Source organism: Paralichthys olivaceus, chromosome 1, assembly GCF_024713975.1.
Source record: "Paralichthys olivaceus isolate ysfri-2021 chromosome 1, ASM2471397v2, whole genome shotgun sequence".
NCBI classification, from domain to species: Eukaryota; Metazoa; Chordata; class Actinopteri; order Pleuronectiformes; family Paralichthyidae; genus Paralichthys; species Paralichthys olivaceus.
This window is the reverse complement of record NC_091093.1, coordinates 11,152,945-11,220,635: the sequence shown is the minus strand read 5'-3', so window position 1 is coordinate 11,220,635 and position 67,691 is coordinate 11,152,945. Positions and strand designations below refer to the sequence as shown.

The following is a 67,691-nucleotide window of genomic DNA, read 5'->3' as shown; positions in this document are numbered from 1 at the left end:
TATAAGATTGATTTGTGATGATGGAATGAAATGGGTTGGATGCATTTCCCAGGTGTCTGATTAAAGCAAATGTCTGGGCCATCAGATTATGTGATTGCATCAGAAAACTAATAGCATTGCTTTGTCCTCTGTGATTGTGGTCAAGCTGTAATTTCCCTGCTTCTCATTTTTCCTGCCCAGCTGCTGTAGAATGATGACCACAAACTACCAGCTGCTCGCAAATCACTAAAACTGCCATGATGTCAACGTGCAAACCATCTAAAAGAAATAGCTTTAGTTCAGTTTTGTCAGAAAATGTTGACACTTCACTACTTCACATTGCCCCGTACCTTCACATTGTGTGCTGTTCACTTGTATGGCTATCCTAGAAAGTGTCAACAAATCACAAGTATACACGTGTGCAAAGCAGGGGATGATTATACAGGGTACATCTAATTTTACTTTGCAGCCCCCACAGCCCAGACAGACAGAAATTAACAACTTGTGCCCTGTCAGAACCTCAAAGGCTGAATCCAGTGGAGCCATGACCTGCTCCAAGTTATGTTCTTAATTAGAAGTAACCTGATTCCCTTAAACCTGCCCTCAACACGGTACAGCAACACGTTGAAACCCCATCTGCAAATGGTTCCCCCCCAGCAAACATGACACACACATCCCCCTGTCGATAATTTGAGTTTGCTGGTTTCTATGATTCAACACCAGACTCTCATTTCCATATTTGAAGCAGTTTTTCTACAAAGTCAAAACAAAAATACTCCAGGAATTTCAGCACTGGCTGGAGTATCAGTAGCTTTCTCTTCACCATCAAAGAAAAAAAAGGCAAGGTAGCCAAACAACAAGCAGGCCAATAGCTGAGAAAATTATTTACACATTTGATACTCTGCCCATTGAGACCAATTAGTACAGTAAACTTGTCTGGCTCGAGTCAAAAAGCAAGAGGTTTTAGTGGTTTCTCTTGGCAGTGAGAGGTAGGCTGCTGTTGCTGTTTTTTCACTCTGAAAACAAATTAGATCTTTCTACTACAGACAATATCGTAATTGTTTGGTGAGGAGCTGAGCAACTCTGCAGGACTCCAGAAAACCCCCCAGCCCTGGTAACCATTTGTTTTCATGTTTATATAAAGATTATTTGTGTCTTAAAATAACTGCATGGGATGAGATTAAACACGTGTGATTCTAAGTGAATCTGTGCTGTTTTAAGAATATTATTCTATCCGATGACAAACAATCTGCCATCGTCAAATTACTGATTTTCTCTTTTTATGATTATCAACACTAGAGCAGTGGTCGTTTTAACTTGTCCTGTTTTAAAGGTACAGTGTGTAGAATTTAGTGATATCTAGAGTTGCAGCTGAACACCCCTCACCTCACCCTCTCCTTCCAAACATGAAAAAGAACCTGTGGTGAACTTCAGTTGTCATAAAAACTCAAAGGTGTTTAGTTTGTCCAGTCTGGACTACTGTAAAAAAAGATGGCGGCCTCCATAAAGAGGATCCCCTCGATGTAAATATAAAGTATTTAAATATAAAGGGCTTTTTCAAGGGTAAAGAAAACTATAATTCAAACAATTTAGATTAAACGAACCAATGAAAACATAATGAGGATTCTTCTACATTGAATTTCTGCCAATAGTTCCATTTCACCTTAATCTTACACACTGGACCTTTAAAGCTCTGGAGCTACTTTAGAATTATTACTTGTCATTAGTGAGTCCTGCTCAAACAGTTCTAGATTACACTATCACTTGTTATTGTTTGTGCTGGACATTGTGTGCAGACCTTTTTATAAAGTCTATGGTGCAGAGTGAAGACAGAATTTTTTGTGTTCATCATAGCTGGTTCAATGAAGATGAAGATTTCATAGAATTTCAGAAGAACAACTTTTCAAAAATTCTGCTGGGTATGAAGCATAACAGCAACAAAACAAGCATTATGCTTTTACTTTAATGACAAATGACTTTAAAGGAAATGATCAGCACCACTGACTCTGGAGAATATGCGTGTGTCAATATGATGAATGAAATAAAAGTATCAAGATGATCTGTTAACGACTTTGACCTGTGGTTTGACCCAGTATTTGATTGCTGCTGTAGATTATCAGGGGAAGTAGAAGAAGATATGTTCAACTGGGTCGACAGGCTGACTGTTAGCATGCTGCCCTGCCCCCAGACTCATATAGAGCACCCTCACCTGTTTAATCAATAGTGAACCTGCTGCGTGTCCAAATTACACCAAATCTGAAACTGCTCTTCCCTCGGCCATTCACAATACACATGCCAAGTGTGAGGTCGATAAGATGAATGATTTGCGCTGAATCACTTGGGTAGATTACTGTAAAAACAAAAATCAAACATTCAAATTGAATTATAACGCATTCTAAAAACTCTCCTGAATATTTCACAGAAAATCATTTTGCTTTGCGAGATAAACTGTATATGAGCAGAGTCAATGTATTTCTAACACTAAAGGAGAGAACATTTCAGTATTAGAGTCTCCAAGCAGAACCAAACACACATGAAACTATACAATTAATTGTTTAACTGTAATAACAATGATTTCTGGTGTCTTTCTATGAGTTAACGGCACATTATGAGTCCTGCCCATAGACTGTATGGTCCTGCCTAATGGTGATGACACACTTACTAATCATTACCACCAGTCATAAAGAACACATACGTCATACTTAGTGCTACATTCCAGTCATTGCCACAAGAGATTGTAGGTGATTGAAGCAGTCGTTTAAGTAAATCGTCTGTAGTGAACATGAGATCAGACGAGTGTATTATTCTCACAGGGACCGAGAATTGTGAAGATATGCATCTTGATGATTTTATTACAAGGTTCATTAGCCACCCTGTGGTGCATGGATCATAAAGTAGTCATACTGTATGACAGCAAGAATAATATATACCATGACCTATACAAATCAACCACTGCGTTTTTGTGAGTAAGTCCAAATAGGGTAATTCAATTAATTTAATCTCCTGGTTGTTCAGCCTTTGTTCCGATGATACGTATATGCTCATGTGTTCTTCTGATGAGTTTTCAAAGAGCATTTAAATGATTATAAAACATACAATTTGAATTCCTGTCTGCCTCACAGCAGTTTGAATCTCTGCTGGTTTGAATAGCAATCAGTGTGACTATGGGCAGAAGTCAGTCACAGCCACAATTACTGCCCCCGTGAAATATGTTAATGACGTTAAGCTGCCATTCGCTTTCTTTGCTTCCATTGTTATCAAGCCAATTGTTTAAAAGCTTTTCAATCAACTAAGTTTTCAAAGGAGAGAGAAGTCAATTCAAAATTGTCATTGTTTTATGCTTTTATAGCTTTATTTGTGTATGTGAGATGTAAAAAGTAATTTTAAAAAAAGTAGCATGTGATTTCAAATTGAACAAAATAATTATTCACGTCTTAATCATTAGTTTTATTATTTCTTGTCTTTGATGATGTTGTAATGATTTGCTTCTTGCCTTGGGTGTTTTGTTTTCTTGTGTGTTTGTAATCTTTATGAGCTTTGCAATGTATGTTTTTATTTTTGAAATCAATTTATTTATTATCATTATTAATATTAAAATTCAAAAGTCGCAATTTGTATGTATTAGTTAACAGATATGATGTGGTAACATATTTTATTTTTTGCCTGGCTTATTCCCCTCTTTTATTGGTGTCCTTGTCTCGAGGTCACATGTTACAATGGTGAGTGTGTGAGGTTTGTGTATTTGAATGCAGAGTACAGTAGTCTCCGTGGTGGTTGTCTTTCATCTCCCTCAAGGTCAGAGACACCCAGTTCCATCTGACAACAGTGTGTCTCCTGAATTGGCAAGGAAATACCAATGAACAGATAGAACAGTGCCCCCTGCTGAAGATAATGAGCAACAACCACACCAGGCCCAGACAGGGGCATGCATCATTCATGTCAACTGTACAAAGGGAGTGACGGTGATCAGAATGCTGAATGAAACCTGTGTGACGAGACAGATATTTTCTACACTGTGCTCTACAGCGTCCTCTTACTCTGAATAACTTTCAAAAAATCTGTATTCACGCACAACAGAACCAACCTTTGTGTTGTTAAGAAAAAAAAAAATCATAATATTGTTTGTGTTCTTCATTTCCAGCTGAGTTGAATCGACTACTGGGATATGTTTAGTGAACAAACACTGCATGCTGCACGTCCATGGTTCATGTTTGGATATGTAAATGAGCTTGGTGTATGACTGCCCTGCCACAATGTTATTCCACCTCCTTCCGCTGGAGGGGTGCGCTCCACATGCTTGGCCTGGAGGAAAGTGTCTCCATAGAAACTAAGACAACGGTGGCACATGGGCTTAGAGGGTGAGTGGGCAAATGTTTTTTTTTTATATCACAGGACAATGACACCGGGGTGCACTGGCACTGGGCCACAACTGGGAGCATCAAGCAGGGATATTGAGTGTGGGACAACAGACACTTATCTTTCCCTAATTTAAAGTGCATTTACTCACCCAGTGATGAGGATTAATAAGTGTATACAATATGAAACCAGTGGACTACCGTGTGTGTGTGTGTGTGTGTGTGTGTGTGTGTGTGTGTGTTCTTGTTTTTGTAACCTCTTGTGCAAACACTGACTGGAACTCATGAGGATCAAAGCCTGGTCCTAATGAGTCAAATTTGTATTTCTGGGGTCCTGGTTGTAAGACATGAATTAATAAGGCACACAATGAATGGAAGTCAATACAGTCCTAATAAGGATAGTGGCACAAACCTGTGTGGGTGTTGAAGTGCTTCCACATTTTACTGAAAAAAAATTACAATGTTTTATTAGTTTAAAAATAAATTTGCACAAAGCAAAAACATCACATAAAATGTTAAATTTATTTTTCTGATGTTCAATAAATGCTCTCTCATCCTTCATTTCCTGTCTTCTTCCCGGTTTTCTTTCTTTTTTTCCTCCTACCCATGTTATTTTCCCTCTGTCTTTCCCAATACTTAATTTCCTGGTTTCTGTCCACACCCCATCCAGCATAATGACAAAGCGCGCAGCAAAGAGGGCCCAGAAAAGACCCATTGTGTTGAATCAATGCCGTGTTGGCAAAGCTCACGGGAGGGAAATCTGACTTTCCCAAGCACTGTTGGTGAGCCAGAGTGGGGAGGGAGTAGGTGGGCTCAGTTTGTACAGAGCCCGGCCATTACCGACTGAAAGAAGCAGCCCTCGTCCTAATTAGCTTAAAGAGTAGCTTCTGAATCAGAATCTCAACTGAGGATTTCGAGGTGTGAGAGAGAGGAGCAAATTTCAATGGTCCATTCGATGGCGGCCTTGTTGGCTGTAGAGAGAAAATAGGCAGAACGAGCGCGAGAAAGAGATAAAGAAAGAAGAAAGAGAGACCACTTAGGACGAACTCTTCTCTGTGTGAGGCATAGGACATGATGGCCTTCGAACATCATGTCAGAAGCTTGTCTAGACTGGAACTACCTCTGATAAATATTAATGGGGAGAGGAGAGGGAAAATGAGAGAGTGGCGGGAGTGACAGTGGGAGATAAGGGGAGTGAGAAGAGACAGTTGTATTAGGCTTTCCATCCATAGTGGCCTCGATTTGACTCACAGTAATTTGACCACTGAGAAAATAGGTATTCTTTTTATTTGTCTGCGCTACACTGAAACACTTAAACTCAGACATTCAGTGTGCTCCCGTACGTTGGTTTCCTCCTCTGGACTCTTCAATTACTGATTTGAATTTGTCTGTCTGTCCTGGGAGCGGGATCCCTCACTTGCGACTCTGTAGAACATTTTTTTTCTACCTACTCTTGTCGAGGGTTAAGGGCATTGGATGTCACAGCTTGTTAAACCCAATGAGACAAATGGTGATCTGCAATTATTTGGGCTGTACAAAAAAAGTTTGATGAATTGTTTGATGAATTTCAGAGCCGGGCCTGATGAATGTGCATTTTCCAGTGAATACCTGCCTCTGTCTGATATGAGCTGGGAAACTTACCAAAAGGGTCAAGACAACTGTGTTTCTGTTTGGATAATGGACGTTTGGATGAATGGATGTTCACATTAGTCATATATGTACACATGATATGAGCAATCAACAGTTTCCACTCAAGGATTTTTTACATCCTTGTCCTAATCACGTCCTTGCCCCAAAAAAACAATTACCACTATTTGAGTCTCTTTTAATTTTTAATTTTTTACTTGAGTCTATACCTCCCCAAGAGGTTTCCTCCAAACTGTGAGCATTATTACGCAAAAAATAATTTAATAATTTCTTTATTTTTTGGCTGATGTAATTTCATATGAAACTATCTAAAAACAGAAAAAGTTCTGATATGCATTAACATACTAATATTCATTCAATCAAGGGTACAGTTCCAGAATGATTTTTTCCGTTTTCTTGAACATTGTGAGAGAGGGTGTTCTTCAAAATGTTTGTGAATTTCTCACGTACTGATCTTGAATTAGATGACTTATTTATATGAGTGTGTTTGAAATTAGGTGCAGCTTGATTGAATGTAAGGGGACTGTTTTGAAGTGTGAGCTCTATTGAGTAGTGTGAGTAACATTCATGTTTTCACTATTTGACTTCTTCTAGCTTGCACATGTCACTCACACAGAGTCTGCATTTAAGACGCTACCTAATTGGATACATCAAGCCCCAGCAGACCCTCATCAGAGAGTGTTTCGTTAAAGGATCACACTGCTGCATGATTGCTGTGCACTGCTGAAAGGTGTGAAATGAAGTGAAGACGCTGAGATAACACGTCTCCACATTTAGTTAAAGAAGTCTTGATGATTACACCCTTCGAGGAGTTAATTGCTGGTGACTACTTTTACTTTGAAACATTTAGAACACACTAACATGAATAAAGTATGAAACATTAACTTATCTACTTGCCATTAATCTACAAGGAAATCTAAGTTCTCAAATACACTCACAAGCAAATGAACATTTCATCCAATTCTTAGCTGCAAGTTTTTGACTTATTCTCCGTCAGTGAATTTACACTTGTTTAATGTCACTGTAACAATATAATGTTATAAAACTGCATTAATCCTTCAGTAATTTCATGAATTACAGTTGACCCACTTGCTGTGTAACAGTGAAACTGCATCAGCAGCTGGAGTCCACGCAGTATCTCATATTCCAGTTAGCTTTGGGCAGTGACCTGACTGACAGCACAGTTCCATATGGAGTGTGTTACAGCTGAATTTACACAGTACTGCAAAAAACTAAGGGAATTGGGATTATAGTGCCAGTTATGGAAAGAGTATGCAGGTTCTTTACTTGGGAGTAACTACAATACAAAAATACTCCATTGCATGGATTGATTCAAGAAAACTACTTTACTTTATTCTTTAAATATAAATATGATACGGATCATAATTATTGATGCATGTAGTTGTCACCAAACAGAATTATGTAATTTCTAACAATGCATTTTGACTCTGTTGCCTGTGATTTTAAGTGTACAGTTTAAAAAGGCATTGAGGTAATGATGTCTGACCTATTGTGCCTATATATAGAACTGCCATACAAGCCAGAAGCCTGTCAGATTTACCTATAGCCTCAGCGTCCCCCCAGGTTTGGCTAAGGTCCAAATGAAGACATGTCATTAACATCATCTGGCGGTTGGCTAACGTCAACTGCCTGATGATTAGCATCTTAATTATTGCGGAAGACCATCAAACATATAAGGGATCATGAGAAAGATTCATGAGAACAATCAGCTCTCTAATGTGGAGAAATATTTAATTTTATTAAATCTAAATACTCCAAATACAAGAGCCTCAATAATAATATAATAACAACTGAGTGCAGGACATAAGCAAATTCTTTTTTTAAACAACCAGCACCACCACTGTACAGTCTTGATATTTGTAGCTGTTAGTTCTGATGTACAGTATAATCTACCTACTTGTCTATTAAATGTACGCACATCTTTCTTTCAAGAGTAAAATATAATAAAAAAAGATGTATTAAACTTTTAATCGCCACACAAATGTACTGCAATTGTTTGATAGGCTGGTTTCAGCACCATGGACAGGGAGCTGAACAGTGATTGGATCAACAATACAACGTCAGGGATTAGAGTAATCCGCCTATTGGTCTGAACCAAAGTGACAGCAGCTTTACGCACGGTGATTGGCCCAGGGTCAGGATACTTCGCATTTGTTGCTCGTGCCATAGAGTCAATAAGAAAATATTATCATAGTCTGATAGTTTGCCTGCAGAAATCGTCAGATTGTCTCAGTTATAGTTCATTCAACACGCAGCTGGAGCTCTGAGAGGAGACCGTGCGCGAAGAGAAGCGGCTGCTCACTGGAGGAGGTAAGCAGATTATAGGTTTCCCTTTGGAATCCGTAATTCCTGCCTGTGATGGCCAGCTCTCTGTCAAACTGTCCGCACATGTACATGAATATCACCGCCTCTTTTCATCCATCAAATGCAGACTGTGATTGCAGCCGGCGCGCGTTTTTACAGGTCTGCAGAGGCGTGTGAGCGTCTTCTCCCCTCTGTGTGTGTGTGTGTGCGTGTGTGTGTGTGTGTGTGTGTGTGTGTGTGTGCGTGTGTATGTGTGTGTGTGTGTGTGTGTGTGTGTGTGTGTGTGTGGTCGTTAAAATGTAATCACCAACATTGAGACGTGCCTGGAGGGCTCGCTTATTAAATCCCCCGACAGAATGTCTCAGCTTATCGTATAGCTCCCTCTGTTAAATGTTTTATTCTCATAAATTACTCTGCTCTATTTAGCAACGGAACAGCGATGTGCTCACACACATATATATGTAAAAGAAACTGCAAATGAACACATGTATACAGGAGCTATGGAAACCAGTCCCAACCTGCAGTCTCCTTATGTTACAGGCTCAACAGACTGAACACGAGTGAATCTAAGCTGCAAACTTGACACTGTATCCACATGGCAGGTCGGTCCTCTTTTCACTCTCACCACCATTTCTCTCCTGTCACCCCAACCGGTCGAGCCAGATGACCACCCACCCCCACTCTGGTTCTGCTGGAGGTTTTCTCTCGTTAAAATAAAGCTGAAAGTGTTTGCTCGCAATTTGCTTGTAATATTTTAAGTTTTTGAACTTACTGTGTAAATTGCCTTGAGATAATATATGTGTTATAAAGTTAAAATGTTGCCATATAGAATCGGCCTTATGTATGTATGTTTATATATTCTATACTATACTATATTATTATTTGTTGCAGAACCCAATTTTCCCCCACTGCCCGGATTCATTCCACTCAAGCCATGTTTCCACCAGGACTTTGACGAGATCCCTGAGCAGCATCGCAGCATGTGCAAGAAAATGTACCACCTGTGGATGTGTGAGTGCGATATTCAGCATATTATTTTACCATGTAATGTATGTGATGAATGGATAGTTTACTGAATTAACTGCAGGGCTTAAATTACAGCCATTAAACTTTAAAGTGATTCTTTCCTCAGAACAACAGCAGTAGTCTGTAAAGGAAAATGAAATCACCTGAGTTCTCCTGAAGGTCCCATAAACCTCTCCTGCATGTTTAGCTCATGATAAGAACTACGTAACAGAAGGCTGGTGGTTTACAAGGATCCTTTTGGTCCAAAAACATTTTTACTTTTATTGGCGGCGGCTGTAACATCCTGACTGGTTTATTTGCTAATGAGTCATGGCACTGACCAGATGGCCTTGGTTTGAGCAGAGCAGTTAACTTTGAAATTGTGTTAAATAATTTTCACCAGAAGCACTTTCATCAAAGTTTATTACACCATAAACAAGCGGCACAATGGTGTTTGTGATAGTGCTCTGCTCTGGAGGCTCCCTGCCCGTCCATGAAGGCAGAGGGAGGTGAGGGCAGGGGAAGAGCGGCAAATAAAAAAAACATGTAGGTAGATGTAGGTGCCATGACGCTAACTTAGCATGTTAGGAAAAGAACAAAAGGTTACTATAAAGAATGGCATGAAAACAGTGTAAACTAAAGTGGGGCTGGGATAAAGTTGATGCAAGGTTGCAGCTCAAAGAGGAGCATCTCACTGCCGTTAACCACAACTGATTTCATTTGTATGCAGGGTATAGTCAACAATCTGTTTTCCATGAGGATTAATCATATATATATACATCAACACACATGTATTTGTTACCCTTAACTCTCTATCAATACCTCTTTTCTTTTTGCAGGTGTCTTCTTTTTTATAATCGATAAACATAAACAGGTATTCAAAGTCTCAATCTGCTTCTGGATGTGCTGCTTCTCTCTTGTTTCTCTTGGTCATTCTTGTATGTGGATCTTCATATGTTACACTGAGCAAATGTTGCATCAATTCGTTTCTGTCTCATTCCATTAACAGCCTGTTCTGTTTCGGTTACTGCCGTGCATTGGGGAAATTGAAGTGTTTATTTAATATCTGTTATGTTGCAGCTGTGTTTAGCTTTATAATGTTCTTACGAGGTACTTTACATTTTCTCTGCAGACCAAAATTTGAAACTTTGCTAGTCTAGAGAAGAAATATGGAAGCAAAGCACAGAGCTACAATTAGAACATTAGTGCAACTTATGTAGAGAGGACAGTCGATTCATAACATTGCTGAGAATGACTAGAACAGGAAACACACAGAAAGGCTCTTCAGGGAGCACAAGCCATCCTCTGTGTCAAGTATTCTTATTACATGTTTCACGGTATGTTTAATGCATGCTCCCTGCGTGGGTTTTCTCTGGGTACTCCTGCGCCCCCCCACTGTCCAAAGATATGGAGCTGAGGTTAATTGGAGACTCTAAATTGCCTGTAGGTGTGATCCTGGGTGGTTGTTTATCTCTGTATGTTGGTCCTGTGATACAACAGCCACCTGTCCAGGGTGCTCCTCGCCTCTCACCCAATATTGGCTGGGAATGGCTGCAGCTCCCCTGTTACCCTTAAAGGATAAGCCGCATGGATGATAAATGGATGAATGGATGGACATTAAGTTAATGCTGTCTGACTTCACGTCCACTTTTTGTTTGTTCTTTTCTGCATGTGCATGTCTTTGCATGAATCAAATAGATGATGTTGTGAATCATTTCTTAAAATATCTCTGTTGCGGTCCCACAGTGAACAGCGCCACACTTGTAGTGAATCTCTTCGGATGCTTTGCTTGGATGTTCGGTGGAGGTGGGGTGACCAACTTTGGCATGGCAATCATCTGGCTCCTCATGTTCACTCCCTGCTCTTACGTCTGCTGGTTTAGGCCCATCTACAAGGCCTTCAAGTAAGTCACATAAAACGCTCGTACTGTCTGGCCTCTCCACACGGGCGGCACTGTGTACCAGACACCACCTGAAACCAAATGAGATCAAATAATTCAAATCACACAGAATATAACTTGAAAATAATACAATATCACATGTGAACTAGTGCTATATTTGATTTTCCTACTGTGTTTATTTTTTGATTTCTTTCTTTTCTCAGGAATGACAGCTCCTTCAACTTCATGCTGTTCTTTTTTGTGTTCATGGCCCAAGTCGGCATCAGCATCATCCAAAGCATCGGCATCCCTGGGTGGGGAGTGTGGTAAGAGAAGAAAACATTACTTATCTCTTGTCAATTATTTTTAAGAGCTCATAATGCTTACATAGTATTGAAATTAATTATTTTTGTACATTTAGCATATTTTCCATTCCAAGCATGTCCTTTATATTGTGGTCTTTCAGGTAAAATCATTGTTTAGAAGGATCATAAGCAATGTACAAAAAGCTTTAGTATCAGTATCTTTAGTGTCAGTCAAGTGTAACTCAAGTGCTTTAGTCACATTCAAAGTTCTTACATATTTCTTACTGCATTTATAAGTGATTCATTTACTGTTCTGCCACAAGCTAACAATAAAATTTAAGAAGTGGTTTTCGAAAGAAAGCAAAATCTGATTTGAGAGAAACACTTTGACTTCAAGGCAGCCAGGTTTCATTAACACGTCAGTGATGGGTCGTCAGAAATTGACCTCATATAACATTTATGATGGTCCTCTTATTAGATTTTGAGAGGCTGTTAAAGCCATCCTCAAAATGTCACCTGACTCAGGCTGATGATCAGGAATGAATGTTATGACAGCCTCCATAAGGTTTCTGAATGTCACCATGTGCAACTGGACGTCCTCATGTATGAGCCATACAACTTTTCAACTTTAAATCACAGCACTTAAAGTCCACACAATTATTGGCATTTAACGTCCTGATGTTCAGTGGAAGTATTCTGATGAGAAATATCAGATAATCCAGTGACGACCCACACTGCATCAAGGTCTAAAATGTATTTCTTTTCTGGATGAAATTTGGTGAATGTACTTCCTGTCTTTTTTCAGTGGTTGGCTGGCAACCATCTCCTTCTTCAGCTATAATATTTTCATTGCACTGATAATGCTGGTCCCTACAATCATGTTCACGGCTGTGGCCTCGCTGTCCTTCATTGCCCTCACCAGGGTAAGAACTTGCACTTTTTAAAAGAGAGATGTAGAGAGGTTTTTTGAAGTGATGTTTATTCGACAGCTGTGATTACATTTCATCAAAACAGTTCTGATGTTTTAATCCTTTCAATATAAATTTCTGCAGGTGTTAGAGATGCCTTTATATTTTGTGAGGGGAAATAATAAATGGGCCTTTATCAGTCCAGAATTCGAGATTGATTAGTTGATTCAAACTAACTAGGTCTAATTGAAAATACTATATCAGCTAAAATGTATACAACCATGATGGTTTATTGATAATAACTTGTATTCTTACCTTTCCGCAGATCCATAATTTCTACCGTGGCAGCGAGGCCAGCATGTCCAAAGCTCAGGAGGAGTGGGCCACAGGAGCCTGGAAGAACCCTCATGTCCAGGCTGCTGCCCAGGAGGCCGCCATGGGGGTGGCCACCGGAGGCATGCAGAATCAGTACTCCAGCCCACAATATAATGACAACCAGATGTAAACGCCTCAAAGCAGGAGGTTTCAAAGAAATGATGCGACAGTTATGCCAAAGATTGAGTGGCAGGTTTAGGAAGGATCTTAGCACGTATGTATAAAGTTTAGAAATGTAACAACGGGCATATTTGAACATGTTCAGATTTTACATCAGATTTAGCAGAAATGATTTCAAAGTATTTCATTATTTGGCAGATAAATATTTCACTGGGACGCTGGTTTTCACCTTCAAGTGTTATGCTGAATGATTGTTATGGTTTATGTTATTTCTCATGTTTTTTGTGTTTCTTGTTTAAGAAGTTGTAACTAGTTTTGAATGTGTGTGATACTTTAGTGGCTCCATTATGAGAGCTTTATGTTTTGTGTTGACCTGCAGTCTGAGCAGTTTTTACAAAAAACTTTTTCTTCAAAAATACGTAAGATGAAACAACCTTTGCTGTCATTAAGATTGAATTATTTGGTATTGATTGATTAATAAATGTATCTATAACTGTACATGTTAAATTGATATATGACTTAGGATGTAATATTTTAGAGAGACTCAGGGTAAATGAATTGCGATTTTGTGATTGTATTTAAACAATGCTACTTTCTGTGACCTCGAAACAATTTCATCATGTTTCTATGCAGTTTATCAATGAGTGAAATTAAAGAGGTTTGCAATGTGTAAAATGTCTCTATTACAATATGAAACAGTGTCATTTTAAGAATTCAGTTGGATTTAAATTGAAACAGAAAGTTAAATAGTACTTGAAGCTTTCTCTTTGCTGCCTCTTGAAAACATTGGATGTCATCACAGAGGAATTTACTTTGATTTAGATCCATGTAAATCCAGAAAACAATAAAGCAGAAAAAACAATACGTTTTTCGCTGATGGTCAGTTTAGCAGTTGAGTTTTCTGCTGCTGTGCAGCTGATTGACCACCGAGAGGCGCTGATGGTTTTAGAAAGAAATCAAATTCTCCAATGTACACAGATTACCTTCATTCATCCTTCACAGCATAGTCTGCATTCGTGTTAGTTCCTTATATTTCCAGTTTCTCAATATTTTTCTTTTTTTAACCACTCGTTCCTCGTTGTTCCTCCTCCCCATCACACAAAATGGGAGCTATGGAAATGAATCACTGATATGAGGTCATGTGTTATCTTATTCTTATATGACGTTCACACAGGCATTTGTAGCTGTTTGTGTTATACAATATAACAAATAATTTGATGGCAAATACTTATTGTATTACTATGCACTCATGCAAGGTAGTTTCTTTGCATATATCATACTTGTTTCTTGTCTGAGTTTTTGTCACTCAATCATTTAAATGTTAATTTAGACTCTTTTCAATACGTTAAACATAGCAAATGTTACAGCTGCTACATTTTAACACTGTTTAAATAGAAAATGTAAGTATGAGTGGCATCCTTGTCCTGCAGGTGGCAGTATTGACCCTCTATAGCCGTTTGCACACTGTTGTCCTTCCACCAGGGGCACTGCATGACATTTGTTTTTCCTCCCATCTGTGTATTTATGAAGCCTCTATAAGAACACAAGAAATCCGAGATAGTTAAGGTGATTGATGCCACTTGCCAGACTAAAAATAGTGTTTTTTTATGCAGCAAACACAATTTCTCACTTGACGTGCTGTGAGCAGGTGACCATCATAAATTAGATTCAAAATACACTTTAAAGGGATTTATCTGTGGATGTGCTGTTCCCTTCAGTCCGCCTCTGCCTGTGTCATGAGAGTGATAGAATTACTCTGAGGAGGGGTTGGAATTATACAGAGATCCAAAAACCCAGAGGACCCTCAAACAGCCACCAACAAACACTGTAATTGCCACACACATGGAAATCTCTTGTGACAAGCAGTGACAGCAAAGACACACGCCTTCAGGTAAACAGGAGTGATTGTCAGCTACAGAATACACTCATTGATTCACAACAAATCGAGGCTGTAAAAATGCTTCCTCCTTTTACCATTATATGCTGACCATCCGTAAAAAAAATATTATGAGGAAAAACTACAAGCCTCCAGTCATTTCATTCTGATGAGAACAAAAAAGGCAGATCGTACTTGGATGCCACTATGTGTTGGGATGAGCCCCAGTGGGCTAGAGTAACTTGCCTAGTGAGGGAATCCAAACTGGCCATGGCACTTGGTAGCAAGCGCCTACATAGCTGTATTGGTCTCCAATAGCCTGGGAAATACTGTATCTGCTGCCAAATGGTCCACTTTGTTCTCCAACTAGTTGGATACTTTGTTTGCTTTATAGCTGCAACATCTAGGAGGTGAACAAAAACTGTTGCCGGCTGCAAAACCAAAACAACGAGCTGAAAGAAAGCAAAATGTCAGATAGTCAAGTGAAAAGCTTCCACAAATGACTCAGTTATTATATGCTAGCATTATCTAAATAAAACATTCAGTATAGTCATATGATACCCTTAAAGGATAAGCCATATAAATAATGTGTGTGCTGGTTTGGGGAAAAAGGGGGGGGGGGGCTAAAGTTGACAAAGAACAGAAGATCTCTCTGTTGTATTTTTCATGAGATATGTTGCAAGACTGCCGTACACATACCATCTGGACACAGCTGTACAGATGTGGAGTTATGTACTCATACACAGAGGTTATGCTTGTGTCTATGTATGTATGTATATAGGAAGCTGGGGTCCTAACATGACCTCTGAGGTCACAGAGCCACGCAGACTAGCTTAAATGTAAAATAATCTAGACGAGGAAAATCGTTGAGAAAGAAGTGCACTCTCTAATTCACAAAGATTTGAAAAATACAGCAAACTCATTAGCCAGTATTCTATTCACTGCAGGCTATTTCTAAGAATGTTCCTTTTTTTTCTGTATAGACAAAGCTGACGAAGACTAATGGTGAGCACATGACAAGAATCAAGAACATGCTGTTTAAGCTGAGTTTACCTAAAGAAACAGGTTGGGATCAATGTGTGGTTGTGAGTCATTAAACTGTTTGTTAATGCTTATCTGCAGCCTGATATTAAGCAAACTGGGCACTAAATTATCCAACTGATTTAAAGTAGAATAAAAATGGAAGGAAATATAGTTCTGTTCATTATTGTTTAAAAAATTGACCATTTGCATAATTGTTCCCCCAACAAAATTCTGAACAGTGACTGATCACACAGTAAGGTGCCAATATTAAAATAAAGACAAACAAATTAACTAAATCAAACAATCACCATCAGAAGTTTGTCTTGATTTGATATAGGAATCAGACGTGTATCTCTCATGTTGAAAAACTGAGGTCATGTGGTAATGGTTTCCAAAATAGTTACGCCCTACATTATAATAATGCACACTACTTTAAGTTACGTTTGGCTGCACATGTGTTGATTCCATCTAACAATCATGAAATGCCTCATTATTAAACTGCTAAAGTGAAAATGTATGTGATTGTATTAATGTTATTCTTAAAGATATAGTTCAACATTTTAGGAAACAGATGAGATAAATACCCCTCTGATATCTGTTAAAGTAAATGTTGCTCCTGAACAAAGGAGAAGTCTGGATTTTTGCATTAAGCTTACTAACTACTCACTGTAACTACATATTTACTAGGCAGATATGTTGTGAGATTGTATTGATCTTCTCTTCTGACTCCTGTGAGAGTGTATTTCCCAAAACTATTCCTTCAACAGCAAAGTGACCTCTAAGGGAGCAGCCCCAGCTGGACTTTGATATTTCATGTTGACACAGACTCAAAAAAACACACAAACCAGCAGCTCCACAAAAGTTATTGGCGTCACGCAGTAAACCCTCCCACCCTTGATCATCTTTACAAGTGCATTATGATGAGGAGTCACAGCATCCAGCCAACTACTAAGGAGGGGTCACCCACTTGTCTGGAGCAGGGCCATGTTAGTCAGCTACAGCGAAGGAGCCTCACTGCCACCGGTCTGTGAAATCACCCATCTGATGAGTCTGGTGAAATACGGGCCTGTCAGAGGGGAGAAAGGCTGAGCATAGTGGCGTGGGGGTCGTCACTCTCCAGGGTTGACTTCATCACTGACGCTCCCCGGAGCCAGTGGAGGGGCCGGTGGTGGAGCAAGGGGCTTTGCCGGTTAAGGCCGTTCTCCCATCCACAATATCGCTTCCAATTTCCTGGAACTATCAACTTGTACATCCAAACTTCAGTTTCTACCTTTCAAGGAAGGACAGCCTTAATGAGAATTTATTGCCCTGTTCTGGACTCCCAGGGATCACTTTGCATAGCCCTTAAAATTGATGAGTTGAGAAATTGAAAGAAAGTAAGGTCTGAAAAAAGGATTTTTTAAAAATTTGTTTACAGCAGATACCAAAAAAGAAGCCAGATGTTTCCTCAATGAGGCAGGTGGTATTTAAACTGTCAGGCGGTGCTCTCCCCTGTTTGTTGTGGCTTTGACACAAGTTTCCTCTTTGCTTTGTGAAACGGCCATCGAAGTGGAGTGTTAACGCAAGTGAAATGTTTAACTCAGATATATATGGTGGCAGCAGCTCTGCATCAAGTCTGCAAAGGAAGAGCTATTATCAAAACAAATGAGGCAGCATCTGCAGCTCCATGTAAATCAGAACACGTTTCCCCCTCCTTCACTATTCAAACGGTTTTAGCCATTCACAATCTCCCAGCCTGTGGTTTCTCATCTGTCTCCTTTCTTCCTCTACAAAGCCATCCTTTCCTCTTACCTTCCCCGCGCAACAATGTGTTTATCCCTACGGAAATGAAGATTTCTTCACATCTTTATTCATTTAATTAGGTCTCAAAGCAGAGCCAGAGCCAGAAGATGAATTACCTGTGGCCTTGATATTGTGCCATAGAATCTCTACACAGTAGGCTCTGCAGAAATTAGACCTTAAGTCTGGAGGTGGGCTTTTTGGCAATGTCAGCTCACTAGACAAGTCCCTATTTTCTCTTTCCACTAAATTCAATTATCCTCACATAAACCTGCTGCAGTGAAGAATGGAGGTCTTAAGTTATGTCTTTTAGCTCCGTCTCATTGTAAGCCAACTCGTCAAATTAGGGTGGAGTCGCTTGAGTCTTTGTCAACAGTTAGTCTTTTTATTGGGAGAAAGTCAAAGTCATGTCTCTGAGAACTTTGGAACTCTGCTGGAGCTGAGCACTTTGCCCTAGAAGAATTAAATCTTGCAAATTAGCATAAACAAATAGCAAACTGCCTGAGAGACAGTCCAAACAATTAAATAAAGATGTATGCATTGTGTAATAGCTTAATTATGCGCTTGCACATACTACAGAGACAAAAAGCCAGATTAAGCACAAACAATAATTATTATAATTTAAACACAAACACTTCCTAATGATGTGACCTCAGCACAAACTAATACACAAGTTGTGTCCCAAATCAGGGGCCACCTCCTTAAGAGGACGTGGTCTTTGTGGTCATGGAGACCGTGAAGGCTGAACCGAAATGAGACGGTCTGGTCTATAGAGGATTTCCTTGATCGCTGTCTCCAGCTTGTCACAGCCTTATTGCTGTCGTGTAGCAACAAAGCTGCACTCACACAGCCTCTAAAGGATGCAGTCTCTGAATCGAGACACAGACTAGCTGTGGCTAAAAATGGATAATGTAAAGATGGGGTGGCAAATGACTCAAGCTGAATGTTGTCTTGTTGTCATTGGTGCCACTGTAAACTTATGATAATGCACAGCATGAGTGAAATTATTGTCTGATCAACTCAACTATCTGGTTCACAGGGGAATAGAAAAAATGAAAATATATATATATATTTTTTTGTGTAATCCGTCCCAGCCAGGGGCCGGAGCCATTACATTTCTTCAAATTGTTACAAATGTTAATTTGGACGAACAGAAAAACTGATTAAATGTATCTGTGAAGTCCTTCAATACTGGAAAACCTGTTCATTTGGACTCAAGAATGACCTGATTTAATTTTGGTGGTTGAATGTCAAAGATCATGGTCACAGTGACCTCACAAAACTCCTTTTTGCCTTGTGAACACATAATCGTAAAAAACGCCTCAAGAGAATCCTTTCAAATTTAGCAAAAACGTTGACATACACTCAAGGATTACCTGAATGAACTGGATTTGGGTGTTCAAAGGTCAGAGGAACAACAGTCTCAGTTGGTGTTGACAGGTCATAACACCCTCCACAACCTGTCTATATCCATCACAGATCCCTAAGGTTCATTCTCCTCCACTTTCATGCACAGGCGGTACAACTGTATTAGCCCACTGTAATCCTGCAGCCCTCATTTGGTCATGACTGACAAGTTCAGACCACAGAGCTGGTGTTTCTTCGTGTTTTTCATCAGCAGCATAACTCCCATGGCTTCCATTCCTGCAGGGGCTTTGTGTATACAATGACGTCTGGCCACTGAGAATGCTGGAAGATCTAATCAGCCCTGCTGCACTTCACTTGATCTGTTTCCTCAATTAGGTTTGATGCTTCCAGCTGTGAAATGCCTGTTGTTTAACATAGGTTTGCTGCTAAAGTAAATGCAACTTGTTGGAGCAGGGGGTATCCTCTCCTTATTGACAATCAGACACAACAGTTTGCGGCCCAAAGCAAAGTATTTACATATGCAATGGATTTTGCTGTTATCGTGTTGCAAGCCGATCTGTTTGCAGTCTCGCGTCTTTCCCGTTTCTCAGGATACTAATACACTATCTTGTTCTTTTGATCAGGTGCCAAGCTGTTTTGCAGAACTCATGCACTGAATGAAAGAAGGCCTGCAACATTCAAGGGGAATTACAACACGACTGCAGAGTGTGTAACCATACAAAGAGTGATCTTCCCCTGGTTTAACTCTTGGATCGGGAAGAGCAATGACGCTGCACATCCTGTCAGCTAATCAGCAACATCTGACTCGTACAATCCCCTCGTAATCTAACAAGCATTTATACCAACACATCCTCCTGCTACGTGCTGCTAGTTGTGTTAATGTGTCCCTCTTGCCTCCTCCTGTTCTACTTTCTCAGTACCATGCTTGTGCTGGCACTGCTGGCAACGTGCATCATGTATATTCCATATCTCAGCGATACAGCGTGTGTCTGGCGGGCTTTGTTCCGTACAGCCCCTTAGGGGTGTTTTTATGTGCTCCATTCAGAGTCTCACACTGTTTGAATTCACTCGGGAAACACCCCATAGCACATTTGTGATAAATACAATTGCATATTCATTTGTTGCAAGGAATGGTCCTAAATCATTTACATGTCTCTAATTCGACTGCTTTGACAGAAATGGCAGATGCTGCTGTTTGGAAATGTAGTACGTCTTTTTCATTACCAACAACAAGGACAGGAAGCCAGCACTTTAAAAGCGGCTCCTGGTGGACATTGTGCAGTTTTGGCGACATCCTACTGAGGAATGAATATCAAACTTTATTTATGCTACTTAGCCAGATTGCATGAAAATATGTGAAAGTAGAACCGGAGGCCTGCTTATGAAAAATGAAAACCTTTCAACATGACAAGTCTATGCAGTGGTTTTTTGGAAACGTATTACCTCTAAGTACAAACAATTCAATGTATCATTTGTCTTCTCCCTCATTAGGAGTTTCCCATCTGTTCCTGCTCCTGTCTGTCTCTCTCACACACTTACACAAACAAAAATATAGACACACACACACATGCAGGAACATTAACATAATAAACACATATGGTCAAAGTCGAGTAAACCGGCACGTACTGCAGCACTTTCAAGAAGCAACACAATGTGGCACAGAGAGATGGAATGGGGGCGATTTTGTGTGAACAGCCTGAACAAACAGCCCATAACAAGAGGAAGTCCCTTCACTGGGGTCAGAGTTTTGTTAGGACCGAATATGAGAGTGAGAACTGCGTATCAAAACAACCAGATAATGGATTCTCATTCCTCTGGGCGACAGGAAATACTTCAACAAGGAATGTCTCTGTCTTTTCCAAATAGCATATTTCACAGCAGAATTACCACCTCGCAGCTGTAGGCCTCCCCCAGCCAGTCACAATCTGCACTGTTTTACCAATTTATTAGGTACAGTATAAATGTTATCTTTGCTAATATCCAGTTTTTGCCAAGAATTTGGCAGAATGAAGTGGATTCCCCCTATAGTTTTATAGGTATAGTTTTAATTCAGTGTTGTTTGCATACAACTGAGGAGAAACTTTGGCACCACCCCCTCCCACCGACCTTAACAGAGGATCTCCAAAAGGGTCAGGGTGAGAATTTTTATGAAGATTATTTTGCCGTTCCCAATATGTTTTGCGTTCTCTTATAATGCTTTTGTGTTATCTCAAAATACATGTTGCATTACCTTGTACTAATTTTGCATTTCCCCCCAATACTTCTATTCCTCTATTCCTTCTGAGCCATATGTAGAGAAGTACAGCTCGGATCGCATTTTTCTGTCTGGTCAAACCCGACCTGAACTGATGGGCATTCTGGTTTTGGGCCACTCCGGGTAGCGATGCAGCACTTCTGATGTTCTTGTGGCCCAGACAAAATGGCAGTGAGCTTTAAGTAAGCAAGGTGCAATCTGGATGTGAACCTTAACTGCCCCATGTGGCAAATGGAGAATATGGCCCAAATAGCACACAAGTAATTTGGCCTACTTTTGGCTCCTTCAGTTGACATGTAGTATTGCTATGGCCTACTTGTGGCCCAGAGCTACCAAACAGGAGCGGACCTCCAAAGTGCCATCAATCCGTGCCGTATGTTGGCCGGATGACAGTGTGGATGTGTGACAGTGTGGGCCAAATCTGGGCCTGAACAATTTTGCTATGTGGGGGGGACCCACCAGGTCTGATTCATTTGGAATCAATTACTGTATTCAGGACAACTGCACTGACACACATGACTGCAAACTTGTGTGAAGAACGCACCAACATTGCAATGTAATCCAGAAGTATTGTGAGCTAACACAAGAGTATGTAAGCGAATGTAATATATTGTAAAGGCAACATAAAAGTAACCCTCAGAAAAAAATTCTTGCTGTGACCAGAATTGTTCTTCACCTTTTTTCTGAGATGAATCCTCGTATTGTTATGTAAGTAGTGCATTTCTGTACAGTTTGTTCTTTTGTTTACACTTGAATGAAGTGATTCAATATTATCTTGACTTTTAATCAAGTGTGATTAAAGATGGTTCAAGTACTTATCCTTGTTTGACAGTGGGACACATCATCGCCATTACTCTTCAAGTCATTGGTACTATTAGATTATTATAAGTGTGCAACTGCACTGGAAAGCGATTAACAATGCATTAGTTTTGATAAGATCGTAAGCTCCTCTCTCATTGTTGCAACACAGCATCCGGCTCCATCTCATGATCAGAATCAAGACGTCACAGAGAGTAAACCTGCAGAGATGAATGGGTCTGTGGCTGTGGGGTGACAGTGTGTGACAATAATGGAAAAATGAACCAGTCAGAATATTTTTCAGTGTCGACACATCTCAACATCAGCCAGAATCTCTTCAACAGCACAAAAACGAATGGGACTGATTCATGTATGTACAGCACTAGTGCCACCACTGTCACCTTTTGGTTTTTGTAGGCATCTTACTATATATGCGGTGTGTGATTTTCTATATTTGTAAAGGTCAGGTTTGCATCCATGCCTGAATCATGCATGAAAAAAATAACACACAGCACCTGGAAAAATGCATTAATGCATTAAACATATCACACCTAATATTCTATGGAGAGGATGATTCCAATAATTTGTCACACTTGTCATATGCCATTTCTTGTTGGATCTACTGACATGTATTATATGTAAACCTGTAGATGTGGTCTCATATGCAGAATGAACCACCACTGAAAGAAAGCTGCATAGCATTCATATCCCACTCTGAGCACAACAGATGTGTAAATGCATTTATTGTAGGCTATATGACATTTTGACAGGTGTTGAATACAAATTTCATCACTGCATGTCAAGGATGCTGCTTAACTGTCACCTACGTTTGTGTTGTTGTTCCACTTGATGTCAGAGTCACATGTTGATGCATCTTTCTCAGCAAATGTACAGTTTAATCATGAGCTACCAGAGTGGATCAAATTAAACAACTGACTTTTTTACAGTACAACATGACGGAAATATGTACTAGGTGCAATTGGCCTATTCTACATAATAAAAAAGAATACCTTTGTCAAAAAGAAAATCAGAATGTGCAGAATGAAAAACTTAAAACCACATTTTGGTGGTTTTTCATTGTTTGATCCAGATTATTGCTTGGAAATATTGCTTTAGGAATCACATTCATAGATCTGAAAGAAATAATCCTTAAGATTTTCATGTTCACAAATCACATTTTGCTATAATTGGTAGTGGAAGAACACCTTTCTTCCTAAGTCAAACTTTTCTCCACACAAAACACAAACAGTGATACTTTCTGTAGGTGTTTTAGGTCCAGGTGACATTTTGGCTAATCTCTATTAACAGCTAGCTGAATTTGAATGCAGATTGATTAAAAAAACAATTGTCAATGCTTTACAGTCAATGTGTTCCACCTTTTTAGCTCTCCAACTCCGGACAACCAAAGCCTGCTCAAACGTCATTAGTCAAATTATACACGGAAACCAAAAGACTTCCAGCCCCACTATCTTCCCTCAAAACGGATACTGAATATTCACATGCATTTCCTCAGTTTTAAATATTGCAGAAAGTAATACATAAGAAAAGACCAGGGGCCACAGACCTATAGAATCTATATCAGCTGATGAATCATCATCATGGGACAAAAAATATATGTGATCGCTGAACCCTCGTTTCCTCCTCATCTTTCTATTCGTGTGCATCCATCAAGCAGCATTACACACGGGTGTCACCACAGTATTTATATATTCAGAGCAATCGGACCGATTACTTCACACATCAGTGGATCCTAACCTCCCCTCTGGGATATTATTTGGAAATAGAAGTTTGAAAATGAATAATTTTTCTTTATTTTTGTGAGTGATCTCCAGTGCGCTCTGCAATGATGGCACAGTCACGTTCACTGCGGCGATTATACAAACACTCGTCCTTAATGATACATGCACAGTGTTAGAAGATATTAAAAGCTATTAATGACTCTGCTGTTTAATGGTATCTGGATGTAATTTGCTGGAAGTTGTTTTATATCTTTTTTAATTGAAGGTTGTATGGAACAGTTTTGTCGCACAAGCAAATGTTGGTTTTATGTTAATGATGAAGTGGATCAATAATCTGGCTTCAGTTCACCACCTCACCTCTGCATCATCATTTACCCGCCTCCAAAATGTTTGTACGCATTAGTCAGAGTTAGCATAGAAGTGCACACATTCTCCCGTCAAGTTTGTTTATATAAATCCCAACATTTGCGTGAGAAGTAGCATACACAAGTTTCAGGCCCCGTTTTGTGCGTACGCAACGGTTATAAATGAGGCCCCTGGACAGTGAAGTGTTACACGAAGAGCTGCAGGCAACTGACTACAACTCCAACTCCTCCTGTTACTGTGTCCGTCTGTTCAATGGAGAGCTACTTGTACCATGTGCAGCATGAAATAACACTGTTTTTCCTCTGCTTACAGAATTCTGGGAAATGTAGTATTAAACGGAAGGTGTCACCTGTGTCACGTGCCACAGCCATATCCAAAATCTTAAGGATTATGACTTTAGGTTGTTTGTAATATAGATAAGTCTTTGTCTGCTGTCCAAGATCATGCATACTTTGATAGAGGCATTAGAGTTGAAGGTTTCCTGTGTGCTGTCATAAACAGCCAATGCAGGGTTTTCCAATGGAAACTAAACACTTAACAGTAATCAACAGCTCACTTGGTTGGAGAGGTAGGTAGACGACTTTCTGGCAGTCTGCGTTAATAATAAGTCTGTAGCAGTAGTGTTTTTTCCTTCCAATAACACATACACTTTGAATAATTCAGATTATCGAGAAAATATAAAAGACTTCACAAATTACAGTAACAGGTCAGAATGGATAAACAAAGTACAAACAGTTACAACCAAATAATCTCCACCGTTAAAGTCATGCACGTGTGGAATATTTGTATATACATTCTTCAAAAGGTATAGATGACATATGTGCCATCTGACCAGTGTTGGTAGTTGAAGAAAAGACTCCAGGACAGTGTGAACACAGAGTTAACATACTGCCTGTCTTGATTTCTGGAAAGCACCATTTTCTGCCAGCTGAGCTTCCTGTTCCTGTTTTACTGAAATAAGAAAGGATGAATGGGGACACAAAGGTGCAGCACCCAGCACTGACAGTCTGTCTTTATCCGGACTTTACAATTTGATGGAGCTGAAAAATGAAAATAGGACCTGCTGTCCTCTTCTTGCTGATAACATAACATTAAACAGCATGTGCCCAGAGAATCACAGTATCCCACCCACTGAGGCAGTGGAGACAAAAACACAAAGCTAACACATTATAGTTCTTCTGAGTCACTGGGTATCTCTGTCTGCCCCCACACTGCATGGACGAATGCACTTGAGAAGACTTTGTCTCCTAATTTTGTTTTTTGGGGGATTTTGTCTGAGCCCTGACCTGTTTGGAGTCACTCCTTTCAGCATTAGCACAATTTTATGCTTTATTTAAAATTCAAGGAAAGCCACTGTGTGGGGGGTGTGCGTATCGATTTATGTGTGCAGATACAGTAAAACTGTCTTTGACAGTCAATAATATGTCCCAATGTGTGTCCAAACCTGATTGATAGGGTTGCAGTATAGTTTGTCAATTGCAGGGATCTGAACTGTTGGTTCATTATGTGATATCGATGTATAATATGTATTATTATAACCCTCACCCCACCGACATTCTTCTCAGTGCCAGTGGAGCCCTTGTTCAACACAGGTCCAGGATACCAAAACAGCAAAAAAAAGAGTAGAGATAAACAACATCAACAATGAACCAACAACAAATGGATTCCATTCACATTTCAATGGAATAGCAATCAGGATCACTCTAGTGTGGCAGCCTCCCAGTGCCTGTTCAAGACCTGTGAAATAAACAACAAAAAGCACTCAGAGGTGATGTAAGGCTCCACATTCCCTCAAGGATTCTAACACAGTATGAAATAATGTCACTTACATCCAGTGATAGTTAGGCCTAAACAAAATAGTATATCACATAGATCTTGCTTAACAGTCTATTTACACACAATGTGTTTTTTTCTGTTCACATTTGCGATACCTTTGCGATATTAGTCATTTCTAATTAAACCTGGTGTTCACACACAGTTATCCCTAAACTGCACAAAATCTTCAATGCGCACAACTGTGAATTATCACCACCATATAGTAAGAGGTGTGGCTTGTTGAAACTGAATGTAATTTTCATGAATGTAAATGGTTACCCAACTCTTCTGTTGCTTAAAAGTGATCATGATTTAAAATAGCCGATCAGAAGATAAAGGTGTTTTCGTCCTATTTTGCTGCTTTTATGTGAGTTTGAATTGCCGATTTAATTTGGTTCCATGAATGCTTCTTGTTAGGATAATTGCAGTTTCACGTGAGCTGCATTTTTTACAGTGCTCAAATTTGTACTTTTTTAAAATGTGTTAAAATCACATAGCTTCTCAATGCAAATGCTGTAGTGGATGCCGATCGGTGTTAGAGTGTGGACTCTAAACCTCTTTGAAATATAAATGGCTAGAAGAGAGATTGCAGTGAGTGTAGCTTCCAGGTTCACCTTTAACACAGTAAGGCAAACACAACTCAGTGGATTAGGTTGGGAACATGCTTGTATGGACGTAACCTTTATTGCAACAAAGGTAGGTACATTAGCCTCTTAGATTAAGTTTGCTTGGTCCCTTCCATTGCAAGTAGGCTACTTAGCCAGAAATGCTAATGACTGGGGATTATATCAGTCTGATTACCACAATGTGGTATTTAGATCTTGTTTTTTTGTAAACCTCAACACCAATATATTTGTCTGAGCCCTCAAATACATACCATAGCATACATAGTAGTGACAGCAATGAGCCTTCATTGCCATGGTGACAATAATAAACACATATTTTAGGTTGTGGAATAGTTAAATTTGGTTTGATTTAGGCACAAAGATTGTTTATTACAGAAATAAACTTCAGGCTGTGGAATAGTCTTGTTTTTGGTTTTGGATAGTATAAAAAAATCACTGCAGGCTTTGTTATGTATAATAATAGCTCAACATGCCTAGTTACAGCCATTTCTACTGTATTTAATAATAGTTATTTAATTGAATTTAATAAAAAAAGTAAATTATGTCAATACACTGTTTTGTAATTAGCAATAGTACACAAACACACATTAAGGCAACATCGAATTTCAGATTTAAGCTAAGCTAAGCTAAGCTAAAGTAAAGTAAAGTAAAGTTAAGTTAAGTTAAGTTAAGTTAAGTAAACTATATTAAGCTATGTAATGTTAGTATTTCAAACTATAATTTATTGTTTATTCTCACATTTCCATTTTGTTTAAAGTCAAAACAAACTGTACAAATAAAATCATATAAGTATGGATATATCATGATAAGATATACTGTATCATGGTTATTTATACTTATTTTTTTCAGATAAGGAAATTAGTCAAATATAGGACTGAAATAATGGTATTAGACAGACGACAATTGCTGTATTGGCAACAGTACTTCAAATCTAACCATTATGTCCAGTTTTCTGATCCCCTGCTAATGCTTTGGCAGCCATTATTTTAATTTCACGGTACCATTGACAGAGAGACCGACTGGAGCACTTGAACCTACTGACGTTCTACTTGTGTGTGCCCACTCTCTATATGAGGTCATATAATAGTGAAAAGGATGTAATAGTAATTGAATGCAATCATACGTTGCTAATAGCACTACTGAAAAGTTAGACACCCATTCTCCCTTTGAGGGAAAATATGAAAGTTTCATAGGCAATAGATTTTAACTGGAGAACATAATTCATGACATCATCAAATATTTCAGCCAAGAACCCATTAAGTCCACTAAGCAATTTAAAACAATGTGAGGATCTTCTGTAACTCATCTGTGGGAAAATTACATAAACCCTGTTTTCAACTTTGCCTTTTAGTTCTAATTCTGTAAAAGAACAATGTCTATAAATTGCCCAAGAATCAATTGTCAATCACAAATCAAGAGATAAAAACTGTACAAACCATCTTACTTACTGTGCTATCTTGCAGTTGGTTGTTCGAACAAACCGTCCTGTATAGTGAATGTTACACCTGACCACGTTGTTGGTGAAGTCTGATTCCTTTACCAAGAATTTGGGATTAACTTGGAGCTGGAGGAAGGAAAAGGAAGGAATGAAAATTACAATTCACCATAAATCTCAACAAACAAATAATGGGCCCAACGATGCTTCAGAAATGAATGTATTTGGGAGAACTAACACTGGTTGCAATTGTGAATAGATTTTTGCTTGGGATACATCTTGCAAGCATATTGACCAAATAAAATATGCATGAAAATAGACCGTGTGATGGATGGGGATGCAGAGCCACTGAGCCATGAAATGCTGCAACTTGAAGAATGCTGAATAACTAGCAACATAACAACTTCTGAACTTTATAACTCTTTTAAAACCTGGATCAATTTGTTTTGTTGGCTTAGACCCTCACTGTCTTCCATGAGCTATGACCCTGTGTTGTACACAAACTTGCTTTAATATAAAATATTGTATGTCCACACATAACAGATTCTTACCTTCAGTATGTAGTTTCCAGGTTTGATGTCTGTGATATCGATCCACTGGCAGTCGATATCAGCATTATATGTATCGTAGCAGCCCGGGCTCAGACCCTGAATAAAATAAGGTGTTGAGGGATACACTCGTGAGGAATACTTATCTGAGTAAAATAGTAGGAATTTTAGGTCAGACAAAATGCTTTACAATGCCTAAAAAGATAGGCAGGATATTGAATAAATCCAGCTCTAGCTAACCTTAGTTTTTACTTAGTTGCACTAAATTGTTGTAATGTAATGAAAAAAAAAATCTGGCAAAACCAAAGTGGATGGATATCGCCATATTGTTGATGAAGATGTGAAAATGAATAATCCATAGCTGAGGGACAAGATTTCTGGTTTTCGTTGCTTGTTCGACCAATCACATTTATTATTAGCCTCCAAATCAATAGACCTAATTTCCTCTCATGTATCCGTGTGCTGTATTACCTGAGTGTGAGAGGTGCAGGCGTAGCGCTTCAGGTGACCAAAGTCGCAGGTGGTGTCCTCCAGACAGAAGCTCGCCTTGTGACCTTCTGCCACTTTACGGCCAGTGCTAGCCTCCAGTAAATCATAATGGCTGAACTCATCCATACTGTGGTAGTGCCTGTCAGAGTGATCAAAGGACAAGAGTTAAACAATCAAAAGAGTATAAGCTTGACTAGTGTTATTCTAATGTGTCAAGTTTGCCTTTTCAACAATACTCTAGAAGTTAATCAAGTTTATTAAACATTATATTGTAATGACACATTTAAATGTGATTTCAAAAGAAAAGTGCATTCGTCTGTGTATTCAACCTGCTGACCTCGTTTGATGTATGAACGTTGTTGATTAGCTCATATCAGAAGTGTGTGTGTGTGTGCGCATGCATGCGTGTTTGTGAGTGCAGTTTAAGGGAGGCTGGATTTACACAGCCATTGATCATCTCGGTTGAACTGGAATATAAACTAAGTGATTCTCAGTGAGTTACTCTGTCAGTGAGCTGGTATTATTTGTTTTATTGCTGTATGGCTTCGACCGCTCCCAGAAGTCAAAGCAACCTATTGTTCGCTTGTTACAAGCCTGCTCAAAACATAATTGTGCATGCAAACAAGTTCTGATTTGCATTGAATATGTTAACAACATATACTATAATGTTTTTAATTTTGATTTATGTCTTTTTTGTTTCCTCCTCAACCACATGATTGAATGTCGCTATGCAATAAAAAATAAAAAAAAATCATAGGAAGATGCTTCTATTATTTATTTAAAAATACAAAAGATGCAAATTCAAAGCCATTTGCAGTGTTAGTAAACTTCTCCATTCATCAATAAGGCCTGCAAGCCTATCACTGGACGGCACTGATGACCCTTCAACTTTCCGTGGCCAATAATTGACCAAATGTACTTTACACAATCCATTATCTAGTGTTTATTTATTTATTTTTATTGGACAACTCCTTCCCTGCTGCATATCATTTTTTCATTTTTCATTTGTTTTCCATTTTTTCTATTAATACAGCAAATTCCTTGTATGCGTAATCCTACTTGGCAATAAATCCAGATTCTGATTACTGGAGGGAAAGTGTACTGTGTATGAGATATTAACAAGTTGTGCAATGTGGTCAGAAACTGTATAGGGAAACAGATGGCAGAAATTACCCGACAGTATCAGCAAACACCGATTTTCCACAGTATGACACTTCAGGTGAGAGATATGCTATAAACTGAGTAAATACAGGCACAAATCTCATGGTCTTGGGTAGAAGGAGGCTGTGGAGCAGCACTGAATATGATGCATGGCTATCAGGTTTTTATCTATGACATAATTTGTCACAGGCACAACAAAGACAGTATGATAAGACTGAGAATTCCCAGATAGCAAAATCTATTGCAATCTAATTACAGCAGCTCAACAATAAATCCAATGTTTATGAAGCTCAGAAAGGTGTTTTTCTAACTCAATGGCCATTATGGAAAGGGTTTGTATTGGGTTATAATATAGTGTTGTTGAATTGCACTGGATGTATCATAATGTTTTGCGTTAGTGTACAGCACATATAATTGTATAACTAGTGTATCTGATTAACTGTCAGTCATTGTTAATAGCAGCATACAGTATCTCATTGGTATGAACAAGGCATGTCACCAGCTGCCAGATTTGGGATATGTGAACACACTATGGTGGTGCTTCATTTGAAGTCAACACAACCATTAGTAAGAAGGTAGAATCTCAGCTGCCAAATGGGAATTCCTTGAAGTGTTTACATATTAGTTTAATTAGGTTTCTATACTCACAATTATTAAAGACCTCGATCACCGAAAACCATAAACTGTTCTGCCTGCTGCCATCTGGCCGACGGTTCCGCAGCAGGAGGCCCACACCACCAAGCTCAGAGACAGTTTCATCCCCCAGGCCATGAGACTTTTAAACTCCTCCCATCTGCCATAATTCATCTTCTCTGCACCTTATAATACTTGCACTACTTATTTTAGGTGTATATTTATTATATTTTATTTGAATACTTTAGGTTGATTGTTATTTTATATATTCTATTTCATTTTTCTATCTATTTTTATTTCTCCTTTGTGTAATTTCTGAGCATGGCTGAAGGGGAGTCTGGGACTCAAGCATTTCATTGCCAGGAACTGCTAAATGTAATTGTTGTGCATATGACAATAAACCCTTGAATCTTGAAACATAACATATGAAGGCTGTATCTTCCCCCCTCACAGAAAATACAAACATCATGTTCAATAAACAGGTTTCCCTTCTTGTTGCCAAAGTTACTTATTATGAAGTATGAATGTTTTTAATTTCATCTGCCAGGGATGTTTTCACCTCTGTCTGTTAGTTGGTTTGTCAGTAGGATTACATAAAAACTAGTGGATTTCTATGAATCTTGGTTGAAGGATGGTACACTGGAAATCGTCAAAAATTTTTCTATAACTTTCTTGTAAGATGATTGAATTTTATTTTCACAGATTTTCTTAGGAAGTAATTTATGGATCATGATGTAAAAATCAGAGCTCTGAGAGTGCATGCCTCCACTGAGGCAAGATAGGGCTTGCCATGTCTCATGGTATCGTCCATAAGGTTGTTACTAACTATGCAGTTTCAGCTGCAGTTGAGAATGTACTTGCAGAAGGCATACAACAAAGTTCTCTCTCATCTCATTAAAACCTTTATTCTACCTTTTAGTCTTTGTACCTGTCACTCCAGATCTATTGCAATCAATAGTGGCATGAGAGTGACTTAAAGACACCTTTTTGCAGTTACTGACGGTATACTTCCGTTCTTCAGTGACTCTTAAATCGCACCATACAGTATACTTAAGTGGTGTTGACTTTAGTTGTTGTAGCAGGTGAGGTAAGCACTGGCTCTCTGACAGTCAGACTATTTCACACTATATAAATATTGTCCTTTGGCCTTACTTCATGGCCCATGTTTCAACATAGCAACAGCTTTAACTCGAACAGTCATTAAAGACTGAAAGACGACTTGGCTGGAAAAGTGGGTACTTTCCACTGATGAAGTGAAGTGACCATTCAAAGACTCATTCTTTCCATTGGAGAGGAAACCAATTAGAAGTAACGCTCAGGTAGAAACCTGTGAGATGTTATCTGGGGCTGAACACATTTTTATTGTGACTGTGGGCATAACTTACTCTCTTTTATTCGTTCATGATAATGTATGGATCCATGTCCATTAATAGACTTTTATATACTTAGATTATATGAGACACATGGGTACACATTCATATTGAGTGTATACAATCACATATTGTCACATGAATCAGGGAGGGAATTAGAGGGCCTTTGTTTTCCTGAACCTGGCTTTCATTACAGTTGCAATTTTCAGATGATTATCTACAGTATGTAAATGCATGAGTGTGTGTGTGAAACAGAACGACAGAGTATAGGAAGCAGAGGAAAAGAGTGTGAGTGGGAGGAGCTGGGCTAGGAGGTGCCTGGAAAGATCCCCGGCCCCCTTCGATTCCTGGATTCTCCCTTACTGACGATGTCAGCTACAGAGAATGTGGTGTTGGAAGAACACATAAAGGACTTAACAAGAAAATCTTGTAATCGTAATGTACGAAACATTCCATGTCGTTTTCATAGTCATGAGTCATTTTCCACTTGTCTTGCAACAAACAAGCTCAGATCACAATTCCGGTTGTGAAACAGAAGACTACAGTAAATAACTAAGCAGCTTTTGCCTAATGTTTGTCCTTCAGGAAGTACAATCAGGATATGAACATGTATGTCCAAGGACCTGCACAAACAGCAGCCATGATATTTCTAACAAAGGTCATGTAGCTTAAAGCTAGTGTTGGTTAAGCTATCCTTAAAAAAAGCAATGAATGCATCTCACTCCCTCCCATCCGCTCTCTTGTCAAAGCTAAAAGCTCACTTCTTCCTTACACACTCGCAAACGTCTGGCTATCGTCCCTGCCTCAGCGTTGTATGTCTCTCCGGCTCTGGAAGACTCTGGTCATACCAAAGGAAAGCAACGGCAGGCAGGTCTGTTAGAAACAGACAGGTATACCATTTAATTCAGTCCAAATTAAATTAGTGGTTTTGTTTATTACATTCCTGGAAGGGCTATAGACATTAGCTTTTTTTCTTCTTTTCGGACGACTTTATTTATTGATGGCTATCAGGACGTGAAGAGATTTTCAACAAAGAAGATAACAAGTTTTACAGAAACAAATGACTAATCCTACATTTAATGATAAAGAACTATTTGATTAACTTATTCTTAGTATAGAAAATAAAAGTTAATTTCAGTCACTGTCATGCTTCCCACACTAATGGATGCTGTTCCCCTCCCTTCTTCTAATACTGAAGAGTGAATGTAGTGAGACCCAAAGCTGTCAACCACACAGCTTATTCGACAAAAATGTAGGGCAGGGAAGTTTATTGTGAGAATCTGAGCTCAAGATTTACTTCCCCCTAAAGAGATTTCTTTGTTACCAAACACTGCGTCCCAGTAACCCATATACCTTAACAGTTGTGTGATCTGGTGTCACAGCCAGACAGGAAAAATGGATTGATTTGTCATTCTGATCACACAGGTCAGTGGAATGATTATCCTTGGCTTTCTGCCGCCTGGGAACCGCTGTATAAATGCAGACTGATGTCAGACAGCAACAACACTGCCAATCTCCAAACGGCCAGTCCACATTCCTCTAAGATGAGGACAGTATAGAGCCTGGTACAATAAAGTGTCAGTGCGGACTCTCTGGAAGTGTGATAAGAGCCCAGTCCACATGGAATATCATGTCATAAAACAATGACGATAGCCTCTGAATCACCTCATTAGCAGTCCCCACAGAGGTGTTCGATCTGAGCCACTGCCGCTCTGGCTAAACCAAATAAGCTCTGTCCACTGAGGAAGACACAATGAGAGAGAGAGAGAACTGCTCTCTGAATTGATCAAAGCCACAATGCTTAATATCATCGTTTTTCATGTACAGTGGAATTCGAGTGTATCGACCCGCTGTTCTATTTCACGCGTGGTTGACTCTCAAATGAACTCCATAGGTTTGACCCCTCCCCTCTCCCCACAACGAATCCCCCCCTCCTCTTTGGAACAGCATAATGAAACATACTGTGTGCAAACTTTCAAAGTCAACAACCTCACAGTGCTCCACTTCAACAGAGGACTCCCACTGCCCTGCAAACCCACCATGAACCCAGGCATTTGAAATGTTAGTGCCCGGGTTATGCCTTTGGGGGTGGGCCATTACTAGAGAAATGACAAGTAAACACTATAATGTTTTATAAACCAAGGCTTACATCCAAACTCATTTGCTGCTTAAGTGTCCACTAGATATAATGAGACCTGCTGGGATTATGAGGGTGGGTTACAGTCATCTCCCAGTGATGAGAGGGTGAGTACTGCTGATCTTGTATTGTTAGTTGGAACTAGAGGTGATCACTGCATATATAAACACATTTTTCAAAGGTAACCACTGGTGTCATATACTGAATCAGTGGTAAGAGCAGTGGATCACTGGAAACTCATCTTATTACCTTCGCTAAAGAGGTTATGTTTTCACTAATCTCTGGGTTTAAGCAATACCACACAAAAACAACAGAATGGATTTCCACAAACCTTGGTCGAAGGATGAAAAATGGACCAAGGAATAAGAACCCATTAAATCTTGGTGTGGATGTGAATGAGGTGGTGTATCCGGGATAATTTTTTCACATTGCTTAACGTTGCGAGACAGGGCTCTTCTGATCTGATAATTATGTCAGTAATAACTGGCTGCTGAGATATAAAGCCTGGGTTGCTTGTAATGCTTGTATATGGTTTTGAATTATATGTGACAGCTTGGACTACTAACATACTGAATGAACAGAGGGACATATTTAAAGCTAGGGTGCTAATCCTGGAAAAGTTAGTAGTGAGAGCAGCCTACAATTTGAAAACATGTAACTGATATATCGCATCCCCTCTCATCTAAGCTATGCCCCAAAAACACAACAACAAATGCTAGAAGCCGACGTTTCTTAGACTCTGGCTTCTGGATATTGTCTCTGCTTCAGTGGTGTATTTCTCTCCGGCATGTGCAGTGAGAGCACGGATGTGTGCAGGCAGGTAGGTTGGTTAGTAACAGACAGGTACGCCAGCCAGTCATTCCATTTGGTCAGAATGAAATGATTGGTCGAGTCCTGCAAGGGCCACAGGCACCTCTTTTTTTCCCCAGACAACTATATTTAATGATGGCTGTCAGGATGTACAGAGGATTTTAACAAATTAGATAAAAATATGTTTTAAGAGACTACTTAACCCTACCATTAAGGACAATTAACTATTATTAGTGCAGTTAAGGTGATGCAACTGATTAGCTCAATCTAGTTTGGAACAGCAATGAGCAAAATTGAAGACGTAGTTGAAAAGTGTTGTAGAAATGCTAAGAACAACTACTCTCAATGGAAAGTAAATAAAACCTGTAAAAATATCTATGCTCACATATACAGTATTTTAATACTGGCAAATTCTGAATGAAGTTGCTCTGATTTACATGTTTTTCTGTTGCTGTTGGCAGACAACAATTAAGTATTAAATAGTGACTGAAATGCAGCCCATTAAGACCAGCAGTCGCTTCCAAGCCTGCCAATTTCAATAAGAGAGACAGAGAGGTATGGTTACAGAGGTGTAAGCCAAAACTAAAAAAAACTTTTTTTTAAATATGAAGTCGCCAAAAGTATCATAAAGTCAGTTAATGTCGTGACAAAGGCTCTAAGTCGGCAACACTGGCTGCAAAAGCCCTTCTGAAGATGTAATGGAAACTATTCATGTCAATAATTTCAAAAAGCAGTGGCAAATGTGGAAAATCAAATATTTTATCAGCTGACAAATGCTGTAGCTTCATCAGTCTGTCAGTCACTCGATCTGTCAAGGACATTCTCATTTCCAAGGCTGACTTCACCGTTGTGGTCCAGCCAAACAAAATTGACCAAACTATGAAGACTGACTATGAATCTTTCAACTGAAATGAATGGAGTCTTTTAAATCAGCAAGGTAATTCATGAATTCCATTTCTACTTTGAATGAAGCTTACCTAACCTTCCCATTGCAGGCCATGTCATGTTTGTGCCCCAGCTGGAAATTTAGACATCTAGCCATCAATGCTGCCTTTATTTCAATAAAGTTAGTGAGATGGCAATACTTGTGCAAAATAACACAGTGGTTACATACTGTCCCTTTAATTCTATATGTGCATTCACTTGCTCCTTGGAAGATCCTGTTACTGAAGTTAAACACTAAAAGCTACTATTTTAAGCTGATTTGGTTTATAAGTGATGATGTTAAAACCCTGCAACTTGTGTACCAACATTGTTGTTCGGACTTGAAATGGCGTTCAGGTCAGTTCAGAACAAATTTGTCCGATTTCTCCAACACCTCATGAACGCACAACATGATAATAAGTGTAAGCTGAATTGCTTTTTCACCCTATAACTCTGCTGTTACTTTGCTGCTGCCTTGGTGGATGTAGCATCAAGACTCATCCTGATTGGACAAAGAAGTGCAAAACATATTTTATCATGATTCAGTAGATTCATTAAATATAATTCATAGAACATTATTATTCACAAATTCACCATTAAAAACAGCTGTATCAGGAATTTTACAACTTTTAGAACTCATGTTATTACCAAACCCAGCAACCATTTCTAGACAGACATAAAAATTGAATCTGTAAGAATAAAATCAGACCGACAAAGAAGTGTTTGTTGACTCCCTGGTTACCACAGCCGCTGATATTATTGTGAGTAAAGCCTGACAAGCTGATAGGATAAAATCTGTTTTGTATTAAACACTTACTGATGACAGCTATGCCACTCCCAGGTATGACGTGGCCTGTTCGGCATGAAGTCGGCAGTGCCCTTGTTCTTCACCCTCTGTGGGAATCGCAGCAAGACTCTTACATCATAGTCAGTGGTCTCAGGGCCATAGGCAGAGCTGAATTGCAGAGAAATACAACAAACAAGAAAACAGTGAGGGGAAACTGCACAAGTGGCAGCAAAAAGCATGTCAGCATGTCTGTTTCTCATAACTAAGACAAGGAATAGGAGAAAAAAAAGGATCAGGATTGCAAAAGGCTTGGAAGGAGGAGGATATCTACTAAATAATTCATCTTACACATAACAGCCATTTCTTCACAGTTCTAACATGGACACAGGGAACACTGACTTTTTTTGCGAAAAAGGAGGCACAACACCTCAGTACCACCAAGATGTAAGACGTATGTCTTGTGGCTGTTGTTGACATTTGAGTGTATGGGAAATTACAACAGCCCATCTGTATGTGATTGCTGCAAACTCAGACAGGATATGAAAGGGCTTTGAGGGATGGCTGTGCTTGTGACGGGAAGAGGGCAAATAGAGCAGCAATGGGGACAGCACACTTCCATCATTTCAATAGTGTTCTTAGTGCAGAGACAGTCAAAGGGCCCAGGGCCGGGGCTCAAGGGATTCTATTCACAAACACAAAGAAATGAAACTAAAGGCAGGCTGGATCCCTGAAGGTGATTTTTGGTTTACTGTTATGCTGTTGGTAAAAGAAATTTCATGACCTCTTTCAGATATTATTTCACAGAATGGATATAATTGTCTGGGCTATTTTAGAATTGTGAATGGTTCATTCACTGGGTAACGATACTCAAAGGTGAAGCAGTTCAAACATTTTTTTATTTGTAAAGTACTGAAGCAGAGTGTAACCTGAACATGCAACCAGTCGATTTGAGGGCTACATCAAGAGAGGAAACACAATTTATTGCTTTCACTTTACTTGTCCAACTCACCAGATGTAGACAATTGAGCACCTATTTCAGAAAGATTAAGCACACTCCTACTGGCGTGTTACCATTTTCAAAATCCCCTTTGCTGCAGGAAACACAACAAGATATGCACTACAAATGTGCTAAATTTTCTAAAGATCTGGATCATGCAACCACAAAGTCAACATATGTTTTTAACTGTTCTTATGACAATTTCCTTTGCAGAAAATTTGCCTATTTAATAATCTGCATCCTGGGTTTAGTGTCCCCAAAGACAGTTGTGATTGGTCAAATAAATACAAATAATACTGAGCACTTATATCCCCTGTAATGGAATAATGTGTGTGTTTGGAAGACAGGTTTAATTATTAGAAACTATATTGACCTAAATTTGATATTTTCAGAGGATCTAAACACTGAGCCTCAATGCTGCCCTCAAGACGCAAGAAAAACCATTACAATGAAAACAGTTGTCCCTGAAACATAAAAAACATAACCCCTGGGGGCAAGAGCATTCTAGATGCTGCGACATGAGAATGAACACACTAAAAAAGTAGAGAAATGTATAAATAAATAAATGCTCGGCAGTAAAGGGCATCCAGAATTCAGTTTACCTTGACAGACATTTTTCCTCGGCAGCACAGCGGAGAGAATACATGTGCGCTCTCTGTATGTATGTGGAGGCCTGGACATAATTGGGATCAGGAACCAGGTCAGGAAAACCTGAAAAGATAGAAAGACTGTTCAGTCTATATTGTCATTTCAGACCATCACAACTTTTTCTGTTTTTTTACAACGGAGAACAGCAGTTTGTTCACACACATTTGTGAGATTTCTTTAAAAAAAGTGTAATTACTTAAACACCTCAATAGAAGTAAATAAGCTCATAAAATGTATTTATAGCACAGTTTTTATGATTTCATTTACAATTAGACTGGCTCTCAATGGACTGCACCTCCACCATGTCCTAACAGTCCTCTTAAGATAGCACATTAAATCTGCTGGATCTGAGTTTTTACACACAAACTACACACACTCATACCAGTTCCCTAAATAAACCATATTTGTACTTCACCAAGATCCATGAATTATTCTCTGGGAAATCAGTGAGAATGTCAAAAAACACAATGTTGTATCTGCCCTTTTGTCTGGATCCACCCAGAAATTTGAAGGATTCTTTCTTGTTTTTTGAAAATCAGCTCAGTAGTTTTTGTGTAATCCTGCTTACAAGATCTAAACCAACAGACAGGGGTGAAAACATAACCCCCATGGGGGAGGAACCTAAAATAATCCAACTGTCAATGACTGATGTTTTTTCAAGACACGTCAATTTTAAATTTCTGCATTCCAGCCTGAAACTGCATATTTGTCATCAATTTTGTATTACTTGTTAAATATATATGGTGGTGCTGATGGAGGATTCGTTGGGTAATGATGCAGTGACAGGGCCTGCAGTTCAAGACCACGTCAGAAAACGCCATTGGCCAATAATCACTGTGCATTCAAGATTATTATCATGCTTTTGCATATGTGCCTCTCAGACAGGGGTGAGAGCATAATGGTAAACCTGGATCTCCCAATAGTTTAAGGCTACATCCATACTTTTACATTTTAGTTTGAAAAGGCATCAACTAAACTCAACAACATTTGTTTGACCTGCAAATATATTTTATCATTTGAGGAAAAAAAAACCTTGGTTCCTTGGCAACATGTCGTGAACCTTCACGACTCCAAACATTAACATGTATGTGATATTTCAGCCTGTACTTCAGTATATTAAACACAGCACGATAAGCCATAACCACAGGAGCCGAATGTTTTGGGAATAAGGAAAAACTTTGAAATATCTAAGCTATATCTCCAAGTTGTCAAAGGAGGGCTGAATGCAATACAGTCAACGTTTTTCATACTTTGTTTTCTGCAAACAAGTGACGGAGATGAAGAGATGGAGAGATGGAGAGGGGCAGAGGTGATTCAGCAAGTGAGCCAGACAGAGACATAGACCCGGAGAACGTGCGTGCCAGAGTAAAACAACAGTGATCTCACACTACTCCTGTTTTTAAAGTGGGCTGCTGACCAAGTCTGTTGGAAAACCTGAGGAACAAGCAAAAAAAACAAAAAAACAGGCCTGACTTGTCAGAGTGAATATCTTTCTGTCTCATTCCCAATAAAGGCCTTGCCAGCAGGGGTCTCTGACATAGCTTATCACCCCTCTCTCTTAAGCTCATGAAGGCCAGACATGTTTTAACGTGAGATTGTTCAAGCAACTCGAACCATCTGACCTCTAAGCCCAGAAGCATTAACATAATCATGAAAGTGATGTACATCCTTTATGTTCCAGCCTCTGCAGTACGTTTTTACCAGAGAGTACAGAAGATAGACGATTGAGCAATATTATCTTTGATTTTGGGAAACATGAAGGGCTTTATTCATGATGTGTTTATGGAAACCACATAGGAAGTATCCTCTTTTATCATTACCGGCTTTTAACAACCAGGTGATTCTTGCCTCCCCAGCTGCAAGTTTAAATAAAGGCCCTGCCTTTTGCAGGTGTAGTGTAAACATCACATCTGACAGCTGTCTCTCTGAGGCCGACATATAGGATAGCGTGAAGCTTCCTGGGCCAGACCATGTAAACACTGTAAGACCAGTGTGAAACGCTGAGGTTTTCCAACAGCAGCATCAATTCCATTTTTTTTCCTGCCTCTCTCCCTGAGAAGGCTTTGTTCTCTGCCCTCTAATCTTTTGAAATGTGAAATTGGGTCTCTTTCAGAGAGATAAAATGTATTGAGAAGCCAAAGCTGATCAGCTCTCGACAGCATGTGACAAAGCCACACATTACACTCTAAGTGGGGCACAGAGAGAAGGAAGTGGATCTTGCCAGGTTTTTTAGCTTAATAAAAGACATGAGGGCTCCCTCTCTCTTCTGCTTTAAGCTATGAGCTTTGAGGACTGACAGATTTGAATTTATTGAGGTTTTCTCATAATGAAAAAACAGAAATCATATCAATACTTTCACATCTTCCCTTGTCAGACAGTTTATGCTCTACTTTTTCTTATTACAATAAACACTAGTGCATCTATTTTCATGCTTATCAACCAATTGATTTTTGGTGGTCAATTTAAATTGATTTAAATCTATATAATTAAGTATTTTAATCTATTCTGTGTTATTGTATTTTTTCCTCTCTGTAAAGCGGTCTTGGATACCATGAAAGGTGATAGATAAATGCAAGTTATTATTATTATTATCATTGTTATTATTAATAGCAGTAATTGTAACACTAAAATGGTTTTCATTGTGGTGAATTACTCAGAACCACTTATGGTCTAATTACTCAAACCTATGCTGCTGAATTTGTCAGGGAGTGTGAGAGTAACAAAGAGTGACATGAAATGACGATTTGCTGCAAGATGCATAGCTTGGCCATTATGCAGACTTTTTTAACTAATCTTTGCCATGTAACTTCATTAAAAGCAATTTATTATTCACAAAACCACCCACAAAACTGTAGCTTTCCAAACTAGAACACACCATCACCAAAGCTGCTCAGTCAGGTTCCACTCTGCAGCATCTTAGAAGTGCCTCTCACCCAATTTGTTAGCAAATCAGACTGATGTTGATCTTTGTTGGCTTGACTGTCAATCGGTATTTAGAGAGAACAAAATATATCACACATTCCACTTCTTCAATCTTTGCATTACAATAACGCTTTTTATGCTCAACTACCGTGCAACATGAATTATTTAGAAAGAACCGTATTAATAATCAGATTATATTTTCTATAACACAATAAAGAAAAGGTAATTTAGCAAATTAGCCTTAATAATTGCTTTTTTTTCCCCCTTGATGTGAATATAAAGTATTTAAATATAAAGGGGCTTTTTCTAGGGTAAAGAAAACTACAGTTCAAACAATTTAGATGAAACTAACTAGTGAAAACATCATGAGGATTATTCTGCATTAAATTTCTGCCAATAGTTCCCTTTCACCTAAATCTTACACACTGGACCTTTAATGAAAGTGCATTTGATGCTTAAAGCAAACCCTGGCCTTTGAATACAAATCATCCACCCTGACTTCCCTGTGACTCTGGTAGATAAACACTTATCTCCCTACAAAAACATGTTGGTTATGAACATAATCAAGCATATGTTACAATTGCCTGCATGACATAACAGGAAAGATTATTGAGTAATACCTAAACACAAAAGTTCATTTAGCATATCACTTTAACTTAGGTCATCGTCCCCTTTGGTCATTGGCTGTTGTGCCTGGCTGATGCTAAATCCAGAAGATGCAATTTTCACATGTGGTTTAAATGTGTATTTGCTCTGAACACACATTACATGTTGTTTCTTATGAGGGTTACACAATGAATGGGAAGGGACTTTGCTATGACATTTTTGTTTGGTTGTAAACTTAATTACTGCAGTTATCTGCATGGTTGCCAGGTTTGTTACCATGCTTGCCCACCAATGCTAAGTCCACACCGTAAATGTGCCCAGTAGCCACAATGATGAAATTGACAGATTATGTCATTAGCAGTCTGCCTCTGATACCACACAACAATGTATTTTAAGATTGTTTTATACAACCTCTGTTAGTAGTCAAGTCAAAACCTGTAGATCGCCATAGTTTTAACAATACTGGAATAGCTTCTGTGCCATTAGGGAAGGGCAATACAAATATCAACTCTTCAACAGCTCCCAATGGTTGAATCCTTATCACAATGATTACAGAGAGCATGAAGGCATCTGCATATCGAGTCTAATAAATGGTGTTTGCAAGTAATACAGCACAACAGAGATCAAAACAGAAAATCTAAATGTGCATAATTAAGAATTTCATTAGAGGTCCTCATCTCCTGATAAATTGCTAATAGATTTACAGAAACGGTCTGCCTTGTTACAGAAAGAGTTTATGTTACTGCAGGATTTGACACTTCCATTCACATATCCCCCCACCTCCAAGGAGGCCTAACTCTGCCTAAATATTTCCCCGATTTCCTGTAGCTGAAGCAATGGACCCCATGTGTTACTGGGACTTTCCATGTTCTCCCTCTCCCTCAGGGAATGGTGAAGAACTGTACTACCCCACCCCACCCCTTCTTTCCTCTTTCCTGTCCTCAAACCTAAGAGGCAACCACTGCCCACCCCCACCACCCCGTCACAAGCCCCACTATGAGGTCACCACTATTGCAAAACTCCACACGCCTCAGACCCTCTTTCTTATGGAACAGAACCGCCCTCACAAAAACACAGTGGTTTTTGTGTGTGTGCTCTCTGTTCATTGGCAGGGCTCTCTTAACACCTGGTTCTAATAACCCTTCATGTGGGAAAAGATGAACCTTACGTCCACTTCACTTTGTTTGTAAAGTAAATAAACAGCAGACTTTTGAGCGTCTGTTTCATTCTGATTACTTCATATGTCTGACATGAAAGAGTTATACTGGAGAAACATGGCTGTGTATTTAAGGAGGGTTGTGAGCGCTCCACACCCCTGGGTTCGACATATTTTGAATTCATATGTCCAGCATTAAGAGAAATCAAATAGTGGTCTTTTGATAATCTGCCTCAAAAGATAGAAATACCTTGGTGAATGCCTACAAATAAACTCTCTCGTTTTTTCCCCTGGCAATTTCAAATATTTCAAGTGTTTTACAACACATTCCTCAAAATCAGCATCAACTGTTACTCCTCTCATGTGTCACAGACTTCAAATATTTGGTTAAAGTTCCCTGAACAAAATAAGAAATAAAGGATAAATTGTTTGAGTTCACAAAAATCCAAGCGTACTGTACCTATCTGTTCCTGCCGGTACACACTTCCAACGTTTATATTGGGGTTCTCAAGGGCAGAGTTTGGAGAATTTCTTCCTGCAGGAATGGGTTGCATGAAAGGCGGTTGGGGTCTTCCAAATGGAGGAAACTGCTCATATTGAGGGCTCCTGATTTGTGGTTGCACTGCCGGTCCAGTCCTGTCCACTAACATCGGTGTGGCCTGGTTGGGATTTGGGAGAGGGACAGCAGGAGCAGAGTCTTCATTGTAGAGACTGTGGGTGTATCTGCGGTCCAGACCATCTGTGAATGGTGGTTGTGCTGCACGTGGAGGAACAGCAGGAATGGGCCCGTAGCTGTAAGACTGGAAGTAACGGTAGCCGTCGTCAGCAAAATCGGAAGGAGAGCCAGGGAGCACTGGGGCCGCACCACCTACATACCCTCCTCCAGGATAAACCTGGCCAACACCGTAACCTCCAGCATTATATCCTCCACCGCCAACAGGTTGAAAGGGAGGCTCATAGCTCCTGGCTGGTCCCTCCACAAAACTAGGGTCATAAGGCACTGGTTGGAAGGGGGACTGTGGAGGTAACTGTGGGTACTGTGGGTAGGATGGTAAATTATAAGAGGATGAAGAGAAAGATGAGGATGATGATGAAGAGGATGAAGAGCCTGTGGATGGCCTGAAGCGAGTGGCAGATGATCCCTGGAACTGGCTTCCACCTGTGCTGCCTGCAGTTAATCTCCAATTATCAGGTACTTGCCCAAAGCCAAAAGGATGTCTTGCCTGCCCACGGACAGTCTCAGAGGATCCTCTTGAAGGGGCCTGTCGGCGGACATTGCCGCCCTGAGGTCTACCTGGTGAGCGCAGATGAGAATCTGCCACAACCACCCTGGGAGCTCTGTCCTGGGACCCTGCTCGAGCAGGGACATATTCAGCTCCACTGTTAAGCAGGCTAAACACCCGTCCATTGTTCTCCCATTGAATCACCTGCCTCCATGGAGTGGCAGAGCTTACCTGCCCCTGGCCCTGGCTCTGGCCCTGGCTCTGGCCCTCAGTCTGTACAGCAACTTGAGCCTGCCCTGAGCCCAGCAGGGTGAATACCAAACATCCCACAACAATAGACAACATACTGGTTCCAAAGACACTGCAACTCACCACGCGGGAAAAAACCCTCCCAGTCCACCAGAGGCTAAAATTCAAACCACCTGTAGCTGTGTCAATAAAACATGCGAGTCCTCTTCCCACAGCTTAAGTGCAAGTGTTGAGACAGATGCAGGGTTGAGAAGCAGGCCTGCGGTTGAGTGCATCTGCAGGGTTTCACTGCCAGCAACAGACGAGGATGAATGTGCAGTCAGGAGCAATCACACCCAGGAGAGTCAAAGTGGGCTTCAGGAGACCCACTGGTGGTGTTACCGTCTGTTAGTGCTATGAGAATATGTCCTGACTTCTTGTCGGTCTGCTGGCTCGCCTGTCAGTAGACTGAGCATTGCTCTCTGCCTTCTGAAAAGAAGTGCCTGTGCACTACAAGACCGCAAGCTTCTATTTGCCTGATTGCTTACAATGGGCTGTGAAGAAAAATCTCAAACTTTCTTTTTTTTTTAACAGTGGTCTCACATGGCCCTAGTGCTAGTGATGTTTCCTGGCCTGCAGCAGCCAGAGCTCCAGAGTCAACATTACCATCTGTGAAGGCATCCAGTCATACTGTACAAAACATCTCACGTTCAATGGCTGGAATTCTTTGCTCATCTTGTTACAAGCACAAACACCATGAACTTGATTTTTCCACTTTTTTCAAACGCTTGTTATCTCGTTGCTTTTCCTTTAAACCTTTAGCAGTTACAATAAACATGTGCAGATGGGAAATTACCTAATTGGTAACAGGGGCATCATGTCCCAGAGATTCACTGATGCAATTCACACAATACACAACAATTTCTTTTCAACTGCATCCTCTGGTAAAATATAACATAGAGCGCTGTTGAGGTAAGTCATGTGTGTGTCATTTGCACAAACAACGAGTAAATAATCAGAATATAGTCTCTGTTAATATGACCTCATGTCAATGAAATAATGTCCGCCCTTCAAAACAATTCTTTGTTTATGTGGTAGACATATTGAGAAATGCATTCTGCACACCGCACCCTAAAAAATATCAAACTGTGGTCAATTAGGTAAGTGTGTTCAAAGCCCTCCTCCCACACACACGCGCACACACACACCTCTCCACCCCTCATTCCCCTCGCTGCCTGTAGTGCACTGAATGCACAATAGACATGCATACATGCCTGGCTCCCCAGCAAGACAACACTGTGTGTGTTGTTGTCTGTGAACACTATCAAAGCACTGTTGCTTTATGAGACCCTCAATTACACACATGTTCTGAGAGACAAGTCATTAGTAAACACAATTCAGCTCAGTGACTGTTGATTGTTGATTGTACCCCTTGATTGTGCATGCACACAGAATCAGATCTCACCGTCGTTATCAAAGTCAGCAGTTTGCGAGGTATTTCTTAGAATGGTTTGCATGGGCAACGATCACAGAGGAGAGACGGGACAACAGACGCACAGGGCTGTAGCAGTCAGTGTTCACTTTGTCTCTCTGAAACAGTGGGAAGCAACATCTCGCTCCACAAACTACAAAGGTAAGATTCAACATCAGTAGAGCGCATGAATATGGAAATGTCATCCATATGTATATCTACAGTATAACTCACATCTGGATCTACACACATGAACTGTTCCCTCACACAACATTATGACCAAACTCACTTTTTAAAAGCATTATTTTTATTTAATTTTGACAGTGAACGATCCATTGAAAATTTACTTTGAAGAAAAAGTGGGATCATCTGTGTAAATTTTATATAAGATCTTCCATCATCCTCTTACAAAATTCATCCATCCATTATATATACCACTTATTCTTTTGACGGTCACGGGGGGAGTTGGAGCCAATCCTTGTTGACATTGAGCCAGAGGCGGGATCCTCCCTGGACAGGTCACCAGCGTGTCACAGGGCTAGACATACAGAGACAAACAACCATTCACACCCACATGTATTTTACAAAATATCTGATAAGACTTTACTGTGAAGGATAATTATTAGATTTATTGAGTTAATTTGTTAAGTTGTATTAATTTGAGAGGTCAGCAGGTTCACTTCCAAGCTTGTATTTCATATTTAACATTAACTGCTCATTACCACAAGCAAATATTCTATTGCCAAATTAATTACTGAATGTTCTTTTTTATTTTATTGAATTTTTTTCAGCACTGTTTTGCAGTAGATGTTTTTTTAATAGCTTATGAGGAGAAATTACTTCAAAATGACACAAAATGGAAAAACAGTGTCAAATTCTTCTGAGCTTACACTGTCCCACTTTGTTTAGTGCTTTTCAAAGCCTTCCTTTTTCCTTTTCTTCTTTGTTGATGACTCCTGTTTTCATTTCATACTCTTTGCATTTGTCTTACATGCCCTTAGACTTTTCAGTAGTTAAATTGGGCTTGAGGCGATTCGGCTTTAATTACAGATTGATCCCAGGAGATTTTCCTCTGAGATAGAAGTTGCTGCTTTAAAGAGGCAGACCAACAGAGAGTCCCAGAATTCCTTGAAACCCTGTCACTGAAACATTTCAAAGAGATTAGATGAAGTTGTGAGGCAAGGTTGGTTGTTTTTGTGTGACTGCTGTGTGCGTCTCCTGTCTGCAAGAAACACCATGTACCCTGTGAAGTGCAGTGAAAGAACACATTGATCTGAGAGACTATGTGGCACAGGGGGAAAGCCCAGGGAGTGGGCATCCTGCTGCGTGCAACCTTTAGCTGCAGAGCTAGAGATGCTTGTTCCATACTGAAACCTACATTCAACCTCAGTCAGTCAGAGTCAACACAGTATGCAACCTCTCACATCTTAGAACTCATTTATCAGTGTTTATAGTCCAGACTTGTGTTGAATATTTAAGGTTTGGTTTGATTAAGAAATATATCATTCAACTAATATTGTGGCCTTATTCTGCATCCATAGAGTTTTCTATAGATTCATCTTTAACTGAAACCAGGGACTGGGCATAATCAAGTGATCATAGCTTTTAGATTGATTGATATATTTCAATCAGGCAGATAGCACATGTTTGTCAAGAGATTCCTCATTTCCATGGAAACATGGTTTTGCTCAATGCAGATGCTAATTTCAACAGCTGACGGAACATTATGACAAAAAGAGAAGAGAGATAACGATTATGGAAAATAAATCTATTTAAACTTTGCAGCTGTCAGATGTTGCAAAAGTTGTACACTGCAATATATTTATTTGATCCCTCCTGATGAGAAAATGTATTTTTAGAACATCTCCTCTCCTGCCATACTTAATATACACTGCATTTGTAATCTAGGATTTTAAATGGAACAAAGTAGCTACTGTTGAGCAAAAATGAAATAAAATATTAAGACTTCTGTGATGCCTAAATTTGTGTATTCAATGTCAGACATGGCGATAAACCACTTCCTGAAGTCGGTTGAAGAATTTGATGCATTCAGCGTTTTGTTTGCAGCTTCCCTCCTCATCTGTGATCTGGTGGAAAAACATTAAAAACATTGCCGTGGCCGCATTTAGTGTGTAACATTTCCAGCTATTTTGCAAATGATTATTTGGGGTCATGGCAAGAATCCAATTATTATTATTATTATTATTAAAACATCCAAACATTAAGGAATGTCAAGCTTAGGAGCATTGATCAAAGATAGTGTGGTGTTGAAGTAGGTCAGTTAAAGGGATAAAATCCTTTATATATCATTTGAGCCCATACTAATAAGTACTTTCTGTACCAGACATGAAAATACTTAGACTGAACCACAATCATTATCTATTTATTCTGTATCTTAGAGATACAGAGATACAGTACAGCAGCTGAGGTTGGACATTGCCAGTATATGTGGTCATACTGCTGGAGCAGTCAGCCTTTGAAGTACCCACCTGCTTTTCATTAATTTCAGTTTCGTTCAAGGTGAGTCATCAGGCACCTGCACTCTCTGCTTGGCTCAGAATCCAGGATCCAAATACCAGGAGATACAAACAATTTAAATGCCTTCAATCGTTTAATTTTAATCTTTCTTTCATAGCACAACATGAAAATGAAGCATGCAATCCTCTTATTTATAAAATTAATTTAAATCGATGGACTAATTGACCCCAAGGGAATTTTTTCCAGGACAAAAATGCTTTTTTATGTTGCCCATGAACTTGGATCATATTTATAAAGTGCAGGTACACAACATCAGAACTCTTTTACGTGGTCCCTCATGCATGCTGTGAATATGTGTAATGGGTAAAATTCAATATTATAAGGTACAATAAAAGCTCAGGCTTGCAGCCAGGGAGATTAGGATCTTGTTAGACATTACCACCTGTTTCATCCTGCACATTATAGTGAAATACATAATTTTGTATGTGCCAGGATTGAAAAGCCCAAGTGTTTTACATAATATTCTCATGCCTCAGTCAATTAAAGTAGGTTTCTAACTCCCTTCTCATGAAGATGTAAACACCAAAATGGTCTTGATTGTTCCCAGTGGGATCTTTTTGGACATAACAGTGCTGGCTATGTCATTTCCTTTGTTCTGATGAACTGGATCATCCGAGAGGAGCGAGAGAATGAGCAACAATAAATGGGGTATTTATGTCTTAATAACACTTTTTCATTGGCCAAACATCATGTACAAATGTTCATATGTCTCTTATATTGTCCTAAAATCTGCAATCCATTTGTTTGAAGAAAGACCTAACTCCTTCCATAATGACGGCACAGAGTTCACAGAACCTTATCAAGGGGGCTGAGATTATTCCATGATGCCATTGATGCAGTTGACCTAATGAGGTGTAAATCAGTGGATGAAGATGGAGGAGGGAGGACACAGAGAGATAATTCTCCAACAGGTACTGTACATCGCCATGACAATGGCTAACATCCCCACAGTGTGGTGACATTAATGAGGGAGAGTGATGTAATTGATGTTAATCTGTGGTTTGGTTTAGCCGAGGGAACCGAGAGCTGTGGGGAGAAATGTGTGCTTGTTTGGTGCTGATGAGAATGTTACGCTGATGGAGAATCCACCAGTGTTTAACAGGCTCATGAGGAAAGACCTTGTGATTAAGAAAAGCAGACACACATAAACATGCCCCTGGCTTTATCATGCTGCTTCATAAGTAAGTCAGGCATGATGAGAAACAAACCCTCGAGGTTGAGCTGCACGTGCAGCTCAACCTCGAGGGAAGGACACGGAGGCAACACACAATCTAAATCAGAGATTATAATGCAAACAGCCCTGTGGGGCTCACTAATGACTAAGGTGAGCCCGAGATGCAGCTCCAACTCAGCTTTGGAATATCAATTAGGTCTCTCAGGGACACAGAGATGGAAGGAAGTGACTGGCATAGTAAGCGTCTTCCACTCTGCTGTGGGCACCACTAGCACACATGATGATGGTGACTGCCGGGAGATATTGAGCAAAAAGGGAAAAGAGGGAAAACAAAGTATAAATGGGTAAAGTGGTGTGGCTGGGGGCAAGTGATGCAAGAGGGAGAATTCCATTATCATGTGTTTTCCAAAGAAAGGGGAGCCTGTACATTTGTTGGAGCAGCCTTTTCAATTAGCTCCAGAAATCCACAGCTGGTCCCCAGAGGGTCATCTCGACAGATGTGCTGTGCGCTGTTGTTGTCGCACCCCAGAGAACTATACCCTTCCTCTGTTCCCTCTCTCTCCCCTTCTCTCAACTCTCACCTCCCTCTTTGTTGCATTCTCCAGACAACACAACAAGGTCCTGGTAATCAGATGCTGGCTGAGCCGGGAAACACGGCGCAGAGACAGAATCTGAAATCATCTCACACCTCCACTTGATATTGTTCAAGGAGAAAGAGTCATCCAAGCCGCTGCTCGGTACAGACACAAAGGCAGGCGCGCCCACATTCACAATAATGTGCAAAAATAATGGAGACGGCCGGCTTTCGCTGGATTCATGACGCCGTGGAGTGAATTATGTCTTAGAGGGCAGAGGAAAAATACGATGCCTCTCGTCTGATGCTCAACCTGTGCTGATAGCAGTTGAACCGTAGAAAACATATTTTATTTCAAATCTATTTCAGACAGACTCACCTGCAGCTGTTGGTTTTCTCCAGTCTGTTCTATAATATTTCCAGCTGACATATTGTATTTTAACTAGTCCTGTTGTCACATTGAATAGAACAAGAACTGTGCTCTTACATACCCGTATGTTATGCAAACCCAGTGCTATCTGAGAGTAGAACGTTTCATGAGTTAAATCCAATAACATCTTAAAAAGCAACGAATGTCTCATCAGGTATCATTTATATAACTGCATTCTGCTGTATGAAAAGTCAATGTGGAAAAGAAAAAGGTCAGTCTTAATCTAATAAATTCACGGATTATTTCTCTTTTTTCTATGACCTCGCTTCTCTCCCTCTCTCCCGCCTCACCCAGACAGAGTGATTGATCTGATATGCCATTGAGTCCGATTACATTATGCAGTTCTCACTGATAAGAGAATAGCGAAACAACTATTTTCTTTCCCCTTATCTCCTCCAAGAGGCTGTGTTTCTAAAAGGAGAACTAGCCTCCCCGGCCAGATATCATTATTCATTTTGATCCGAGGCCTTCAGTAGTGATTACATTTTACAGGCTCAGAAATTTCACACCAACGGTCAGCACTAACACTTTCGCTCTCTCTTTTTTCCCCCTTTACCGAAAAATATCACATGAAACAGAACTACACAAGAGGAGAATTTTGCTCAGAAATTCGAAGCATCTAAATAATTTTGGTCAGGTGTTGAATGTGGAGCTTCTTCCAGAAATTCCCCCTTTAAAACCTTGTCTTGTTTGAAGTCAGGGGTTAGGACGGTGAGTGTGGGAAATGTCGCCTGGTCACACCCTCTCACTCTTTGAGGTGGTATTCATCTGCTGTCTCGTTGAAGGCATCCTGTGTTTGTTGTTATGCTAACAGTAAAGAATGGCACTCAGGAGCACATACCACTGTGAATTAACAAAAATGTATTTGGCAAAGTTAATGAAAGTGCCCAAAAAATCCTGGATCCTCCCCCTGATCCTGATCTGTACTCAAATTTAAAGACCGAACTTACCACGAAGTTTCATGGTAATCCATCCATAATAGTTTTTGTGTAATCTTGCTAACAAACAAACCAACCAACAAACAAGGGTGACTACATACTTGGTCGAGGTACAGTAATAAACATCCCCACATCTGAGACTGAGATGGACTGCATGGAACAAAATTACTACATGATACAAAAATCAAATTCCACATTGATTTAAGACCAAAATAAGAGCATGTGGAATCAATCATAAACTAATAGATGCTGGAGAGTCCCAACAGGATGACAGAATATCTCTGTTACATGTTCTGCAGTCAGAGGCCAATGCTTAAGTGTGTTTTTTAGACCTTTATTTATCCTGGGAGGGTTGTGCTGAGAACATGTGGTCTTTCGCAATAACGCCCCGCTGCACAGTCACATGCAGTCATACCTAAGAGTCTGCCCAGTCCAAACACAGCACAGGCACTGAGCAGCTTCACTGAAGGGTCTGGGTGCCTTGCTCAGGAGCACTGAAGTTGAAGCCACGGGCGTGGTCCTCACCATAGAGTGTAATGTATGTAATAAATATTTCACAAACACATGGTGCCTTGGCCCAGTGGAGAGGCAGACTATTTCTGTAATGTATGCTGCTATGCAGGGTCAATGCCAAAGTGCTCCAGAGAGAAGAAAGGGAGAGAGAGCTGTGCAAACTCCAGCAGCTGAGGCCCGGCCAAAAAATGACTGGAATATTTGCTCTGCGCCGGCCTGATTTAGTGTTGTGGCATTTTGGATTAAGATGGGCAGGTTAAAACACTTCCCAGGCATTTCCTCATGATTACACTGTTGACGTATACATGTTGGCTGCCAGAGAGACCTCCGCAAACGACCTAACGGAGATGAAGACGTGAGGTGATGCTCTCGGAAGTCATCTATTTATTTTATGCAGATGTAGTTAAATTATATTAAAGTCATTTTCAGTTGTTGCACATAAGAGTTTGGGATAAGTGGAAAATTACAGTAAAGTTCAAAATTGACTTTCTTTACACATGTGACAGGACAAATGGAAACAGCTTATTTCAAGTTGCCAAAAACTCCTTTATGAAACATAGAGCTTTAGAGAAAAGCTTAGTGGTGGAGAAAGTAGATGTCAATACTACGCCGGGCCTAATGCTGAGAGTGTTTAATAGTCTTGTGTGGTTTCGTGTCTCCACCCATTACTGGTGCAAAGGAATGCACCTCAGCATTAACTTTCCCTCACAGCCACATCTAAACTGACATGGACATCAACAAATTACTGCCCTCTTGTGGGTCTCTTTATGGGTAAATGCACAGCCACAGCAGCACACTAATACTCCCTCCCCACATCTACAGATGTTCAGCAAGGTATAATATTGATTTTTCAGTTTTGAGAAGCATAATGGGGTCTATAGCAGTTTTTATTGGTTCCTGCTATTTTCACTTTACCCCTGTCCTGAACCTTAATCCTTTCAAACATCCATCTATTTAGTTTGTATTAACTGTAGTTATGGACAGAACATATCTATTTGTTATCATAGATAATCTCAAACAAGTTATAGAACAACTAGCATTTTCTCATTTTGGATTCCTGGTAATGCAAAACCATATTCTGTGAAATTGCACTTTTGCGTTTGTTTTTTTAAAGACAATAAGTTAATAATTTGCTTTTGTTAGTAAAAAAGAAAAGGAAGATAACAAAGATAAAATGCCAAATACTCACACCACAACCTAATACTCACCATACTACCAAATACTCACAACACAACCAAATACTCACAAGACTGTTAAATACTCACAACACAACCGAATACTTACAACACAACCAAATACTCAAAACACTGTTGAATGCTCACAACACAACCAAATACTCACAATACTACCAAATACTCAGAACCCAAACAAATACTCACACCACAACCAAATACTCAGAACACTGTTAAATACTCACAACCCAACCAAATACTCACAAACTAACCAAATACTCACAACCAAACCAAATACTCACAAACTAATCAAATACTCACAACCCAACCAAATACTCACAAAATAATCAAATACTCACAACCCAACCAAATACTTGCTAAATATTTCCAACACAACCAGATGCAACCAAATACCAAATACTCACTAACGTGAGTATTTACAGTGTTTTCTTTTTTTGATGAAGATGTTGAAGATATTTGCTCCGTTTGCTTGTGTTGTATTTCTTATTGATTTATTTTAACAAATCAATTCTGTAAACATTGCATTAGGAGCTTCGGTAAATACCATCAGGGTATTTTTTCAATTTCAACCGTTGTTTTTGTTATTTTCATTTTAAAACTTTTATCAATGCACAAAATAGACATGACTTGTAGATAAGACCTGACCTGTTGAACTGTGGATTTGATGATCCATGACTTCAGTTTTCTAAAAGATGTTGAAACTTCAATTTGGAATTTTCAAGTACGCTGGACCAACTGCCAGCGTTTGATGCAATATAAGGATTCTTTGTGCAACTTCAGCATGCCCTTTGCAGCAGGTGGAATCCTCAAGCAAATAATAAATATACATACAAAGGAATCAATAACAGGAACGACTTATTATTCCTGCCATGGTTCACTTCTCGACTCTTTATCAGGCTGCCACCTCCCACCCCTATTTTCCAATATCTCTCCCCCTTTTCAGCCCTAGTGGCTGGATTCTCCTCTTTTTGTGAGATAAGCAGACTGCCCTTTCTTCACTGGGGAAATGCAAGAATAAGAATGCAGGATTTGTCCTCTGTGTCAAAAAAAAGGACTCTGGCTCCTTGTCCCACAGCTGAAAATGTCATCCAGGCCCTGCAATAAATCGCACGGGGCTGTGATGTGTTTACTTATTACAGTGAGGTGCTTCGCTGCCATCCACGCACGTCTTCATTCCCCTGGCTCTCTACACCCCAGCCCCCAAACCACTCCATTTATACTCTTCTATCTCACCTTTCCTCACTGTCCCTCTCATTTACTGTGGGTTCATGTGACTTTATTTGTAACCCAGAAGGGTTGATTTGGTTTGAAGTAGATGAGGTTTGCATCTTGCACAAAAAGTAGACAAACATAATAAAGGTTCTAAAGGTTCTAAATTATCACTACATAACAAAAATACATAATAAATAATGCAAAAAAGATGTGACACTTTACGTAACCATCTTTTTTGCATTGCAGTGTTTTCTTAATTTAATATGTAATTTAATATACAGGCTGTATTTGTGTTGTCTTTTTATTTTCTTGATAATGGTTTAGTAACAGTATCTTAGGAATGCCAATTATTATGTTGTTGACGACGATGTTTTCAATATTTACTTTGTATTGGCAGATATATCTGTATAGATTTTTTTATTATCGGCCCCCAAAAATCCATATCGGTCAGGCTCTGGTTGCTACGACTGCTGCTGGAACAAAAATATTTTCACCATCACTTTGTGATGACAAAGGTATGAATATGATCCCAAGCATTAGTTTAAAATCAAACATGTACACCTCATATTCTGACCTAAAAAGTATAATCTAGGAAACAACAGACACTAAAGCTAATAGCTATAATGCCTCAATCACAATCTGCTGCTGTTAAGAACTGGGCAGCATCAGTATCCTAGTTAATTGGCACCAAAACCACTTTATTGTTGAGGGAATCAGGCAGACTGTTTATTTAAAAAAATACAAAATCTAATTCAATAAGCACAAAGCCACATCGGAAATTAAATTATTGAAACTTCGCTGTTTCACTGGATGTTAAAGACATTAGATCATGGGTAGGGAACACGGTCCCCTGATCAGTGTCATTAGGCGAACTGCACTGGTTAATAAACACTGCATCGTGAGAACATAAAATACAAAATACAATAACTAAAGCTCTCTCATGTTGAGCTGCCTTTAAGTGAGGGACCTACTGTCCTACATGTCAGTGGTAAACACTAATACAACCACATTCGCACCAAACTACAGGACATGCTGGTGCTTTGTGAAACTCTTTCCCAGGGTAAGAAGAGACAAAAAGACTGCATCGTTCATGTCATTACTGTTTCCTCTGAAGAGGTTCTCAGGGGACGGGGCTAGGGCAGCAAAAGGAAGCTCGACATGAAAGTGGCAGGAGTTTGATAAGAGCAACAGCAGGCAATTACACTTCAGTTACTCGACAGAGAGTTGGAGGCTGTAACCTGTTGTTGGTACAGAGCCATCACTACATCTGTGGCAACAGACAACATTGCCTCTACTATGATTTGCCGTTAAAGTCCAAATTTTTGTCCAGCCTCTCCGAGCAGCACTCAAGTTCAGCGAGGACACACTTTCAGTCTTATCCAGAGTCCCAGCTTTGTACTTTACCTGCAATTTATATAATCAAAAAATATGTATAGAATAATCTGGGAGTGCAATCGGCACTTCTTTTTTTTACTGTAACAGCAGGTAATTTAATGAAATTTAATCTCCATCACTCTGAGCCTCATGGAGGCATTTCTGTGTAGACGCTGGTGAATTTGTGTGTGCATGTGTGTTTGAGTACGAGTGAGCACTATCTTCTCTTTCCATTTGAAGCTACTATAACCCTCATGCCCTCCCTCCAGCTCATTTCATCTTGGATTAGTCATGGCTGCTGTTGCTGAAACATGCTGCAATACTGAGAGAAAGGAATATTTGATATTTTTTCCTATAGACTTTCGTTTTTGTGTGTTAATTTTGCAAACAGTATTTTAAATACTCCATCCAGGGGGAGCTGGAACCAATCCCAGCCGACATTGGGCAAGATGCGAGGTACACCTTGGACCTGTCGCTAGCGTATCACAGGGCCAACATACAGAGGCAAACAATGATTCACATTCACACAGTCAATTTAGAGTCTGCAATAATAACCCCAGTCTGCATGTCTTGGACAGCGTGAGGAAGTCGGAATGACAGAAAACGTCTGTTGCAAAGAAATGAGGCAGATTATGCAAACTCCTCAGGAGCCCTCTTGCTGTGAGGCTACAGTGCTAATCATAGCACCACTGTGACGCCCTATTTTACATATGTTAATTGCAAGCAGGCCAGTATTTTCCTCTCCAATCTGAAAACCCTGGGACAAAAGTTTACATCCACCTGTCCTCCATCATACACATGTGGTATAACCTCTACTGGTGTCATAGAAAGAGAAGAAGGGTGAACCAAATCTAAGAGCAACTTCAACACTGGTCATAGAAATGGACTGTGTGACCTCTGGGAGCAGTTGATGACTCCTTCGTGTTTGAGGAGCAGTGACAGCCTGGTGAGTTCCGGCTCAACAACGTGCATTAGTATAGGGTCATGTAGGATGTAGGGTCCTCTAGAGGGTGAGGTGAGAGTGAAGGCATATGAGAACATAAGGGGGAGGATGCTCTGCTCTCTCTAATTACTGAGAGTTTCCATTAGGGAGTTTAGTTGTGCCTGAAAAGAGTGATGTTAGGTAATAGTTGCAGCTCTGTAAGAAGTAAAATCAAACCACTAGTTTATAGAACGATATATGCATTTCAGGGTATTGCAGTAAAGCCTGAATATAAACCCCTTGATGATAAACCATGAGAAAAACTCAAACTATATGTGATGTGGGTGCAACTGATTTATTTCTTTTCTAGATGAAGGTAAATACTGTAGTGGTATTTACCTCATGAATGGATTACTGAATGGGTATAGGCTCAGGGGCCCCCCCACGCCTTTTGGGCCCCTAAGCCTAAGCCTCTGTTTGAAGTGAAGCGTTAACATTTATTTCTGTGAAGTCAATCAAACAACCACAAAGAGAATGTGGATCTGTGGCTCTTCAACAAATATGGGCCTTTTACATGTCTATGCCCAGGGGCCTATTATCTCCTAATGTGTCCATACCCTTAATGTATGTGGGCTATGTTTGCCAGCATGAGCCGTATGAATAAATATGTGGTTACTATAGTCATTTACTGATTGTTTGCCCTACATGTTGTAGAGAGTGTGTGAACTCACAGAATAATAGGATGTATTTAACTCACTCAGGCGCAAACACTTCAATATGTGCAATCAAAGCAAGGCAACACTCATTTTTCAGTGCAGCCAAGCTTATCAAATTGATCACGCCTTTTTCAATTTTGTAGCCTATATATTTCAGATTTTTTTCCCACTTTTTACACAAAAATAGAACTGCTGAGTCAGCAGTTTCTATTTGCGTGCCGCTCCTGTCTGGTGCCTGGTGTTTCCAGATGATGATGTAGTGCTGCTGGCAGATGAGAGATTGGAGAAGTGGAGCAGGGATTTCAGCGGCGCGCAATTGTTACATTGTGTGTGTCAGCAAGACACCGCTAGTCCTCGGAGGAACACACAAACCTGTCTTTCGGAAGATGCCTTGTCAAGGAGAAGGTCAGATGAATGTGGAAGGTAGGACAAATTACACATCACCACTCACAAAGAAGAAGGCGAGCAGGGGAACAGCACTGCGGGTCCCAGAGCCGGGGTTTGTCTCACATGACTAATGGTACTGGCCGATAGCGGATCATACATGTCGACTGTGTTCAAAGGCCTCAAATCCAGTCCCTGAAAGGGCTGTTAGCTCTCCTTTGCCTCTGGCCTTCTCCCCTGGGTGGCCATTAGTGATGGTTAAAGTCCATCCATCTATCCACCAGTAGATGGCATGGGTGATCTGACTATTCTGCAAAAGATGGAGGCCCTCTGCCTCCTCTCACTGCCTTCATAATGATGTTGCTGAGTTACATAAGAGTGCAGTATCTCTCAGCAGGCTCTCCATAAGAAATTATGCCTCAGATCTCAACCCAAAACTCCCTACTTTTATTTCTTTTTGTCACTGCACAGAATAGAGTAGCAGAGCGTCACCAAGATGTATTTTTTCCTCTTCCTCCCGAGTGATAGAGGAATCCTGCTTTGATCACTGACCTAATTAATGAAGCAATTGATGAATGTAAATACCAGATTAGTTATGCAAATGATCACACCACAGAAAAAAAAGGGAAAAAAATACATTACCCCCATTAGGAAGTTCTGAGGGCGTAGAAATTATGAATGCATGAGACAAGATCTTGTTCATGATCAAATTAAAAAAATTCAGATAAACAAAAATAAAGCTGTGGATTAGAGACTGTGATGGAGGGGGTTTTAGGGTGAGAGGGATCTGACTGAGGTTGCAGAACGAGGGGGTTTACCCTTGTTCTCCCCCAGATGCATAATGACTCCACTTTGCTCAGACAATCTCTGACATTTTCAGCTTTCTACTGTAGATCAGCAGTCATGATAGCCAGGACATAACTATTTAGTTTTGCTGAATATTGTTGCTCCACCTATGTGTGACGATTGTGGCACCCACTATACATTGCTTTATGTAGGCTGCATACATGTGTCATTAAATTAATTAAAATAATCTGGTCGAGTATATGTGTGCAGTGGAAAAAATAAGACTAGCAACACAATTACAATTATAGCTTAAAAAGAAGGGTTGTAGTTGAACATTCTGCATTCGACAGCAATGTTTACCATCTGCAATGGCGCTACCTTAGTTACGACACTAATGTTGCTATATAGCTATGTGTCAGAGACTCAACCCAAAATTTTGGTGCATCTGCATGAAAACAAAGAAATACATAAAAATGTACCTGCTGCCCTGAGAGCTAAGTGAAGAAAAACATATTATCAGGATTTTTGGGGTGTGCGTTTAGAGTGAGTGCACCGCAGTCAAGACAGGACTAAAAGCATTTAAATGATCCTCCAGGTTAGCTGTAATTTCTCTATGCACTAGAAACACACAGTATATACCTAATAGAAATACAGTCATGTCTTTCTTTTGCATGTCATGAAAACACACAAAAATAGTTTGGCAAAAAGATTTTATAATAACCATGGTGACACCATTATGAAACACAATTTTAAAAGTTTGTATTGCCTGATTGGAGTATATACCTCATACATATAGAGGTTACATTGCCCCTCTGATGCTTTTCATTCAGTTTTCTTTTCCAAGAAAAAACTGAGATTTGTTTGCTTGTAGGGATTTCAGTCAGGTAATGGTGGACTTACTTTGTATATAATAACAGTTCATTTTAGTGATACGGTCATCTTGATATTCTGTCAAAGCAAGAGCAATAATCTAGGATGAAAAATTATGATTCATTACTTTGAGCAGAGCAATGGAGTTAAGGTTAAAGCACAGGGACAAATGTTATTAGCTAGATACGTGACACTGCCAGGACATAAAGAGATAAAGAGATAGGTGGTATTTGGGCTGTTGCATCCCATTCACTCAGACACAAGAGGAAGAATTTATTCCAGGTGATAGAGTAATTTGTGATTTGGGAGAATGCCTCACTAAAGCTGGATGGCCTTTTGTTTCTGATTTTTTAAAGCTTCATAATTATGTGCCTGAGGAAGTCCAATCGTGCACCAAACAGGAAAAGCATAGTAGCAAATTTGTGACTGGAAGGTTGCTGGGTCAAAAATCTGCACCAGCTCTAAAATCTTGGCTTTGGAAGTGAATGAATAATCCCCTCTTCCTAACCCCAACAGCTTAAGTGGAGCTATTTAGAGACCTGCAGTCGAAGACTGTGGTCTTAGTGGGCAGCTCTAACACATGAATGAGCAGGGTGAGTAAAGTGGGGCATTTCGGCAGAAGAGAACACATAACCACAAAAATGATCAGAGCAAATGTAACATATTAATTCTGACTTAATATTGTGTAAAATGCGAGGTAATGAATTTTCAATTTAGACCTTGTAAAATCTTTTACAGAAAAGTTTTTACAAAAGAACGAAGGGAAGCCTCACACTTCTGCTGATGGGCCATGATGTGAGGACAAATAATGATGGAACCAGAAAGGCTGAAGTCAAGCTTTCACAAATGAGTTTTTCCAGCTGTCTGAGCCATGCACTGAGGATCAAAAGCCGTCCACATGCTCCTTATGTGCCTTTCTACACTAAAGACTCCAGGGATTAAGAGGCTTGTGCTGCAAATGAAGCCAAAATGGCTGCAGCACTACCGGGACAGTCAGTGGGAGAGTGAGAGAGCAAGATAGAGGCACAATGATGTTCATTCTCACCACTGTACTTTCATTCATTCATCAAATATATGTTTGTCACGTAACCTTCATGTACTGAAGACACCACAGTAAACTCTTACATCAAGGTTATACAGTGATGGCTTCTTCTTGTGGTTGTTAAGTAGAATGTCATCCTTCAAACCTCTGAATAAGCATGTTTATCTTTAAGCGTATACAAGCAATATAGAGTTTTGAGCCTGATTATAAAGGTGGTACAGAAACTGTTGTGCCCGTAGGTACAGACATTAATGCCATTATGTGGGATGATCTGCATCGGTAAGTGGTGACTTTCTCGTGAAGCTGAGGTGTTGAGCAGGAGGATCTGGCCCCAGGCCAAGATACACAAGTGACACATATGGTCTAAGTAACCTGCTAACATAGAGCCCACAGGCTTCCTGCAGCAAATGACTACACTATCTACACAGCAACAGCAGACAAATTCAATTAGGAACTAGGTGGCAAACATAGTGGAATATTCAGCAGCTAAAGATACAGTATTTACCTGGAGACCAAAACAGAGATAAAAGAGTGTGAGTATTAGAGTATAATTTCATTGTACACCCTGTTCAATGACAATAAAGAAATTCTTATTCTATCTATCATTACATTAAACACCTATTATATGACTCAAGTAGCAGTGGCGGCTGGTAAAAAGAGGGCGCTAAGCCCTCCCTTGTTGACAGTGTTTTATTTATTTATTTATTTATTTATTTTTAAAATCTAACATTAAAGGTCCAGTGTGTAAGATTTAGGTGAAAGGGATCTATTGGCAGATATTTAATGTAGAATAATCCTCATGATGTTTTCATTAGTTTGTTTCATCTAAACTGTATGAATTGTAGTTTTCTTCACCCCAGAAAAGGCCCTTTATATTTAAATACTTTATATTTACTTCGAGGGGGTCCGCTCTACGGAGGTCGCCATGTTTTTTTTGCAGTAGTCCAGACTGGACAAACTAAACACCTTTTGAGTTTTTATGACAACTGAAGTTCACCACAGGTTCTTTTATCATGTTTGGAAGGAGAGGGTGAGGTGAGAGGTGTTCAGCTGCAACATAAAATTTCAACACTAGATATAACAAAATTCTACACACTGTACCTTTAACTATGATAATTATTTAGGTATTTATGTGTTTTAATTTTACAATAACATGTGTTGTATAAAATATAAATAAACATTTTCAGTAGAAATGTGTGGGAAACGAGTGTTCAGGGCACACAGTCTATTCGAAGTGCAATTCTGATAGCGCCCCAAGCCCGGTCACTCAGTGTCGGTGGTGGAGGAAATCAGACAGTACTAGTGACAATGACAGCCACAGGTACGCACGAAACAGCATCGCAGCCGCCACATTCAGTACAATCTCTTCTCCAAACTCCATTCGAGAGGAGAACTTTGGTTGAAAAACTGCAAATTAAAGGAATTGGACCAGATTAACCTGATATTAAAATCAGCCAACAAGCCAGAGAAAAAGGTCAAACATAACCCGTAACTGTTTCAGCAGAAAGGCTTGGCTAGCAGGATGTATATAGTATGAGTCATAAGTTATCCAGCAGTATATGGCACCTCCTTTTATTTTGTCTTAATAATGTTCGTTAATAGCACTGTATATATTTCAGGAATGTGTACTCAGTAACCTGACTCAGTCTGTAGTCTAATAATGCATACTCTACTTACTATCTGAGCACAAGGGCAACATTATTTATCAATCGGCTGATTATTTTTATTTTTGTATATATTATTTTGATTTAGTTTTTTAAGTTCATTTGTGCAGTATGCAGTGTACTGTTAGCTATCTGTTTTTGTGTAAAAATGACTGACATGGTTATTATTGTTTATTGATTAAATAATTACCTACTATTGACAAAAAACTGGTATCCTGCAGTCTGTGTTAATATATATGAATATTTTTCACCAGCTGCCACGGTCAAGTAGACTGTTTGGGTTATGAGGAGAAGACTGTACAGAGAAATCTGTCATGAGATGAAGTAGACATCTGAGCTTTCATTTAACATAGTTTACTTTTAATTTATTTCATTGTTAGAAAATTTGGCCATAACAATTAAAATGCTGAAATTAGATTAGATTTGTGCTGCAAAAGGTTTAATATGATTATGCCCTTAAAAAAACACACATTTGAACCATTCCAATTACTACTTTCACATGAGGCAAAGCAATATGAGTCATAATTACTTAAAGGCTTATTAATTTAGCATAAAAGAATTGTAAATTAACTTGTATTAGAGTTTTTCTTGAGGTTTCTTAAAGTATTTCCAAATGGTCCCATGTAGATTGCCCTGAGTAAGTATCATTTTCTCTACAGCCACATTGGGTTGTGAATTCTCTGCCGTCATTGCCACAAGGTTGTTGATGATTTACTTGTGTTTCAGCTTGACCTACATTTCATTTTCAATCAATGTGATGTGTCACTCCTGTCCATCATGCAGTGCATTCAATGCAGCGGCTCAGGCCAGTGACAACTCAAGAGACAAACAGCCACAGTAGTGCTACTTTTTGTCCCACAGTTAAATATGTTGTTTTTTATAATTCCACCATATGATTAAGTTTAGAATATTAGTTGCTATCAGTTGTTAGAAACCAGCCTCAAGTAGTCCAACCGGTTTATTCAATCTTTTCAATGCTTTTTGTTGTTTCTGGATGAGGTGGAATTGGCTGTAGCCTTTCCTTTAACTTCTCCAGGGTCCTGATCCTTTAGTGACTAAAAACAATCAAGGCAACTCCACAAATGTGCTTCACTCAGCCATTCCAGAGTCAACAGGGGCTCATGACTTAAACTATTTCCATCAAGAGTTAATGTATGTTAATTAAACCTCACAAACAATGTCACGGACCACAGGGGCTGGCAATGCTGCCTTGCCAGAACCCGAAATGTGAGAGAAATTCTATTACCTCAAGTTGCCTTACAAAAGTATTTTGCTGCAAGGAACTCACACTGCTTCAGGCGATGATCCTTCAGCAGAAAATCATCAGTATTTATTGGCCACTAATTACCTACTTTATATTCGTTTAGTGTCCGACACTTTTAAAAATGCAATGCAATACATATCAAACTCATTTAAACGTATCATTGCAGCAGCGATGTATAGTTAATCGACTTTATCATTATATATTTTCAAGTCAAACAATAAAGCTTGGCATTAGAACTTGGATTAAACCTGTTGACTGCAGGCTTCACCACCTCAGGACTTAGTTATATGGTTATAGGCCATTATCAACTGATCATTAGAACCAGTTCAGCAACGTGGAAAATGGGATGTTCAGCGTTTCTAGTTACAGGTTTGTGGAGCAGATTGCATTAGCACTCGCTGAGAAGTAACAAAACTCAGAGGTTGCTTAATTAAAAGAAGCCAGCATCTGTTCTGCGAGCGATTAAATATGAGAGGCACCGACGTGTGGCATTTAAACAGAACTTTTGCACTATAGTTTCTCTAAGAAATGATTTAGCAAACAGCTGTTGGTTTTTGTGAAACTGGTAAGAGTTTCCAATACTCAGCCACTTAGTTAAGATTTCCTACACTTCAGGTGATTATAGCCCATAAGTCTTGCCAAGTTGTGATGGGGGGTTCAGGACTCGCCTGTCTGGTCTGGTTGGCTGACCTGAGAAGCAATTGTCAGGCTCTGGACTGTAACATAACTTCAAAATCCATCTCTGTCTCTTAGTGAACAGTGCCAAGTTAGCTTAAAACCTTAGCGCAGAAAACAGCAAACAGCCCACACACATTTAGAACCCCAGACCCTGAGTAGTGCAAATACTATATAAATTTTTATTCTATTAAAGGTTGTATAATGACTCGGGTAGCAATTAATAACCTTTTACTACACATCCTCAATCAGACAAGAAGCCAAAATATATCAATGCACATACCCTCAAAGGACAGTCAAAAACTTATTCAAATGACCAATGTTGAACAAGAGGGATGGACTCATAAAATAAAAGCAGAGCTGAAGTGAATAAGGGGGGCGGTCACAGATCAAGCAAAAGAAAGTACGGAGTCAGGAGGTGATTTGGAGGGTGGAGGGAGAGCCAATCTCCTTGTTCAGGGTTTCTGCGGGTTTTAACAAGTTAAATTTCCGACTTTAGGACCTTTTTAAGACCACTATGAATAAAATTTAAGACCTATTTCAAGTTAAACTGATATGAAGATATATCAGAATCCCAAAATTCACAAAATGCACTTCCCCCTAATTGAAGATAAGGTGAAGTAGCTGAGTAGTGATTAACCCTTTAAATTGCAAAGTTAGTTCACAAACTACAGGCAGAGAACAGTAAGTGTCCATGGTCTTACAAGACAAGCAATGTAGCTGTCAGTTAATGGTTCCACGTTGTTCTTTCAGTTTTATTACAGTGTGCTACCATTTGAAAAAGAACAACAACACATGTAGACATTATAAACAATGCATGCCACCAAAGACGTATACAAGTAAATTAAAGCACAATGGAAGTAAATGTTGACACAATCAACACATACCTAAATGTTTTTAACATTTTAAAGACTTTTTAAGGCCTAAAATTTCAATGATTGTATTTAATTTTTCTTTAGACTTTTTATGACCTTGCAGAATCCCTACTTGTTAGCAAAAAGACCAAAATGCAACCGCCTTGTTAATAGTGTTTCTTATGTCACCAAGTCAGAGAAGCACTTGAAGTGACACAGGTAGAATATCTACCATGCAGTCACACTACACTAAACAAGGGTCATCCTAGTCAGGTAACATCCAACCCAGAAACCCATGTCAGACTCATTCACTGGAGTTTTGAACCCAGAATACAGGACAGACTCAAAGGCAGTTCAACAGTTTGTTGGCAGTCTGAGAATAGTAGTGAGATGGGTAGGCAGAACAGCGGAGGAGTGGCAGAGAAGGGTCGAGCAGCTCAGCAGGGACAGCGGTGTATTGAAGGTGGTGAACGGTAGGCAGGCTAGCATGTGGTAGCTGATCAGGAGCTGGCAGGCAGGGATGGCTCAGAACACAGGTCACGATAGACACATGTAGATACTACAGTAGTGGACGGAAAGATCTGGCGAAGACTGGGAGGAAAGCCGGGGTTGAACTACTGAAGAACTAAGGTGATGAGCCTCAAGTGCACCGGCTGCCAGAGCTGAGGAGCAGGAGGCCTCGTCCACACACACAAACAAATAAACAAACAAACAAACAGACAGAGAGAAAATGGGGGTGGGAACACAAGGAATGGTTGGAGGAGAGGTGGAGACCATGACACTTTCAGCTGAAGGTGAAATGCTTTACTTTCAATTTGGTTTGTGCAAAGGGTTGAAATGCATGTTAAAATTATGTACCTGGCATATTTTTATTTTCATTGCAAGATTATTCCAACAGAGGCCAGTAACATTTGCATATAAATATCAGCTGACCCTGAGTTTACATTCTTCACTGACACAGACAAAAATGAAAAGACGACATCAATCACAGCTCAGCTTTGGGAAAGGAAAAGACACAGGACTAGATGAAGAGACTGAGATAAAAAGACAGAGTGAAGGTGATGAAAGAGGGAAATCAGGTACACTGCAAAAGGTGAAATCTAAGTAAGATTTAATATATTAAATCGAGGTGATATATGCTTGTTATTGTCTGACAAGATATTTCTTATCGGGAAGTTTTTAATATTAAAACATTTCACTTGTGTTACACCCTTGTTATGTGGCAGCAAATGGGTGTTTTGTAGATTATGGTGTCTGTCCGTCTGTTCCAGTGATAACTTAGGCAATTTTAATTCAATTTTAATTAAATTTGGCAGGTTGATTGTAAGTAGGGTCAAGACCTGCACTATTGATTTATTTGTCAAGGTCGCAACCTCCAATCAAAGTTTAAGCCTGTTGACCAAAACTGGTGTGCGACTATACGGGATTAAGATATATATTTATATCATAAATAAGCAAGATTGTAACAAAAATATGTTTGCTATCAACCATCATATCTTTGCAAAGGGTGGGGCTTCACAAATCTTTTCTATATATACAGTATAAACATACACAGAACCTTAATGGCTGTGCCAGCAGTGAGTGATTGATGTGTGATCGAGAAAGTGTTTCACATACAGTAGATACACAGTTTGAATATGTGTGCAAATGGCAGAAGTGCACTGTAAAAAGCTTTGAGTGGTCATTCAAGAATAGAAAAACACAATGTAAACACAGACAATTGGAAAACTGAAAAAAAGATCCCCTGTTGGTGACGCGAATTGCTCATTGTCAAAATCCTCCTGGTGAAAGGAGAACTCAGGCAGCAGAGGATGTCTTATGCAGAAGAGTGTAATGTAGACTTGATGCATAAAGGAGACCAGTTGAACAATATACCAAAACCAACAGAGTAACATGAGCAATTGTCACCCCCAAGTCTGAAGATGTCTCCCACAGCATTCCAATATATCTCCCTTTCCTTACATCACCCATTCTAACAGCCACTCAATGTTACATGTAGGTGTTCGCATTCCTATTGGATAGTTAGGCCTAAAGCATGCATTCCTAAATCACATGGTGTCCTTACGTCTTGCAACTAATGTAATACGAAAAAAAGAGTTGGAGTTTTGTGCCTCTGTCTAAGGCTTCTGAATTAGATATGAAATTCCTTCAATGTAGACACTACAATGGAATGTTGGTTGGCCTTATATATAACCTGACCTTGGGTACTGATGGGAGGGAAGGGAGTATGTGTAGGATTAGACAGGCACTAATCTAATGGTGTACAGATGCAATGTGTGAGGATGGTCAAAAATTCCTCAAAGACTTGAATGGAAAAACACAAACAAATTAATTGGGGGAATTTAGCCGAAAAGACTCACTTACTTGAGGCACAATAAAGGGTAAAATATTGAGCACATCATCAAACTATATAACTGTTTGGGGAACCTGCGCCAGTGCTGCTTTGCACATTTACAGCACGATGTAGGAAAAAATAAAAAC

General features: G+C 39.6%; 2 protein-coding genes across 2 annotated transcripts; one reads left to right on the top strand and one right to left on the bottom strand.

Annotated features, from left to right (window-relative positions):
• Positions 1 to 8,095: 8,095 nt before the first annotated feature.
• Positions 8,096 to 13,760, top strand: scamp5b (secretory carrier membrane protein 5b). The gene is made up of 7 exons (XM_069519564.1): positions 8,096 to 8,312; positions 8,847 to 8,908; positions 9,198 to 9,317; positions 11,058 to 11,214; positions 11,415 to 11,516; positions 12,301 to 12,418; positions 12,729 to 13,760. The coding sequence occupies exons 2-7, from the start codon at positions 8,902 to 8,904 to the stop codon at positions 12,906 to 12,908; spliced, it is 684 nt and encodes a 227-aa protein (XP_069375665.1). The 5' UTR covers positions 8,096 to 8,312; positions 8,847 to 8,901; the 3' UTR covers positions 12,909 to 13,760.
• An 8,962-nt stretch (positions 13,761 to 22,722) lies between these two features.
• Positions 22,723 to 45,136, bottom strand: loxl1 (lysyl oxidase-like 1). Its single transcript, XM_020080316.2, has 7 exons — positions 43,626 to 45,136; positions 38,436 to 38,544; positions 36,867 to 37,004; positions 28,997 to 29,153; positions 28,529 to 28,624; positions 27,991 to 28,106; positions 22,723 to 25,838 (listed from the first exon to the last, which is right to left on the bottom strand). The coding sequence occupies exons 1-7, from the start codon at positions 44,731 to 44,733 to the stop codon at positions 25,832 to 25,834; spliced, it is 1,731 nt and encodes a 576-aa protein (XP_019935875.2). The 5' UTR covers positions 44,734 to 45,136; the 3' UTR covers positions 22,723 to 25,831.
• Between the last annotated feature and the right edge of the window lie 22,555 nt (positions 45,137 to 67,691).

Excerpts from the sequence above, each read along its gene's own strand:
- loxl1 (XM_020080316.2), bottom strand. The coding sequence starts at position 44,733 with ATGTTGTCTATTGTTGTGGGATGTTTGGTATTCACCCTGCTGGGCTCA. Across the intron at positions 28,625-28,996 it reads CCTGCACCTCTCACACTCAG|GGTCTGAGCCCGGGCTGCTA; the intron begins GTAATACAGCAC and ends TATTTTATTCAG. Across the intron at positions 28,107-28,528 it reads CTGGAAACTACATACTGAAG|CTCCAAGTTAATCCCAAATT; the intron begins GTAAGAATCTGT and ends TCCTTCCTCCAG.
- scamp5b (XM_069519564.1), top strand. Across the intron at positions 11,215-11,414 it reads CCCATCTACAAGGCCTTCAA|GAATGACAGCTCCTTCAACT; the intron begins GTAAGTCACATA and ends TTCTTTTCTCAG. Across the intron at positions 11,517-12,300 it reads ATCCCTGGGTGGGGAGTGTG|TGGTTGGCTGGCAACCATCT; the intron begins GTAAGAGAAGAA and ends GTCTTTTTTCAG.